The 72,089-nt window shown below is 40.5% G+C and overlaps 1 protein-coding gene across 1 annotated transcript; it reads left to right on the top strand.

Annotated features, from left to right (window-relative positions):
* Positions 1-34,724: 34,724 nt before the first annotated feature.
* On the top strand, positions 34,725-62,185 carry LOC134661490 (retina and anterior neural fold homeobox protein 2-like). Its single transcript, XM_063517602.1, has 6 exons — positions 34,725-35,075; positions 47,260-47,444; positions 47,842-47,979; positions 53,385-53,472; positions 61,079-61,202; positions 62,020-62,185. Exons 1-6 carry the CDS (start codon positions 35,015-35,017, stop codon positions 62,183-62,185), a joined length of 762 nt encoding a protein of 253 aa, XP_063373672.1. The 5' UTR covers positions 34,725-35,014.
* Positions 62,186-72,089: the final 9,904 nt, after the last annotated feature.

Raw genomic sequence — 72,089 nt, 5'->3', positions numbered from 1 at the left:
AGGTTAGCGAGCCCCGCTCTCTCTCCAGCCAGTCTTGTAGGACCGGCCGGACCGCCTCAACAGTCCTGTGACCTTCCTCGCGTCCAGCCAGTTGTTCCTCCCATTGGAGGACAATGGACTGTCGGACGAGGAGCTTTTGCGCCTCTACCTCCCTAGGCGCAGGATGGAACTCCTGCAGCCGGAGCTCCCTGCGCCACTCGTATAGAGACGCTTGGGCCTCCGCCTCCAGATCCCACGGAGGCGTTCCCGCCAGCAAGCACGCCGCATCATATGAGGTGGTGCGGTAGCCGCGTACGACGCTGATGGCCATCGCCCTCTGAGCCTTTCTCAGCAGGGCGACATTTCGGGCCGCCAGATTCACCGCCCAGATCGGCGCCCCGTACAGGGCCATCGATCGCACCACCCCCATATATAGACGGCGGCTCGCCACCTCCGGCCCCCCGATGTTGGGCATCAGCCTCTTCAGTGCGGCCGAAGCTGCCATTAGTCGGGGGGTCAGGCGGGCAAAGTGCTCGCGGAAGCTCCATCGGGAATCGAGGACAAGTCCAAGATATCTCATGTTGGACTTTACCTCGATTCGGGTGCCACCAACGATGATGCTGGATCCTGCAGGCGGCGCCTTCCGGGCTGCGTGGAAGCAGAGCGCCTCGGACTTGTGTAGCGCCACCTCCAGACCCAGCATCGTTATACGCCTCACCACCTGTGCCACCGTCACGGTGGCGAGGCGTGCTGCTTCCCGGTACGAGGTCCCCCGGGACGTGACCAGCGTGTCATCTGCGTAGCAGGTCACACTTGACCCCGGGAGAAGCTCCCCCCGCAGCACCCAGTCGTACCCAATGTTCCACAGGAGCGGCCCTAAGACCGAGCCCTGTGGAACACCGCACGATGTCTCCCACCTTGCAAGCCCGCCACCCCGGACCGGATACTCCACGCACCGCTCCGAGAGGTAGGCCCCGACTATTTGGCACAAATAGGGAGGCACTTTGTGGTATTTCAGCGCCTCCCTAATGCACGACCACGGCAGGGTGTTAAAGGCATTGGCGATATCCAGGGACACCGCCAGAAGAACCCCACCGTGGTCAACCGCCTCATCCGAGAGGGCTTTGATGCGCGCGACCGCATCTACGGTCGACCTGCCCTCTCGGAATCCGAACTGATGCTCGGACAGGTCGGGTCCTACTCCTCGGAGGTGCACGACGAGGCGAGCGCAGATGATGCGCTCGAAAAGCTTGTCAGCCTCGTCGAGCAGTACGATCGGACGGTAGGCTGATGGAGATTCCGCGGGACGCCCGTCCTTTTTTAGGAGGACGAGCCGGCCGGTTTTCCATATGGTCGGAAATTGGCCGGACTGTAGACAGGCGTCCAGTAGCCCGCGGAATCTCTCCCCTAGGGACCGCAGCGCCAAAGCCAGGACGCGTCCTGGGATCCCATCTGGACCCGGTGCCGTGTTTTTGGCTTTTAGCCTCCGCACGGCTGCGTCTAGCTCTGCCTCCGTTACCGGAGGCACCCCGACTTCCGCACCCTCGAACCCTGCGAGCTGATGGGGAGGTGCCATTTCTGGGGGCTGGTGTTCCGGTCTGTTCGGAAACAAGTTGGAAACAACCACCCCCAGTAGTCGAGGCTCGAGACTCTCTGTCAAGGGGGGGGCCCAAGGGCGTAATTTACCCCTGACCGTCTTGTACGGCCTCCCCCATGGGTCTCGGTTTAGAGTCTCGAGAAGCTCCGCTCTGGCGCTCGCCTTCGCCTCGCAGATGGAGAGCTGCAGCGCCTTGACCGCCTCCCTGTAGGCACTGTACAGCCGCGTCTCCTCTTCAACGTCTCGGTGTCTGCGTCGACGGGACCGTGTGTACTGGCGTCTCGCTCTGTTGGAGCGGGATCGGAGTTCACCGATTTCTCGCGACCACCAGTACACTTGACGCTTCGGAGGCCGCGGCTTGGCTCGCGACATGCCTGCGTCACAGACTTGTGACATGGCTTCGCGAAACCAGGCTGCCTCCTCCTCGGTCTCCACAGGCCCAGGAGATGTTGTCCAGGCCTGGACGAGGGACGCTATCTCCACCGCTTCACGATCCAGGCTGTTCAGGGCCCAACGAGGGTAAGGGGTCGCAGCACGGCCATTCGGACGACGATCCGTGTCTGTCGTGCCTCCGGAGGAGGTGGAGACATCAAACCGGATGTACAAATGGTCTGATAATGTCTCCACCGTCTCCAGTACTCTCCAGCCCCGGACGCGGGTCGCGAGTGCCGGGGTCGCGAAAGTAACGTCCACTATGGACTCTCCCTGCCAGCGCACGCAGGTGCTGGCCGACCCTCGGTTCAGAACCGACATTCCGGTCATCGTCGCCCATTCCTCTAACAGGTCTCCGCGAATGTCGGTTGCGGGACAGCCCCAGGCCATGGATTTGGCGTTTAAGTCACCTGCGACAACTACCTGGCGCGGTTGGGTCTGCCCAACGAGAGCCGCCAGCTGGCCGAGGAAGGCTTCGAACTCGGAGACTCTTCTGTTGGGGGAGAAATATACCCCGATCAGGGTAATTTCGCCCCAGAGAACAGCCACATAGCCATGGCCCCTCGACAACGTGGAGGGGGGCGGTATGCCCTCTACCCCTGCTTTTGTTATAATGGCCACCAAGCCATCCAGGTCCGCAGCCCAGTTGTGGCTGGGGGGGACGTAGTACGGCTCGGCGACCACGGCAGCATCTATCGACCACTGCGCCATGGACTGCAGGAGGAGATCTTGCGCCCCGGCGCAGTGGTTTATGTTCGCCTGGAGGATCCGATTGGTTGACCTCGTCATTTTGGCGCATTGTTAGTCGGACCCTCTTGTGCAGCCGGAGGCGCCGCCACTCCAGGGGTGCCTGGTTTGTTGGTCACCTTCCGGGACATGCGTTTTGGGGCTTTAGCCCCCATCGCGCAGGTACTGCTGCCGGCACTGTGGTCAGCAGGTTTTCCCGCTGCAGTGCACAGAGTGCAGTGGGGCGCGGCGGTGCAGTCCCTGGCCCGGTGACCGGATTGACCGCATCGGTAGCATTGGTCACTACGGTCGATTTCTGAGGTGCACCCCTTCCTAACATGGCCAGGCACCAGGCAGCGGAAGCACCTCAGGGGTCGGGACTCCAGCAACTTCACGTTTGCCGAAGCCCATCCGACGAGGAGTCGCCCCTCAGCCACTTTCTTGGCGGCTGCTACGGGGCAGCGAGCCCACGCTGTGCCCAGGCCTGTTGGCGTGCGGGAGATCCGGCCAACTTTCACTGCCTCTAGGGCACACCCTCCAACTTTCGCCACGGCAGCGGCGAGCTCTTCCTCTGTAACCGAGTCATCCAGGCCGGAAATGCGCATCTCCGCGCATTTTACCGGCCTAGAGATGCGGACGTCGGCCACATTAAGCGTCTCCCTCAACTTGGCAGCAAGAGAGTCTGCTTGGTTGCCGCTGGTGGTGTCTGGGCCCGGGATCTCCAGGATTGCCGCCCCTGTCACTGCCCTACGGAACCTCAGACCGGTGATACCGAGCCCATCCAGGGAAATTTTGGTCTTGGCCTCCGTAATCAACGTTCCGTAGGTAACGCCCCTCTCTTCTGCTCCCGTCTCCAGGGTGAGGACTACGGCCGCTGACCGCGGGGTGCGCAGTAGCGCCTTGGTCTTATTGCGACCCTTCCCTTCTTGCTCTTTCCGCGGTGCCGCCGGCTGTTGCGGTTTCGCAGTCGTCGCTGCTCCAACGGGAGTCTTCTTTTTATTCTTCTTACCCCGCTTGACCACAGTCGTCCATTCCTCTTCCGAGGCAGGCACTGTTGTCTGCAGCCGAGGCTGCCGGACTTGGGAAGCGGGGCCAGGAACGCTCGTAGTACGCTTTTTGGGCCCCTCCTTCTTTTTATTCTTTTTCGCAGCCCGCTTCGCACCCGCTAGGTTGGTAGGAGCTGGAGTGTGACCGGGGGGAGAGCTTCCTGCTTTGGAAGGTGTGGGAGCAGACGACACCTGAGTAGGTTGCTGTGGGAGCAGTTTCTCCTCCAGGGCGCTCAACCTTGTACCCATCATTTCGTTCACCTTGGCCACGATATTGCGCTCTAAGTCACCTTGCTCCCGAGCAGGTGATGTCGCCGTCTCTTGGCGCGTCCCTTCGAGGCGCTGCCCAAGGCTAGCACGCAGGTCGCCCATTTCCTTACGGAGCTCGGCCATTTCCGCCTTAAGGCGAGCGTTTTCGGCGGCGAGCCTCCTCGTCTCATCGGAGACAGTCCGGCCCCTCATCTCACCGACAGCTTCCCGGATCGCAGCCACCGCCTCCTTCAGGATTCGCTGGTACGTGCCCTTTAGGTTTTTGGACTTGGTGGCCACGTCCTTGATAAGCCCCAGACTATCACGCACCTGCTGGTTTAGGGCCAGGACAGTGCGGTTTTCTTCATCGTCTGACCCACTTGTCGTCCCAAACGAATCCGGATGGCGGGCAAGCCGTCTTAGCGTCACCATTTTGGACGCGGCCATCAGGTCCTCTTCAGTTTGCAGCTCGAGCTCCCGGCGCTTAGCCTTTTCCTTGGTTAGCCCGGCGTGGCGCGCCGTGGATGGTTGGCGGCCTGTTCCTCGCTTGGAGGGCCCCGAGGCGGACTTTCCTCGCTCCGCAAGATCGGAAGCCTCGCCGCTCGGCGATGCTCCCGTGTCGCTACCACTGCTTCGCTGCCTCTTCCGTCCTGCGGCCATTTGGGCAGTTAGCGAAACGTCGGATTCGGCGGTTTCCCCGTCGGTTGGCACCGGAGAGAAAAATACTCCGTCCCCAGGGAGGTCACCCGTGTCTATTCTCATGGGGGAGAAGAACTCCTCCCTGCCAAGAGAGGGGACCCTTTCTGGCATGCGTTCTATTCGCACTACGGGTTGCCGTTTCTCACTAAGCCCCCTAGCGTGTTTGGGTGGGGAGCGTGTAGAATCCTCCGCTGTCCCCGGAGGCACGTCATCAACATGGAACACCCAGCGCCCCTGGGCGTCCAGAAGTGGCCGAAATCCATCTTTGGGATGGCCAGTGGAGGCTCCTGCCTCCGCCGGACTGCTATTCTCCCCATCACCCCCTCCTTGCAGCCTCAATACCAAATCACTCTGCAAATCGGTGTCCATGAAGTGTTTGCTTGTGTTGTCGTTTCGGGATCGTGAGTGGTTTGCCCCCCCAGAATACGGAAGGCGGCATGTCGCCACAGCATGGGCAATTGCCCGTCCTGTGGCGACATGGAGGATTGGAACCTCCTGGGGTAGTTCTACATTTTCGTTTCCACTCATTTTGTGTGCTATTTTGTGGAGGTATGCCCCTCCCTGACGTTTGTGACTGGACTCCCTCCAGCCACGCATCCCATCGGCACGTCAGACACACCTTGGGATTGGGGTGATTTTTATAGTGGTTTTCTTCCACTTCTTCATCCGCCGCGCTTGGTGGCCGGAGCCATCCCCACTCCTCACCCCGCCAGAGGGAATTTCTAATAGCCGCACAACCCCCCAGACGCACAACAGATACGCGCGGCATCCGGTGCGCGAGCCTCCCGATCCGCTAACACCGCCGACCCGCCCGGACAAATGGATCTGCAATTGGGTTTCACAGAAGCCCAATGCACAATCCTTCCAGACAGCTAGGCAGTGTCAGAAAAGCAGAAGGCTCCCCAATCCAGCAACCACTCGCATCCACGACGCGTTAGGGAGCCCTCAGCCTCCTCCAGCGCCTACGGGGGAAGTCCCCAGATGTCCTCCTCTCTGCTCGTCCACTGCGCCGTCTGCTTATTCAGAGGGACGCGTGGAGAGCCATTCTCGGGTACAAAACCCCCCAAATACCCCCCTGGTGTTTGGTTCGCGGGACTACGTCCTACCCCGGCACGACAACGGGCCGGGGCATTCCCCTATCCACCACCTGGGGACGCGCCACGTCGGGGTTCACCTCCCCGCCCACTCGGACACCCGAGCAGGTCCGTGGAACCTAACCTAACCTTTTTTTTTTTTTTTTTTTTTCGTTGGAAAAATGCTTTATGCTTGGGACCGACAGCATCCTTCTGGGTGGGGATATAAACGCCTGGAATACATGGTGGGGAAGCACAAGGGTGGACCACAGGGGAGAGATTTTTGCAGGTATGCTGGACGAACAGGAGATGCACATTTTAAATCAGGGATTAGAGCCTACCTTTGACACAATCCGAGGCGACAAAAGGTATACCAGTTGCGTGGATATAACAGCCGGCACAGAGGACATACTAGTCTGCATCAGCAATTGGAGAGTTTCAGGGGACGTGACGAGCTCCGACCACAGGGCAATTATATTCGACCTCAACATGGGGAAACCACAGGGAATAGAAATCAAAAGATCTACCAGAAAATATAACACAAAGAAGGCGAACTGGAGTCAACTATTTGGAAAACTTAAAGAGACCTGGGAAGAAAACAATATAAACAAAACAGCAATAGAAGGAATAAACAATAAGATAGACTTAGAAACAACCGTCGAAAAATACATTAAAACAATAGAAGAAGCCTGCAATGAATCAATTCCCAAGGTAAAGGAAAAGAGACAGATGGGGTTGCCCTGGTGGTCAGAAAGACTCGAAATAATGAAAAAAGCGGTTGCAACGAAAAAACGACGTATTCGGTGCGCGGCTCCTGTTCGTCGCGCATGGGTAATAGAGCAGTATGTCCAGGCAAAACAGGAATATGAGCTGGAAGTTAAAAATGCCCAGACCACGAGCTGGAAGGAGTTTTGCGGGAAGCAGACCCGCGAGAGTATGTGGGATGGGATCTACAGGGTTATAGGTCGAACAACAAAAAGGGAGGAACAAATGACATTGATCCAAAATGGAAAACCACTGAGCAATATGGAGTCGGCAAAACTACTGGCGGAGACCTTCTACCCGGAAGATAAGATAGAAAACGATGGCGCAGACCACGAAATAGAAAGAAATAGAGCAAAAACGGTGAATGAGAGATCACATGATGAAACATGGGACCCACCATTCACTGTGGATGAACTGCGCTGGGCTGCGGCTAGTTTTAATCCCAAAAAAGCTCCTGGGTATGATGGTCTCACGGCCGACATATGCAAAACAATTATCGACCATGACCCGAATATCTTCCTAGCCCTAATAAATGCGTGCCTGAAATTAAATCACTTCCCCCTACCCTGGAAGAAAGCGATCGTGGTGGTGCTGAGAAAACCGGGCAAGGATGACTACTCGCACCCAAAATCCTACAGACCAATCGGGCTCTTGCCCGTCTTCGGCAAGATCTTGGAAAAAATGATGGTGCGTAGAATACGTCATTACATCCTACCAGATATGAGTCGCAATCAATTCGGTTTCACACCACAGCGCAACACCGAGGACTCTCTCTACGCCCTGGTACAACACCTCAAAATAAAGCTAAAACATAAAAAGCTTACTGTCGTAGTATCACTCGACATAGAGGGAGCCTTCGATAACGCGTGGTGGCCGGCAATACAATGCAGACTTGCTGAAACAAGGACGACAATAAACCTCAGACGCCTGGTAGACAGCTACCTATCCGAAAGGAAGGTAGTAGTAAGATACGCCGGAACAGAATACCCAAAACCAACGAACAAAGGTTGCATACAAGGTTCGATAGGCGGACCAACCTTCTGGAATCTCCTGCTGGATCCCCTGTTGAAGGAACTCGAAGGGATGGGACACCACGTACAGGCGTTCGCCGATGATGTTGTGTTGGTCTTCTCAGGGGATACAGCACAGGGGATACAAAGAGAGGCAAATGCTGCCCTAGCACATGTTCGAGCGTGGGGTGTCAGAAACAAACTCAACTTTGCCCCCCACAAAACACAAGCAATGGTTGTGACAAACAAAATGAAGTATGACTCCCCACGACTGAGCATGGGAGGAGTCAGCATTGGACTCTCCCGCGAGATTAAGATCCTGGGACTCACAGTGGACGACAAGCTGACTTTTAACACACACGTAGCAAATGTCTGTCAGAAGGCTCTCGGAATCTACAAACAGCTAGCTCGGGCAGCAAAAATCCACTGGGGCCTGGGACCAGAAATAACAAGAACAATCTACACGGCAGTAATCGAACCGGTGATTATGTACGCGGCTAGCGCATGGGCACCTGCAACAAATAAAATTTGCGTGAAAAAGCAGTTGGATGCAGTGCAGCGAGGATTTGCACAGAAGATAATAAAGGCTTACAGGACGGTCTCACTTAACTCGGCCCTTCTGCTCGCCGGGTTGCTTCCACTGGACATTAGAGTCCGAGAAGCAGCCTCACTTTATTGTCTAAAGAAAGGTTACGCCCGGCAAGCGGTTGGGGATAGAGAGATGGAGAGATCGGTTCCATACGAAAACACGCCTCATCCTGCAAAAATGACAGAGCTACAATTTACCTGTGTGGCAGACCGGGCACAACTAGAGGAGCACAATCCAGAAGGCCTCAAAATATATACGGACGGCAGCAAAATAGAAGGCAAGGTCGGAGCAGCAGTCTCAGTATGGAGAAACGGTACGGAGACCAAAACCAAGAAACTAAAGTTAGACCATTTCTGCACTGTTTACCAAGCCGAACTGCTGGCACTTCTGGAGGCAACAACACAGGCCCTCCAAAGCCCGATCCCAATCTGCAGCATCTATTGCGACTCAAGATCCGCCCTTGAGACAGTTGTGAATAACGTTTCCCTCCATCCCCTAGCAGTCCAAATAAGAAGCAACCTAAATGATTTAGGAACAATGGGCAAAATAACTGAGTTATTTTGGATCAAAGCACATGCCGGGTTGGAGGGGAACGAAAGAGCGGACATCCTCGCAAAGGAAGCTGCCCTCAAATTAAAAACAAAACCCAATTATGACAGGTGCCCAGTATCATATGCGAAAAGGCAAATACGGTTAGAGTCACTCGATGAATGGAACCAGCGTTACCGTCAGGGCGAGACCGCCTCAACCACGAAAATCTTCTTCCCAGACGCCATAGAGGCAAATCGTATTATTAAGAAAATACAGCTGGACCATGTTCTGGCACAGGTGTTGACGGGACATGGCGGGTTTTCCGAATACCTGAACAGGTTCAAGTGTAAGGACAGCCCGGCATGCACCTGTGATCCCCAGGTGAGCCAGAGCGTGGTACATATACTAACAGATTGCCCGCGGTACGGAATAGATAAAATAAACACAGAAATAGAATTAGGCATTCAAATAAAGAGTAATTATTTACAAGATATTATCAAAAACGATGCAATTAGACAAAAATTCTTAAAATATTGTAAAAATATAGCAATTAAGGTAATAAATAGTAATAAGTAGAAATAGGATCACAATAGCATATAATGAGTATATACAAATTGTGACCATAACATAGTAATAAAAAATTAAAGCATGTAAAACAGTATTAACTAAGTAAACCCATATGTAATAATATAGACGTAAAATTTATGTATACAAATATCAAATAAAGAAAAACCCTGTGTACAATTCCTTCCCAGTATAAAAGAAAAATATAATAGAGTAGGATAGAGATAGATGGGAATCCCACCCATATAAGCATAAAAGAAGACGAATGAAAGAAAGAACAAGTATGTAGAATAAAAGTACGAGAGGCATAAAAGAGAGAACTGGAATGAAAGAGTAACCAGGAAACAAAAAGACTCCGATCATGTTGGAGGCAGAGCAAAAAAAAAAAAAAAAAAAAAAAAAAAAAAAAAAAAAAAAAAAAAAAAAAAAAACCTAACCTAACCTAACCTAACCTAACCTAACCTAACCTAACCTAACTCAAAAAAAAAAAAAAAAAAGAAAAAAAAAAAAAAAAAAAAAAAAAAACAACCTAACTCAAAACTTAACTCAAAACCTTATTTTTTTTGTCGGAGAGGTGTATGCTTTTACCGATTTTGATTAAATTTGGTATAGAGATAGTATAGAGTCCCGTGGAAGGACATGGAGTAATTTTTATCTCAGAAATCCCTCTTTAAGGGGGTGAAAAAGGGGGTGGAAATTTGTATGGGGAATCAATAACCAATAATTTTATCCAGGCGCTATACTTACTCTAACTGTTGGAACTAATTCCACGCAGACGAAGTCGCAGGCAAAAGCTAGTTGACCGAAGCGTAGCGAAGGTCTACGTTTTGACTGAGGCATTTTGCTTTTGTATGTCCGGATGTTCTCCTCTACAGGTCGCAATTCTTAATCGATTTTCGTGAAATTTTGTGACCGAATTCTATGACTAAATATTTTTTTTTGTCAATCCGGTTTTTGGAAATTTTTCAAAATGGCGGAGTTGTGATAGCTCCCGCCTAAAAAAAAATAGTTGTATCTTTTTGAGATATGTTTATAGATTAAATGGCCAAAAATTCAGAAAATTTGTATCGCTGGTTTTGGCGGTATTTAGTTAGATATTTCGTTTTTACTCGAGAATGAGTAGCTAAATTTCGTCAGCTTTAGTAAGAACTATAATGGCGTATTTTGCAAACGTTTTTTAGGGTTCCGTAGCCAAATGGCAAAAAACGGAATCCTTATAGATTCGTCATGTCTGTCTGTCTGTCTGTCTGTCCGTCTGTCCGTCTGTCCGTCTGTCCGTCTGTCCGTCTGTCTGTCCGTCCGTATGTCACAGCCACTTTTCTCCGAAACTATAAGAACTATACTGTTGAAACTTGGTAAGTAGATGTATTCTGTGAACCGCATTAAGATTTTCATACAAAAATAGAAAAAAATAATTAAATTTTTGGGGTTCCCCATACTTCGAACTGAAACTCAAAATTTTTTTTTCATCAAACCCATACGTGTGGGGTATCTATGGATAGGTCTTCAAAAATGATATTGAGGTTTCTAATATCATTTTTTTCTAAACTGAATAGTTTGCGCGAAAGACACTTCCAAAGTGGTAAAATGTGTGTCCCCCCCCTGTAACTTCTAAAATAAGAGAATGATAAAACTAAAAAAAATATATGATGTACATTACCATGTAAACTTCCACCGAAAATTGGTTTGAACGAGATCTAGTAAGTAGTTTTTTTTATACGTCATAAATCGCCTAAATACGGAACCCTTCATGGGCGAGTCCGACTCGCACTTGGCCGCTTTTTTGTTTGCATCGGGAGGTCCCTGGTTCCATCCCCAGTAATTGTATACTGCTACATAACTTTTTGTATTTTTTTATACTTAAATTTCGTACAGTTGTTTTTTATTTTATTTTTTTAATTTGAAAAGAATGAAAAATTTCGTATTTTTTATTTATCAAGCGCGGGTTAAGCGTATTCGTTGAATTTTTGTTTGTAGCTTTATGTAGTTTTTAATTTTTTGTTTACGTTACATGTACTATACCTATATTTTAATAAATATCATTGCCATACATTAATTTAGTTTTACGCTCTGCTCGCGAGGTCTACAGCTCACAGGGCCACTAGTATAAAATACATGTTAGATTAAAATTCTAATATTTATAATTACATTATTGAATGCACTTCCTTTAAGTGGACGTGAAGAAATCTGGTGACTATCAGAAAACACTGAAACAAAATATTGCATAAATATGATATGACTACTAGCCCCATCTATGATCTCTGAACCAAACTATGTCATTTATTCCATTCGTGATTTCTTCATTGCATGGTATTTGTCTTATTTTTGTTACCTATTGTGCCCTGAAAATGTGCCGGCTGTCTTGTATTTGACGCTGCTGTGGTTTTTTTTACATTGTGCTCATTAGTTAGCCTTTACAGGCTTGCGGGAACCATAGTGCTCAATTTGTTCCTAGCTAAAGTTATTAGATCAAACTAATATTAATGTCAATACTTGTCTGTTTTGTCACCAAGATAAAAGCATCATATGAACGATACAGATTGGTTTGCTTCATTTGCTTCTATTTATATTTTTTTGGTTGGTTGATGTTGCTACCCCATACTAGGTGGCAGTAGTAGTATCCTGTTTTTTGGCTTTGTATGGCGGTTTTGTTATCCTATTTAGATTAAAATAAACAATGTAGGTATATTGACACCGCCATTTTTATTTTATTTTCACCCTTCAATAAATTGCCAAAAACTGTCTCATAAACACGTATCAGTATGAATGAAGAAGTCGCAGACATAAGCTAGTAGGTACAGACTCCAGCAAAAATATATGACTATGGGCAGCCGTGCAAAAATATCTGATGCTCCATTGGAGGCATAAGTATATGACGACACTACCTCGGTAAAAATTTGTGATGCTTTGTGGCCGGCAAAAACATCGTTACTCTGTATCCGCATAAATATCGGATCGGATCGCTTAAAAATATTTGATTACTCATAAAAATCAAAATTATGTGATTACTCTCATCTGGCATAAATATCTCTCCAATGTGAATGCAAATACATCGGATGGCAGACGGACCGCCTATTTATCTGACACGAAATTATGAAATATGTCATCAATCGAACCATACCTGGATAGCATAGAGCCTTACATTGTTTGAAGTTATTTAACAATTCACGAAAAGAGTGCAGACTTGTCATTGCATATGTCTGTCTCACATATTTCATTTGCAATTTTAAATTGTGACATAATTCCGGTAGACTTTTAATAGACAATGTGTAATAAACCTCCTTCTTACATAAAAAAGAATGATGAAGGGGTCAACCTGTGAGACTGACAAGGACAAACAATAATAGCGCTTTCGCTGCTACTCCTACTGAAAGATACGAGGGGCGTTCAAAATATTCTCGGTATTGATATCTTACAACCTCTTCTAAAATTTCTTTCGTTACTGGCCGCTAAGGTTTATTCATTGACATTAAAAAAAAGTATAATTCGAACCGAGATGTTCTTTTGTTTTTCTGCAATTGCTGAACAAACATGAACATCATGTGGGAATTGACAATGTTAACTAAATTAGAACATCGATGCGTGATAAAATTCTTGACAAAACAGGGTAAAAATCAAAAAACCATAAAAGAGGAAATGGATTGTGTTTACCGTGAGTCTGCTCCTTCTTTATCTACCATTCAAAAGTGGTCAAGCGAGTTTAAACGTGGAAGGGAGAGTGTTGAAGACGACCCTAGACCTGGCCGGCCTGTAGTAGCTACTTCACAAGAAAATATTGATAAAGTGGAAAAACTTATATTGGAAGATGGTCGAGTGAAGGTAAAATCTATAGCACAAGTAACCAATCTCTCTATTGGTACCGTACATGATATTATCCATGACCATCTTAATATGTCAAAAGTAAGTGCAAGATGGGTTCCGCGAATGCTGACTCGGCTTCAAAAAGACATGCGTGTAGCTTGTTGTTCCGATTTTATTGACCTGTGCGGTGAAAATCCTGATGAGGTGCTGCAAAGAATAGTTACTGGAGATGAAACCTGGGTTCATCATTATGACCCAGAGAGTAAACAAGAGTCCATGCAGTGGCACATTAAGGGTTCAGCTCATCCCAAGAAGTTCAAGGTCATCCCTTCAGCTGGCAAGGTCATGGCCACGATATTTTGGGATTGTGAAGGAGTATTACTGATCGATTATAAAGAAAAAGGTGTAAATATCACAGCCCAGTACTACGCTAACATTCTACGTCAATTAAAGGATGCAATCAAAGAAAAGAGGCGAGGAAAGTTAACCAAAGGTGTTATGCTTCTGCATGACAACGCCCCCGTCCATACTGCTCATATTGCCAAGGCAGCTATTGTTGAATGTGGGTTTGAAACTGTTACTCACCCACCGTATAGTCCGGACTTAGCCCCCAGCGACTTCTTTTTGTTCCCCAATCTTAAAAAGGATCTGCGTGGAAATAAATTTTCCGATGATGAAGCATTGAAGGCGGCAGTGGAGGAGCATTTTTACACCAAAGATAAAAAATATTTTTATGCAGGATTAAAAAAAATAATTGATCGATCTTTTAAGTGTATGAACATAGGGGGGGAGTATATTGAAAAATAAAAATATCAAACTTTTCGTACTTGTTTGTTTTCATTCTCATACCGAGAATATTTTGAACACCCCTCGTACATAAGACTATCCCGTTTTGTCATTTCCCCCACCCCTCATGCCAGATCCAGTTATATATTAGATTCATGATTGCAATACGTTACAATTCAAAATTATATCCAGTTTATTCCGTCAAATCGATGATAGAATATAATGTGAGACAGACATATACAATGACAAGTCGGCACTCTTTTCGTGAATTGTCAAATCACTTTATACAATTTACGGCTCTATACCAAACATGTATGGTTCGTTTTTAAAGGTCGATAACATATTTGTGATTTTCCAACGTGTCAGATAAATAGGCGGTCTGTCGTCCATCCGATGTATTTGCTTTTACAGTGGGGAGATATTTATCCCAGATGAGAGTAATCACATAATTTTGAATTTTATGAGTAATCAAATATTTTTAAGCGACCCGATCCGATATTTATGCGGATACGGACTAACGATATTTTTGCTGGTCACAAAGGATCACATATTTTTACCGAGGTAGTGCCGTCATATACTTATGCCTCCAATGAAGCATCAGATATTTTTGCACGGCTGCCCATAGTCATTTATTTATGCTGGTGACTTTACACCATAAATCTCGACTAGCAATTGAAGTGTCAAACAGAGTGTTAATTATGTATTAAAACTAGGTCATACTAGGTTGACAAACATTAGGACATAAAGCTGGGGCTTTTAGCATTGGAAGGATGGGCGGGTTACTGTGCGCCACCTGGCGTTACTGTTCGGCATTAACACACTGTTGTGTGAGTAGGACTTTCCCCGCCGTCCAGAGCGCGCTTTTGGTAATCTGCCCGAATGACTACTAGATGTCGCATTTAGTTGATAATCCTACTACCTGGCTACTAATAATTCAGCCTTGATAAAGTTAGTGTAAAATTGTATCACGGCGCGATTCGGGAAAAGAATTAGAGATACACTAGATATGAAATAGTAAAGATATGTGACGTTCCACGGCAAAAGGTACCTTATGGCGGCTGGCGCTTACGTCGCATAGCGGCGCAATAATATTATTCAAAATCTAGTAAAATAGATAGCAAATGAGCGATTTATAACAATAATGTCGATATTAAAGAAATATTTGGAAATAATACAAAAATACAGTACCTGAAAATTTCAAAATTTAAGTTTTTTTTAACTTCCAAAAACGAAATAAGTAAGGATAGGATACCATTCGATTCCTCACATCTTATCCAAAAAACATTGTATCGTAACCTATGTACATAAACGCAATATTTCACCGACAAAAACGCAATTTTCTTATTACATAGACCAGATACTTCAAGATTCAAGACTCTCAGTGACGTTGACGTCATGTTCACTTATTGTTTTATTAGGGGCTTTTCGCGAGTGAAGTAGACTGTCGGACTTTGACTATCATTTCTGACTTTTGTATTGCTTTAATGCAATGGGTCCCATATAGACATTTGATCCTAAAAACAAACCTGATTGATTGATACCATAAATGAAAATTTGTCATCTAGCCTATACGAGAGATAGCGCCACTAGAGTACGTACTTAATTAGTCCACCAAGGGTAGCTGTTACGGTTTCACTTCGGCAAGTAATATCTGTATAATTCTGATTACCACCCCTGCAGGCGACAGGTGTTGACCCGTAGGTATCCTAAAGTAACAAGTATATTACGTAGAAGATCCGTTGAACATTTACTAGACTCAGGTTTACTTAAACAGAGCATGGCTATTGTTTGATTTTTTTTGTATAACCTTATTCGCAAATGGAAGGCAATGTTTTTTTTTAATCGGCTTATTGTCTCTAACTATGTTCACTTAGGTATCAATTTAGGGTTAGAGTTTTGAAAATCGCTCATTGAGGGTAGCAGGTGTAAGAATGTACTACAATAGCTTGAGCCCGGAAATCAAAGAGACAACTTCTTATGACTTGTTTGTCAAGAAACTGAACAAGTACTGAATTTATAAAACCTTTTATAGGTCCTAGGTAGGGCTTGCAATATCCGCCCATTTTTCGTATCCGGATATTTCGAATATTTATTATTTTACTATCCGGATATCCGGATAAAACGGATAATTCGAATACTTACTTTTTATTTAATAAAACTCACACGAACTTAATAAGTGTAATATAATACAATTTTACGTACACAAGGCTGCGTAGCAGCAAGTATTAAGCATTTTTTTGGTGTTCTACCATTTTATCGATGCTTTTAAGTTGATGTGCAAGTGCAAATATATAGCTGATGTAACCGTGAGGTTAGTTCAGTTACTTCAGTTAATACCTACGCATGACTGTGTTGAGTTGCCACGTGACGTGATAATGGCAAAATGAAATTATACTCCCAAAAACTAAAAATTAGTTTCGACAAAGATTTCTTATACAACCTTTAAGTTTAATTACTTGATTAGATTTAGATTAGATATGGTTTTTCGAACAGGTGACACAAACTATATTTGTAATAATTTACTAGGGTATGCCGATACCATCAAACATCAAACATCAAACATCAACATTTATTCAGCAAATAGGCCACAAGGGCACTTTTACACGTCAACATGGAATTTACATACAGCAAAAAAAAACACATCTACAATTATAAAATACAACTTTCTAAGCCGCAAATATAAAATCAAACTAAAGTATTACATAGAGATGTATAAAGTCTCTAAATGTTAAATTACAAAAAAAACGCTATAACAATAGTATTGAAAAAAAAAAAGAACACAAAGATACAAAACTATAATCTAAAATTATTTAGAGATGTAAATGTCTCTAAGTGTCATCATAACTAAAAGATTACAATATATAGTAGTTAATCAAATTATCCTTAGAGATGTATAGGGTCTCCAAGAGTCAAAATCCTGTATACCTAATTAAAACATTCATTAAGTAAGAAAATGACAATAAAAATAAAATAGCATACGAGAACCGAATGATGTGTGTCTGTGTCCATGTAATTATCCTCAAAAATAGAGTAACTAAATATAATAGCTCGTGTTAGCTTAAATAGACCAGTCTCCACAAACAGCACCCGTTCACGAGTATGACGCGTATCTCAGCCATCGCCTCTCTCAACCTTCATTCGGGACCATACCTTAACCCTCCATTTAATATTGGCAGTCTGCGCTGTGAAATTCATTTCTTGGACTGCCAAGGTTTTTATCAAAACCACTAGATTTTGATAATATTTAGAGAATCGAATATTTCCTAACTGTTAGAACAGTCTCTTGTTGAGATTTTACATTGCATTTAAAGTCACTGGGTAAAATTGTATTAATTCTCACTGTATTGGCTAACATCAACATGTATACATACAATTTATGACTTACGAGTATGAATAAATAAAATAAATAAAAAAAGTCAATCAAGGTTTTCATTACAGATTTATTCAAATAGAAAATGCTAAAACCTTCTTCAGGGTCTCTATTGTTTCCCAAATAGTTTTAAGTCATAATGTATTGTTTGCCCGAATTTTCGTTAGTCGTAATTATTCTGGTTCAAAAACGCGTCCCTTTTCAGGATTGCCATAAAACCTAACCTAACCTAACCCATCTATAGGATAACCTGACGAAAATTCTGAAAAATTAACGGTTTCAGTTTTATGACTAATGATAATATGACAAACAATACATTATGACTCAAAACTTTATAGGAAACAACGGGACCCCCTTCTTCATCATATCTGCTAAACCCTACTGCATTTCGTTCGGCAGTTCAATACCCATAAAGTATAAACCGAAGTCCTCCTCCGTTGGACTCATTTTGGTTCTGTTCGCACTTTGTTAATAATGTATTCGGACGCTAACAATAATGACAGCGCATCACGTTTAACGAGAACACGGTACAAGTACACTAAATGTTACTTTTACGGAGCTAGGTCGATCTGCATAAGAATATCTCAAATACCAAAAAAATAAAGGGAGTAGTCGGTAATAATATTGAAATAAACAGTTTTTATAACGTAAAAATGTATTCAAATACATAAAATCAACCGACAACGTGATTACCATTATAACTTTCAACGTTTTTAAAATATGTAGTTTTCTTTAAAATTTTAGTATTCGAATTATTCGTTTTATCCGGATATCAACTTCATCTAAATCCGGATAGTAAATAGGACGGGTATCCGGATAAAACGGATATCCGGATATCCGGATTGCAAGCCCTAGTCCTAGGTACATAGTATTAATGAATTTTATGGGTACATTTTATTTTATTAATATATAATTATTACTAGTGGCCCTGTGAGCTGTAGACCTCGCGAGCAGAGCTTAAAACTGAATAAATGTATGGCAAAAATATTTATTAAAATATAGGTATAGTACATGTAATATAAACAAAAAATTAAAAACTACATAAAGCTACAAACAAAAATTAAACGAATACGCTTAACCCGCGCTTGATAAATAAAAAATACGAAATTTTTCATTTTTTTCAAAATAAAAAAATAAAATAAAAAACAACTATACGAAATTTAAGTATAAAAAAATACAAAAAGTTATGTAGCAGTATACAATTACTGGGGATGGAACCAGAGACCTCCCGATGCAAACAAAAAAAAGCAAACGTTTGCAAAATACGCCATTATAGTTCTTACTAAAGCTGACGAAATTTAGCTACTCATTCTCAAGTAAAAACTAAATATCTAAATACCGCCAAAACCAGCGATACAAATTTTCTGAATTTTTGGCCATTTAATCTATAAACATATCTCAAAAAGAAAAAACTCTTATGATACCGATACAACTATTTTTTTTAGGCGGGAGCTATCACAACTCCGCCATTTTGAAAAATTTCCAAAAACCGGATTGACAAAAAAAATTATTTAGTCATAGAATTCGGTCACAAAATTTCACGAAAATCGATTAAGAATTGCGACCTGTAGAGGAGAACATCCGGACATACAAAAGCAAAATGCCCGAGTCAAAACGTAGACCTTCGCTAAGCTTCGGTCAATTATGACACTTTATTTCTCTTCAAACTTAAGTTAGGTTATTTTATAATATGGATATAAAAAAATATTTTTAATTCATTTTGTCTTTATTATTATCGTGTCATGATTTTTATATTTTTTGTTCTTTTAATTAATTGACGTGTGTATCCATACTAATATTATAAATGCGAAAGTGTGTCTGTCTGTCTGTCTGTCTGTTACCTCTTCACGCTTAAACCGCTGAACCGATTTAGTTGAAATTTGGCATAGAGACACTTTGAGTTCCGGGAAAGGACATAGGATACTTTTTACATAGGATACCTAAATTACTTATTCCACGCGGACGAAGTCGCGGGCAAAAGCTAGTATGTATATAGTTTTAGGTGTGTGTGTGTGTGTTTATGTTTTCGACATGTACGTTTACAGAGTATTATACGATCTGAATCTGATCTCTAGTTATTTTTACATGTCTTAAGGAATGACATATTAATAAATGATAATTGTTTTACAATAGGTAATACTCGTAGAAAATAACACAGCCAAGCTTTACCTACTCAAATATACGTTAGTTAAACATGAAAGGTTCGAGTTGACAACACTCGGGCCGAGTGGCGCGGCGCTGCAGACCACTCGCTGCAAATGTTGTTCATTGTGACATTGAGGGCTCGAGTGGCTAAGTGGGCGATTTCCTTTAAATCGAACCGTTTACGGGAAATGGATGCGGGCTGTGAAACAATAAGACGCATTAACCTCTCGGGCGGTAATGCACTGCTTCCCCTCCTCCGACCCCCTCCCCACCTCCAGAGGGCAAAGCCCAACCCCCGCCCCATCACGGATCAAACGCTCTCGAAGGCGCCACTCCAGTAATTGTTCGTCGATGGGAGCGCGATTAGCGGCAGACCGAGAGCCCAATGAAAAATTTCATACGCATGTTAATACTGATTGAAATGTTTTGTAGTGTAAGTCCTACAGTCGAACTCCACTATAGATACTTGAAGGCCTTTTTTTTAAACGTGGAGTTATGCATTTAGGCATTCCGCCTAGCCGGGGAACCAGATATGTCGGACTCGTGGCCAAGGGGCCAAATACCGACTAAACCCGCCACGGTATGCCCGTCTCGCAGCAATGGTGACGGTGAACACGGGATCATTCGTGCAGAGCATTCCACCGCGAACACCGCCTGCTACCGACAACCGAGGGTGTCCCCTCCTTGGACCCGAAGGCCCTGGAGCCGAAGCTCCCCCTCTCGAAGGTAGTATGCAGGGCGACACCACACACTGGCTCCTCATGACAACCTCCACGCCGGGAGGAGATGGAAAAACCCCGGGTTCAACCCCCTCAGGTTGCTTTAGCGATTTTTAGGGTTCCGTAGCCAAATGGCAAAAAACGGAACCCTTATAGATTCGTCATGTCTGTCTGTCTGTCTGTCCGTCTGTCCGTCTGTCTGTCCGTCCGTATGTCACAGCCACTTTTCTCCGAAACTATAAGAACTACACTGTTGAAACTTGGTAAGTAGATGTATTCTGTGAACCGCATTAAGATTTTCACACAAAAATAGAAAAAAAACAATAAATTTTTGGGGTTCCCCATACTTCGAACTGAAACTCAAAAATTTTTTTTTCATCAAACCCATACGTGTGGGGTATCTATGGATAGGTCTTCAAAAATGATATTGAGGTTTCTAATATCATTTTTTTCTAAACTGAATAGTTTGCGCGAGAGACACTTCCAAAGTGGTAAAATGTGTGTCCCCCCCCTGTAACTTCTAAAATAAGAGAATGATAAAACTAAAAAAAATATATGATGTACATTACCATGTAAACTTCCACCGAAAATTGGTTTGAACGAGATCTAGTAAGTAGTTTTTTTTTATACGTCATAAATCGCCTAAATACGGAACCCTTCATGGGCGAGTCCGACTCGCACTTGGCCGCTTTTTATAGAGGTGGTCATCCACGTGGCCCTCTGCCTAGACAGTTACGGGGACCGCAGTTTTATACAAGTCAACGGCATTCCTGTGCCCTCACGCACCCGAAGGTGCGCGGCCCGAAGGCCCCATCCGCGACCGAAGCCGCCCGGCCCGAAGGCCCTCCTCCAGCACACACTCGGGTGAACTCTCCCTCATTGAGAGGACACCCTGTGTGGAACACCCTCAACCCCCCCACGACAGGACATTGGCAGCACCGGTAAGAAATTACTTGAAAACCGAGAGATTACTTACCGTTGCCCCCGGGGCGCACCGTCCAAGAACCCTTACCTTTCGTCCGATTCAACTGATCAAGAGGAATGAGAAGGGACTCGACACTCTAGGAGGTTTACTGTCCGTAGCACCCCGACACTTGAAGGCCTGAGATAATCTCGTTTTTATCGTCTATCTATCGCTTTCAAACTAAAATGACGCGAGACCGAGAGTGAGAGGCGTGACACGATTGACATTAAAATGAGAGGAAAGAAAACTCTTTCTAATCAGAAACATTAACCAGATATTAAATAATAGAATTTTGCCAATTTATCTTGACCAGTGGCAACCATCGGCCGAACGTGATTATCCACTATTGTAGGGGATTAGAAAACCCACTCCAGCTCCACTCTGTCCAGCTTTACAAACAGGAGCCTCTCTTGGAAACACTGGGTTCTTTCTAGTTAGTTCATATATTCGATAAGCAAAGATGTTATAGCGTTGGGCTCTCGCAGTCGGTCGCGGGTACCGAGCGCAAGTCGCTAAGCGGATAACGCGCGACGTAATGGCGACACATTAGCGACGCGACGCTTTCCTGCTACGACACCGTGCGGCTGCGACACGGTCGTGTGACGGTGACATTCGGATGGCAGGATGCAACTACATTACTGCTGCGGCACTGAATCTGTCAATTTCCTTGTTAATGAGTGACTGATTGAATATCGAAGCTGCTTGCTGCAGTCATGTCGTAACAGAAGATAATGCAGCTGCAGTTGGCCTATTTCAATAATATTTATTTACTTATTATGTAGATAATGATGTAACTTTCGTGTTCGGCTTTAGGTACAATTGTTCAAAACATGCTGTCAAATTTCCAATTCACACCACAACGCGCTACGACACCACGCGACACGCACGACTCTTCGGTGTTGAGCCTACTCGAGACCTAAACAATACGTGGATCGACCAAGTATGGAGAATATATACCTTTTATTCCACGTTGAGATCTTGATAGAAGGTTCTAATAGCTAGGTAGGGTGCAACGGAGTCTGCCTAAATACGACGAAGCAGCTCAACTAGGGTGTTGCATCTCTTGTAAGTCTAGGTAGGTATTAGGTACCTATAGAAGATCGCAGTGTAGGCTAGATGACCAGTTATTCATGTGTTTATGGGATCAATTGCATAAAAGCCATAAAAAAGTCAGAAATAAAATCCTGACAATCGCACTCAATGCTCGACGCCATCATATGCCACGGTCTATATGTAGCAGTCGTCGTTTTATAATATCGCTACTTTGACCGTAAAATGTTGCGTAAGTATACCGCGTATACGTAGGTAAATAGATTTCATACTACCGTAAAATGGGGTGAGTAGGGTCAAAACTGAAATTCAAACCTCGATAACATTTTATTTTTCATTTGAAAACTGAATGGTGTATATAATAAGTGTTCCGGACGTTTGTATTTTAGTTTTTATTTTATTTTGGGTAGTTCCATTTCATAACTTTGACGATAAAGAGGAAAACCCACCTCACCCCGTAGTGCCTCGTATTTGGGGTGAGAGGGGTTTTCATACAAAGGTGATTTTGGAAGATTGTTGGATCGATTTTTTTTTATTTAACTCCATTTTAAATTGGAATACATTATTTTTGTAGCAGTAGCCTTAAAATCCCTTCTCACCCCCCTCACAAACCTTCTCTCCCCATTCATAACCCACCTCTCCCCGCGAAACCTACTCACCCCGTTTTACGGTACTTATTTATTTTTCACCAATATGTAAGGAATCGAATGGTATATTTTGTTTAAGTTTTGGAAGTTAAAACAAACTTTAGGTCTTATCATTTTTATAATTTCCTCATTTTGCATTAAAATGTAGTAGGTAGTTGGAGTACCTACCTATGTTATAAAACTCAACGCGTGCCATCATTCCTTTCCTTATCCGATTGTTTCAGTCGCCGCTCGTCTGCAGCCGTCGCTCAAAGCGTCGCTAATGGCCGCAAACAATTACGAGAGAGCGCCGAGAGAGCTCTAATTTGGCGGCTTCCTTCCTTCCGGGCCTCCCCGGAAGCGAGCTGATCTGATCGCGACTTTCCTGCGTCTGTATCTGTACCGCTACAGCAAAGTTACTGTAATTAACCATTGAAATAGGGATATGGATAAGAAATCTCGCGACAGTTGAACTGAAATACCGACCTCTACTTACTGCCCTTACTGGGCTTGCCCTACCTACAGCATATGTTTCGTCGCTATCGAATAATAACTCACGCTAGAACGATCTGGGTCCGGGCCCAGGCGTCCGACACTTCGTTTTCCATAGAAAGCATCACGTGATCGTCATCATCGAATTCATGCAAAACGACGAAGACTCGGACTGTTCTATTATCATCGAGTCATCCTTTAGTCAGTTGGTATATATGTAGTGGTAGTGCGGTGATTGGTACCAATTCTGTAGTATAGGTATACTATAGAATTGGCAGAAAATCGCCTAATGCGGATTTTTTTTAATTTGCGATTCTATCTGAAGAAAATTCGTAGCAAAAAAAGCAGATAAGCGATTATTTACCTACTATTTTACACTTTTTGATGATATTTGTAATTCAGATGAGTTTCGTTAGAGTAATCCTCAATCCTCGTAATCATTTTGAAATGAAAGCAGTTAGCGCCTATGCCTTATGCCAGTTATACCAACCGCTCGTTTTGTAAGTATCTTGATTTAATCTCACCAGAACTTGGATTATGATAATTCCGCGTGCCGAGTTTGGTAAAGTAAGATGAAACCGGCGGCGGCCATCGGCCAATTCCTTCGAGTGCGAGACGCTCGGTAATCGCACAGATAATGACCACTTTGATGTCAGTCGCGGGGGGCGTCGTCGCACAAACGTCACTTCATTTCCGCCGATTAGGGAGCTCTGGGAGCCGTGGGGGGTGGGGAGGGGGGATAATGGCCGCTATTATTTTACGTTCCGGAGGGAGTTGCGGATACAATTGGCTTAATTCCCGCGAAGAGCGACAATGGAGCGCCGCGATCGAGTTAATTGGCTGGAAGAAGCGAAGCGGCGGCGGCGGCGGCCGTAGGCGCTGCTCACGCTGCTGAACGAACACAGATACCTACCTATCGCTAGATACTTTAGTTTCCGTGACGTAAATATCAAACTGATCTAACACGTATGAAGGTGTACATACGTGAGGGCCTACCGCGAACACCGAAGTTCGCAAATTGCGGGCATCTTTCTCTTTTACTTCAATTAAGGCGTAGGTAATTAGAGAGACATAAAAAGATGGCGGCAATTCGCGAAGGCAGCTTGGGCAAAAATGCTTTCGTCTCTCCGCGTGTTCTCCAGTTCTCCTTGTCAGGTCGCATTTCTAAACCAATTCTCGTAAAACTTTGTAATTTTTTTGAATTTTTGAAGTGAAAACTTCTTTAGTGGCGCTGGGCACTTTTTGAGGTGGGGAAAAAATGATAAACTCAAGACAGCGTAAGGCGATCACCGTAAGGTTTAGATGGCCACTCATTTAGATGGCATTTAAATCAATAAAGAAAAACTCAATGACATTACATGAAAAAGGTTCTAATCTTGTACGGGCTGAAATACGAGGATCTCACGGTTACATTCTAACTTTATATCACTCAAATATAATTCAATAAAGCTACATCTTGATGAAATCGCTAATAAAATGAACTCTAGTACTGGTGAATAAAACTCAAAATATCATGACCAAATATATTTAGATGCGAGGTCTGCAAGGTAACTTTACAATTTCTATTCGAATTTTAAACAATTAAAGCTACAAATTTGAATTTCAAATTTCAAACAAGCTCACTGACCAGCAATTTCGGAACTAAAGTTTTTCAATAGAAAGGAGGATGAGTCAATTATACATAGTGCTGCATACATTTTTTTTTCAAAATGACAGAGCCGTGGCTGACCCCCATTGGGGGTTCGCGAGTTCTACAACTCGCCGAGCCACTAATATCCTTAGATGTTACTCGTATCTTGACATTACGCTGAGTGGAGACCTTTTCAGTGACGCTTAATAGGTAACAAATTAGTTCTGTTGTCTTATGTCTTATGTAATACCTAAATTTAAGCGTTTTCTGAATAAATTTCTTCTATTCTACCGAAATTCTATTCTAATAGGTAGTTTATGACCTTCACGGCTATAGCCTAGCCGAATAACAAAATAAAATACGTATATGTATATATATATAAAGCGATATAGGTATATTTGGACGTAAGTATTCTTTCAGAGAGCAATATTTATCCTTAATTGATCAAAACAGGCACACTATATTTTTCTTACCTGATGATCACTATGAGATTTTTAAAGCTATAAGGAACCTTAAAAATACCCAGTCTACGGGCTACGACGGCATTAATGCAAAAATCCTGAAATTAAGAGCCAACAGGAGCTAAGATTCAAATATTTTAGGTAAATATACCCGTCTCCCTAATGGAAGCGGCTCCTAAAACTAGTGCGATAAGGACAAGGCGAAAAATCCTGCGTAAAAATATCAAAAATCGAGGTTTCGTACTCGACTGTTTCCTCCTCCAAAACTTAACCATTCGTAACCAAATTTGGAAATCTAAATGATTATGACATTATCTGTGTCGGACCGTTTTGCTTTTTTGACTAATTGATGTCAGTTTTGAATAGCACGCCTCTCATTGCGGCATAGCCAATTAGGCCATTTTGGCCATTTTTGAAGGGCTCTAGCGCCTTAAAAAACAAAAATATCAAAAAAAGCAAAACGGTCCGACACAGATATTGACAATATTAATCCCATCAAAAACATTACATGTAAAAAGGTGCAAGTCTCGCAACGCTTTTACTACAAAAAAGTTTTGATATGTAATGTGAAACCAAGTCGGTTATTTTAATCAGTGCCAGGGGGTGTTAAAACCGTATCAATAAGATATATTTAATTTGTAATACGTATAATGACTTGGCCATCGCACGGCAGAATATTTTTTTTTTTTTTTTCAATCCTGCAAGCTGTCTATCTTTGTCATTTAGCTGGAGATTAAGTATTTTTAATAGTCGTGCGTGGTGCGATATCCTTTGATACGCCCATCAATTTGGTTAAATCTTATATTTATTTTATAAGATCTTGGGGTGCTCTTCTCTTCAGCCTTGTAAAAGTAGTGTTAGGTGGTTCCTTCATCAGGTTTCTCGCGAGTAAGTTTGGGTGTTTCTCCATTCGTTCGCGATATTTGTCTAAGGTGTCGGACACTTCTTGGTTTATTGTTTTGATTTTGAGATCTCGATGCAAATTCTCGTTTTTGATGTACCACGGGGCTTTAGTGATTATACGTAGTATTTTTGATTGGAAACGCTGTAGTATTCCAGGATTGGATTTTGAGGCTGTTCTCCACAGCTGGATCCCATAAGTCCATATTGGTTTTAGTATGCACTTGTAAAGTAGCAGTTTGTTGTTTAGGCTGAGTTGAGATTTACGTTCTAAAAGCCAGTACATCTTTCGCAGCTGCTGTCCGAGGGCTTTTCGTTTTGTAAAGATGTGTTTCGTCCAAGTTAGTCTCCTGTCCAAGTAGATTCCTAGGTATCGAACGTGGTCTGATTGGGGTATACGTATGTTGTTAAGTTTTACTTCCGGGCACGTTTCACGTCTTAGCGTAAATGTTACTTGCACCGATTTTGTCTCATTCGCTTTAATTTTCCAGTCTTTAAGCCATTTCGATATATCGTCGAGACTGTTTGTAGGCCGAAGGCCAGTAAGTAGGTTCACCGGTTGACGCTATACCGAGTTGGAGGGACTCGATTGACTTTAAGAGCTCTCGGCCTTTTGGTGTAGTTAGCCTTGAGCCCCATCTGGTGTGTTTGGCGTTATAGTCTCCTCCAGCTATAAATCGATGCCCAAGCGTCGAGAAGAATGAGGAGTAGTCTTCCTTTTTCAAGTTGTGCTTTGGTGGAATATACAAAGCTGTTATATTAATCTCCCCTTTGTGGTCTTCGGTTATTATGCTTGTGGCTTGAATTTTTTCCGTGCAGTATGGATCGACTGCATAGTGTTTTAGTTTTTCTTTTACTATTACTGCGGAGCCACCATGGGCTTTTCCATCCGGGTGCATAGTGTGGTACAGTTTATATTTGGGGATTTTAAAATAACTCTTACTCATAAAGTGAGTTTCTGACACTAACATAATGTCAATGTCATTTTCTTCTAGAAATGACAAAAGGATCATCGTCACCTATTAAAAATAATTCTAATTGAACATAACGCTAGCGCTAACTGCAGTTTGAGCATTACACATATTTACGAGTACGGTACGAGTAAAGCATTATCTGCGATTGCCAAGTCATTATATGTATTACAAATTAAAGATATCCTATTGATACGGTTTTAACACCCCCTGGCACTGATTAAAATAACCGACTTAGTTTCACATTACATCTCAAAACTTTTTTGTAGTAAAAGCGTTGCGAGACTTGCACCTTTTTACATGTAATGTTTTTGATGGGATCTCATCTTTTTTTGTAGGCAGTCCTTCTTTTCGGGTACTCATACGCATACTATGTATACATATATCATAACTAAACATATTTTCATTCATACTCACATCGTACATCGTAGTGTACCTTTACTTTACCTACTATTTGTAGGAACTGCAACAGTAACTTTGTAATATCATATATTTATATGGGATTACAAACTTACTTATACAGTTCTTAGATCTTTAGAACGTGACTGATATTGCAATATTTTTAGGTTTACCCTTTATGTGGCCATTAAACCCTAACTCTGTAACAAATTTCAGCTCTCTGAGTTTATGGGAAGAACTAATTCTATTCTGATGATCATGAGTGAATGAATGAGTGTCATAAATGCGAAACTTTGCTTTCGCTTAACTTCGGAACTAAATGACCTACAGACATGACATTTTGGATTTTAAGTATGTGATTATAGCTTACTGGATGACGAAAATTTCTGCGTTCTGGTCTTATCCAGAGGTTCTCAAATAGGGGCCTGAAAATGCGGCGAAATGGTTCCAGTAAAGGATGGTACGGCAGTGTTTGCTTCGCGCTCGACTTGGCGGGGGCACTGCCGTGCCCCCAGATCTGTGTTGAAAAAATCATTGCTCTAGCTTTAAAACCCACGGAGGAAACAGTCGAGTACGTTTGTATGGAGAAATGACCACTCCTGTTGGCTCTTAACTGCGAATATTATATCATTACCATTATATCATATTATAAATTTGTCATGCGCAGAAGGGGTATTTCCGGATAGGCTCAAGATTTCTGTCGTGAAACCGCTTTATAAAAAGGGCGATAAATGTGACATGTCAAACTATCGTCCAATCACTTTAATCCCTGTCCTATCCAAAGTTTTTGAACGATTAGTATTTAGGAAAATAATCGACTTTCTAGCCAAGCATAATTTAATAACCCCTCAGCAATACGGTTTCCAAAAGAATAAATCAACAACACATGCCTGTTTCGAACTAATACGAAACGTTACTTTAGATTTAAATGACAAAGCAGCTGTAGTAGCACTTATGCTGGATATGAGTAAGGCGTTTGACTTCGTGTGACATGAGACTGAGACCTTACTTTCGAAATTATATAAGTACGGCATAAAGGGACAAGCAATCTGTGGTTGGAAAGCTACCTCAATGGACGGCAACAATGTGTTGAAGTTACGAAAATGGTGAATAACCACAAGGAGTCATATAATTCACCCTATGTGGTAAATAAATGTGGCGTGCCACAGGGCAGCATACTGGGGCCGATATTGTTTCTATTATATATTAACGATTTACCTAGAGCCACACATAATGATACGATACTCTTCGCAGATGATTTATTATTATTATTGGGGTTTTGTGGGCCTTTGAGTGTCGCTTCGACCAAGCTATGATTTATTGTGACAGCCCTTTAAAGTTCACTACTGATGCCCGTTGAATCCAGGAAGCTCCAGATTCTTTGGGCCGTAATGCTCTGTACCTCATAGGGTTCCAGTATGTGTCGCCCTAGGTAGGTACTTCTTTTGGACATTAGTGGTCCGCAGGAACAGAGAATGTGCATAGCAGTCTCCTCTGACTCCTGACAGAACCTGCATGTCGCATCTTGTTTTTTTCCCTATTCGGAACATGTGTTTGTTCAACTTGCAGTGTCCAGTCAAAATTCTAGTCACCGCGCAAGTTTTGTGTCTTTTGAGCCCTAAAAGCTCCTTAGCAGTTTTGCTGTTGAACCCTTTGATTAGAGCTTTCGAGTGTTCTTGTCCTCTGACGAACTTCCACCAATCGATTGCTCTCGCTTTTTCCATGTTGTTGAGCAGAGAATATGCGTCCCGTTTTGTGATTCCACAAAACGGTTCTGGGCCGACCAGGGGTGTGTCTGCGCCCTTCCTAGCAAGTTCATCCGCTTCTTCGTTTCCGTTAATGTCGGAGTGCCCTGGTACCCATCTAAGTATGACTTTGTTGGAGTTAGCCAGTGCATTTAGGTTTGATTTACAGTTCTGGACTAGTTTTGAGTTTGACTCAAGAGATTCTAGTGCCAGCAGAGCAGCCTGGCTGTCTGAGTTGATGTAGATATGCTGGTGTCTCAGGTTTCTATCCAGGTTGATCTCCGCACATTTGTTGATGGCGAAGACTTCTGCCTGGAAGATTGAGGCCTGTGTGCCCATGCTGACGCTAGCTCTGAGCTTAGGTCTCTCACCATAGATCCCACATCCTACATCATTGCCTTTCTTGGAACCATCCGTATACCAATTGAGGCTTCCCTCTTCGACGAACATTTGGTCGTTAGACCATTTCGCAGATGATACAACTATCATAATTAAAGAGACGAATGGTGGTTCTCTATGTCATAATATTGCACAGACGCTAACAAATATTACTAAATGGTTAGATGATAATAATCTTAATGTAAATCTAAAGAAAAACACAGTTAATCCAATTTCAAACTTATAAAAGTAAATCATTTGATGTAACCACCGACTTCAATAGCGTGCAACTTAAGGAAACTGATGCTGCAGTTTTTTTAGGTATACATATTGATAAATACTGCAATTGGAAAGCTCATATCAACTACTTATGTAATAAGCTTTTGTTTATGTTTTGTATCGTTTGCGTTCTATTGTCTCTGAAGCGGCAGCAACCGCAGCCTTTCACGGCTATATATCATCACAAATTCGATACGGGTTAATAATATGGGGCAACTCTACCGAGGCTGATAGAGTTTTCAAAGCGCAAAAAAGATGTGTGAGATCATTATGCGGGGCCCACTACTTAGCTGCAAGCCATTATTTAAAAGAAAAAAAATAATCTGCCTTTACCATCCTTATACGTGTTCGAAAAGTATGTTAAAAATAATATAGATTTGTTTAAAAAAAAGGGCAACGATAAACGACACAAATACGACCTAGAGATACCGACGCATCAAAGGCTAAAGCTGTTCCAAAATAACTGCTATTGTATGGCTGTAAATTTGTATAATTCTATTCCGGTTGGTATAAGGACACTAGAAGGAAAGGCTTTTCGAAAAAAATTGTATGGTTTACTATTGGAACATTGTTTTTATAATGTTTTTATAACTTAAATGACAACATACAACATTTTAAAATTAATAATTTTAGATAGGATTTAGTTAAGTAGGAATTTGATATTGATACACATTAACATTTGTTTTTTACTGTAATTTTTCTTTTATTGGAAATTTAATTTATATATAATATTATGAAGGCGCTGCTGGAAGCGCTGGTGGCCTAGCGGTAAGAGCGTGCGACTTGCAATTCGGAGGTCGCGGGTTCGAACCCCGGCTCGTACCAATGAGTTTTTCGGAACTTATGTACGAAATATCATTTGATATTTACCAGTCGCTTTTCGGTGAAGGAAAACATCGTGAGGAAACCGGACTAATCCCAATACGGGCCTAGTTTCCCCTCTGGGTTGGAAGGTCAGATGGCAGTCGCTTTCGTAAAAACTAGTGCCTACGCCAATTACTGGGATTAGTTGCCAAGCGGACCCCAGGTTCCCATGAGCCGTGGCAAAATGCCGGGACAACGCGAGGAAGATGATGATTATGAATGCATTATGAAAGCCGGACATGTGAATAACTGAATAGTTTACTGTTGAAAAATTGATAATGATATTAATGATTTAAATTTAATATAACTATTTATAATTAACAATACTTAGATAATTTAGTTCAGTAATTTGACATTGATACATATTGACATTTTTTTTTTCTCTTCAACATTATTCTGTACTGCTTATTTAATATTTGTAATTTAATTTTGTAATAAGTAAATATTTGAATGCTGAAATTCCAGCCAGACATGTAAAGAACTGAATTTGTATATATTGACATCTTATGTATAACTCGTGTTTTATCAAATAAACGATTATCTTATCTTATCTTATCTTATCTAGATTAAGAGCAAGAGTTAATTTGCAACTAATTGGTCTCTTTAGTTTAGTCTCTTTAAATGAATCTCTCCTTGATCACAACATATACCTATTATATTCAAGTAGGTAGGTACCTAGGTGACATACCAATAAATAAAATAATCAATATCAACCGGAGATTCACGAGAATCATGAGCCAGCAATAACAATAACTCAAGCCCCATAGATATCCCTCACCTAAAAAAGTTCAAATAATCTTGGTTTTGACTTAAATCATGCAGTTTGCATTAAATTGAGGAGCAAAATCGTTTTGTTAGAAAGGGTTTACCACTAGATCGAGGGGACAAATGTTTTGTTAAACAATCACTTCTGGAAGTTTTTTTAAGCTTCTTATCGTTTTCTACACAATGGGTAAACCGAATGCAATTCGTTTTATTTTTTTGGGCCAGTAGGATTGTTTATAACAGTTAGTGTCATGGGACATTTATCATTTCTGATATCTACTGTAATATTGAACAATCAATCTGTAATATTGTCTTCCTTACCTTAACAACTTTCAGCCTGTTCCCTAAGCTGTTAGGTAACAGGTGGTTCGAATCTAAATAGGTATATCTTCTGATATCTGGTAGTCTACATAGTTTGATACAATTAGCTTAGTTTTATTTAAGTACAATTATGTAGTAGCTCATATCCGAAACTTTAGGTAATTAAAATACATAGTAGTCAATAAATATCACTTCTAACTTCTGACGTAACTTAACGTATCTTATTCAGTAGCCCTGAGAGAAGCCCAATATAGTGAAATTCGGTAAAGTAAGTTAATTCATATTTCATAGTATTCATACCTACCTACAATGATTCGATGCGCTATTACACATTACCTAAATAAACACACAGTAAACTGGGAAATGATTTCTTACACATCGAAAATTCTCATGGCAGATTAAAGATAGGAGGATGTCTTCAAACGTTCATTCATTTGTAAAATCCCTGATGCTAAAACTGCGAAGAGATGAATGCAAATAAATAATAATATTAACAGCGAGTTTAGAAAGTTTTGTTCAATAATTACTTCTCAGAGTCGTTTTAAGCCTTTTAACTCCTGAGTGGATACAATGGGCAGCTCGTAATGCAACGAGCACAAAGGGATTAAACAGACTGGTAAGGATTTCTGAAGGATATAGTGAGAGGTAGGAAACAATGGGATTGATCAGAGATCACGCGTCGCCGCTCGCGTCGCGCAAGTTGGGATATGAAGGAAACAAGTGGGACAATGCATTTTGTGGTAAGCTTAAACAATGTCGTAAGAGTTTGTAAAGGATGAGTGAGTGGCTTACCATGATGACCAGTGATCAGGCACCTTTAGGGCAGGATGGGGAAGCCAGGACATGAGAGGCGGGCAGATTAAGATAATATGTACCTATGTAATACCTAATTACTATTCATTGTAAGTTATAAATTAGCCGGTAGCAGTGTCTCACATGTGTCGTCGATTCGAGATTTAGGTATTACTTTGGACGCTAAACTCTCCTTTAATGAACATATAGATAAAATTGTGATGAGAGCATATAAAAAAATTAGGAATGATCTTGCGTTTAAGTAAACCATTCAAAAGTACATTCACATTAAAAGTCTTGTATCTGGGGGCACAGCAGTGCCCCCGCCAAGTCGAGCAAAACAAAGAGGCACGGCCGTACCATCCTTTTCTCGAAGCGATTCAGGCCATTTTCGACGTCCTGTAATTTTGTGCTGGCTGAAGCAAGAACCCTGAATTTTCAGTGGCATATAGGGCTTAACATGCTTTAGATATATTCTCAAAAACATTTAATCTGACTTGTAGTTTAAGAATTATTGTACGTCAAAGTTCCTTAGTTTCGACACTGACACACTCACTCACTCACTCACTCACTCACTCACCTACGATCATCGTAATTCTAAGGTACTTCTAGCATACACACAAGCTTCAAATTTTAAACATAAGTAGTTTTCAGCTTATCAAGCCATAGAAAACCTAAAAATATTGCAATATCAGTCACGTTTTAAAGATCTAAGAACTGCATAATAAGTAAGTTTGTAATCCCATGAGTATGAACGAAGATGTGTTTAGTTATGATATGTGTATACATAGTATGGGTATGAGTGCCCGAAAAGAAGGACTGCCTACAAAAAGAGATGAGATCCCATCAAAAACATTACATGTAAAAATGTGCAAGTTTTGCAACGCTTTTACTACAAAAAAGTTTTGAGATGTAATGTGAAACCAAGTCGGTTATTTTAATCAGTGCCAGGGGGTGTTCAAACCGTATCAATAAGATATCTTTAATTTGTAATACATTATAATGACTTGGCAATCGCACATAATGCTTTACTCGTACCGTACTCTTAAATATGTGTAATGCTCAAACTGCAATTAGCGCTAGCGTTATGTTCAATTAGATTTATTTTTGATAGGCGACGATGATCCTTTTGTCTTATGAAATGAAATGAAATCGTTTATTTCAGGCAACTAGTGGCCCATACATAAATACCTTAAAACTAGCATACATATTATAAAAATATAACTAAACACTAAAAAACACATTATGATTGCGATGCATTACGCAACCCCGCAGTGTCAGGGAACCGGCCGCGGAACCGCCGAAACTTGACACCCTTCGGCCAAAACTCCTCCTTAGTGAAGGTCGCTAGATGTTCAGTCATTATGCAGCCGTGCGATGGCCAAGTCATTATACGTATTACAAATTAAAGATATCTTATTGATACGGTTTTAACACCCCCTGGCACTGATTAAAATAACCTACTTGGTTTCACATTATATCTTAAAACTTTTTTGTAGTAAAAGCGTTGCGAGACTTGCACCTTTTTACATGTAATGTTTTTGATGGGATATAATATACATATGTAGGTATATTATATGTACTCCACTTCTGTAAGCAGAAGGTCGGTAGAGCTGAAGGAGCGAAGGTGTTCCTATCTACCTCTAATTGTGTCTGAGTAGGTAGGTACGTACTTACCTACCTGGCCTATACCTACAAATACGAGAGTTCTTGCCCTATGACCTATGACTGCCTTCCAAACCAAAAATGTTGTACACTTGCCAAACTAGTAGGTTAAGGGCTCATTTAGACGGCGCGCGAACTCGTATACGATTTTAGTTACATTGCGGACCATTGAGGTTACATCAATTCAGCCGGCCGATCAAATGACGCAATGTAGGTAATGAAACTCACATGCGAGTTCTCACACCGTCTAAATGAGCCCTGACTAGCAAATTAAGGTTTGACCGATGACCGACTTCAAAAAGTTTTGTAAGTTCAAAATAAATTGTTTTTGCAGCGAGGCGGCCGTAGGCTGTAACGGGTCTAGCACGACAACGCGGCGGGGTCCGGGGATAAGAGTCCCTCGCTCCGCTCGCGCGCTCCAGCGTACCAATCAAACGCTAGGGGCGGCGATAAGAGCAGGACAGGTGATGACTGGCTTGAAAGTGCGAGGGGGATGGGTGTGAAGGCGGGCGCGCCATCGCCACGCCGTCGTCATCAGTCAGTGACAGTTGTGTGGCGCGCGGCGTAGCCTGCGAGTGACGGTGAACGAATGGTTAAGTGTTGTCGCGAGTGAGTGAGTGTCGCCTTCGACATGTCGTCGCCGCGGCGGGCCGTCTACAGCATCGACCACATCCTGGGCCGGCGGCCGCGCGGTACTTATGACACTGGTGACAAAACACATGACACACACTTGATGACACCACTTGACACGTGGAGTAGATTATAACAATGCCTAAGTCGTGAGTAGTGGAGTAGGCCGTCAACACTAGGAGTCAATGTCACCTTAAGAGGAAAGGATACCGCGTCACGTGACCGCTTTCCCATAAAATTTTCTTTCTGGATGTTACAGAAGAGTTAGGAACGAAAAACAGATTCCATACAAACGAAGGGACATAGCTATGATTAAGGTATACAATAAATTGTGTAAAAATATTTTCCAAAGCGTCAATACCAAGGGAGAAAAACTACGGGGACTACGTTTGTATGGAGAAGCGGTCGTCCACTATTGTCTTAATCAGGGATCGGATACCGGTATTTTTTGTATGGGAACGGAAACGGTATTTTTTCGTTCTTTGCTAATTACTTCATTTCTAATTGGGCAATCTAATAATACGAAGTCGTAACCTAAAAACACAACTGAGTCCTACATTTCGAGTATAAAATAATTCGAAAAATATGGTTATTTCTAAGGTTTTGCAAAAAACCGGTTCCGATCCCTGGTCTTAATGCTTGCAAGTATAGAAGGCTTATTAATATAGCCAATGCTCTCTTGTGCCCATGATCTAGGCGTGTGTGTAACGGTTTTTTATAGGTAGCTAGTAGGAAAATTATGATGACAGGGTATTAATTGATCTTATATCCAAATTTGCCCGACATACTTTTGGTCCCTTTTTGAGTTTTGCAGTTAACTAACATACATTTTCACTACCTACTTGGTCTAACAAATTATAAGAAAACGTGGACATTTAACAATGCAGAGTAGACGTTGAATTGAACTGCTCTAGATTGAAAACGACTAAATGGATTATTCCAAAATAAATACCAAGTGACTGTGAATATTCTTAAAAATAATTAACCAGATACCTATATCGAAATATAAAAGAAGTACATACCTACATAATTTGAATAACAGCATACCTATTACCAAATTTTCTGTTGTAGGAAACTACTAAAATACTATTTTTAACTGAAAACATACCATGTGAGGTATCAAATGAGAGTGCTTTATGAGCAAATTACAAATAGGTACATATAGGTATACCAATACAACATTCCCACTACTTGGGCGTTTTCTTAAAAAAAAGTTTATTTATTTTTATTTATTGCACAAATGAAAAAAAAAATTGTTGGACCAATATTATCAGTAAAAAAATATATTTTCGTAGTCTTCTGTAATAGAAAATTATACTGTTATTCAAATTTATTTTATGGTATTCTCTTATTATTTAATATTTCTGGTTTATTATTTTGGAATAATCCTTTCAGTCGTTTTCAATATAGAACAGTTCAAAGACAACTCTGCCTTGGCAAATGTTTGGAAGTTTTTCTCAGATTATAAGACTACTTGTGTGCGAAATGTCATCAAAATTAATTTAAGTAGGTATATTACCCTAAATGGCGTAACAATCCCGTCTGGTGAGTCACGTATATTCAAATCTGTTTTATCATGTTATTCATGTTATAGTATTTGTATTAAAAACTACTCTAAATATTATAAGCGTTACGTTGACGCCCAACGTGGGGCCACGCGGTTACTTATACATACATCGCTACAACAAGTGCCTATCATTGTAATTCTGACACTAAATTACCTACTTGCGTTCTGAGTGCTGATGGCGCTGGTGCTCTTGATACATTATTCAACTGCACATGTTACACGAAGCTCTTTTCAAAGCTTTCAACTTTCAACAACAGTAGTAGTCGTGGTAGTTTTGATTTGCTCCGCCTTTCCTGACTTATAAAATGTGAATCAAATTATACTGATATGTGAAAGTACTTACCTACTGGTATTTGGAACAATCCTTCGTAAGTACTTATGCAATACAAAGCTACATCAAAAGCCTCTTGCTCAAAGCAAGCAGATCACAAGTCGTTAGGTATCATTATTTTAACGGATTGAATGCATTGAATCCATTATGATTGGGCAAATCCCCACTCGATTGCTCAATACAGAGCGCAGCGCAGCCCGAGCGGGGATCGCGGCGCATATGGACGTAGTACGAGTAGCCCATAGGACATAGGTTATGGCTCTGGCTAAATCACATGTTGACAAGATTGTTTTGTCTATACTATACATTTTATGACCAACTGTATCAAAACAAACCTAAAATCAGAAATAAGATAAGTTTATTATGGCAACAGCTGCCGTCACTGGTTCTCCGTATAGCCATGTATAGCCTATTCGGCCCCTTTCTAGGGTTCCGTACCCAAAGGGTAAAAACGGGACCCTATTACTAAGACTCCGCTGTCCGTCCGTCCGTCCGTCCGTCCGTCCGTCTGTCACCAGGCTGTATCTCACGAACCGTGATAGCTAGACAGTTGAAATTTTCACAGATGATGTATTTCTGTTGCCGCTATAACAACAAATACTAAAAACAGAATAAAATAAAGATTTAAGTGGGGCTCCCATACAACAATCGTGATTTTTGACCGAAGTTAAGCAACGTCGGGCGGGGTCAGTACTTGGATGGGTGACCGTTTTTTTGCTTATTTTTATTTGCTTGTTTTGCTCTATTTTTTGTTGATGGTGCGGAACCCTCCGTGCGAGAGTCCGACTCGCACTTGGCCGGTTTTTTTTTGATTGGTAAAAGTACTTTACTTTTTATTTAGGTGCAATATATGCTTGCAAGGGTCTTGATTCGCGAATGATCCTACAACGCAAGCCATGTTACTTTTAGGCTTCTTATTCATTGGCAGGTCACGATGTAGCACCGGTACTATACAGCATACCTGTAATAAACAGCATAGGTACCTACCTATCTCCAAGTTAAATGGCGATAGATAATAACACTAAGTGACAATATCGGCCATAGACGCGCTGAGCCGCGACGACATCAAACGAATACCAGCGCGGCGAGAATCTCATTACTGATTGTGTCGCCGCCGGAGCTCTGGCGTCGTTACCGGTGCTCTGTCTAAACTAATTACAATGACGACTTATGATATTTCCCTTCGATATACCAAAGAAGGAATGTCAAGGAAATAAACGGCACCTGTTATAAGGTGAAAAATCGTGCGGTGAAAGCGACGACCTCATGTGGTCTGTGGTTCAAATTACTGAGTTTAGGGAACTTTCCATCGTTAACTTTTACTAGTTCACAAACATCTTTACAGGCCAACGGTCCAATTTCAATAAAATATTTACACGACCTTATTGTCATTAAGTGTCTTATTCGAACGTTGGCTTGTACGTAGAGATATTCGTGAACTCGATTGAACAAAATACCATTAGTAGTATTAGTACCTACCTATTTATGATTATTAAGAACTTTAGAGTTTTGCATCGATTTCATTTGATCTAATGTGCTTTTATCTGGTTGTCTCCTTCGGTCGCTAATTAAATGTGAGTTGAATGAGTTGTAAGAGTAAACAACAGTAAACAACCAAAACGAACCTAATATTCTTACTGCAATAAGATCATTTCTTAGATAGGAATAAGGTAGCGCTTATCTAGACCATCGCAATCGATTAATTGTTTTCCTAATAGGTATGTAGATACTGCGTCGTTTCTGATATTTAAAAAAAGCTTTAAAATATTGAAATCATTTATGATGGTAGCGAAGTGATTAATATTGCAGGTAACAAAAAAGTTACATTATGAGCATTAACGTCGCTGCACAATATATACCTACTGCCCTTGGCTTTGTGCGTTAATCGCGCAACAATTACAAAGCCGCTGTAAAAATAGAATTACTACAAATAAATAGTGCTCTTACACCGAGTGACGTGAAGTGATTTGTAAAAAGCGCGTTTAGGGGTGCTGCTGACATACAACTGTGTACTCTAGAGCGAGGGGATAGGGAAGGAAATGTAGTGCGCGGGGATGTAATTAGTCTGGTTGTAGTTCTCATGGATGTAATTTGCTATTTATTCGGCGCAGTCGCCGTGATGCTCCCGGTTTAACTTCAATACGTTTATAATGCCTGATATTTTATTTCGATCATAATTATATTATAGTAGTTTATGCAACAGTGATATAATAAGGGTTCTTAAAATTCAAGGGTCGAAGTTACAAAACGAGACGTAGTCGAGTTTTGTAAAAAAAGACCCGAGAATTTTAAGAACCAATTATGAGCTGTTGCATACATTACTTTTTCTATGACAGCTGCAGCAAAAAAAAAAAAAATAAAAAAAAAAATAAATAAAAAAATTGAGTTATTATTTAAAAAAAAAAGTTATTATTGTAAATGAAAACATACCTCTTTCAATCAAGATGATCGGAACTTGTATCTTTAAAAAAAATAAAGCAGTTGTATTATACTCATAAGATGACTGCTAGCAGTAACGTAAACCATCATGTAGGTAGTAGTTTCGTTCGGGACGATGAGAGCGGTGGGAAGTTGTGCACGGGAGCTGGGACTCGTCGGGACGGGATCGTGTTTACTCGATGTCGAACATTGTTTGCGCATTAAGCGGGCTTACACGTTAAGCCCAGATAGTTCACATTTAATTTAATACCGTTACTATTAAATTGTATTTATTGTAATTTATTTACATGGATTGTTCTCCCCTCAGTAAAAAAAGTGGAGAGGCGCTTAACGGCGAGTGTGTGCTCTTTTAAGTTGGCGATCAATACGCATTGTACGCGATCGTTGACTGCTTTTGTGTTTGGCGCATTTGTTGATCTTGTCGTTCTTGTCAGTCATGATCACGGCGGCTCGGGGGTCGAGGTCGCATTCTAAACTAGAAGCCCCTGATTCTAACTTACGAGGTCAAATAAAATAAAATATTTCCTGCTGTTTCATGAGCGATAGGTTAATCTCTGAGCTGAGCATTCTTAAATCTGTTTCCTGACATGTCATCAAGGTCTACTACGTACATTAATTTGGACATTAAATACTCTATAGTATAGAGTCTATATCGTAAAATGGGGTGAGTAGGGTCAAAACTGACATTCAAACCTCGATAACATTTTATTTTTACATATGCAAACTGAATGGTGTATATAATAAGTGTTCCGGACGTTTGTATTTTAGTTTTTATTTTATTTTGGGTAGTTCCATTTCATAACTTTGACAATAAACAGGAAATCACACCTCACCCCGTAGTCCCTCGTAATTGGGGTGAGGTGGGATTTCATACAAAGTTGATTTTGGAAGATAGTTGGATCGATTTTTTTTTATTATGAGTATTACTATAGGTCCATTTTAAATTGGAATACATTATTTTTGTAGCTGGAGCCTTAAAATCCCATTTCACCCCCCTTTCATCCCTTCTCTCCCCATTCATAACCCATCTTTCCCCGCGAACCCTACTCACCCCATTTTAGGGTACTACTAGCGATAAGACCGCCTGTTGTTACCTGGTTCTATTTTTCTGTTAAAATTTCTTTGTACTTTTACATGTAAGTATGTAAAACGTATAATAGGGATGTTGACATAAATCGCGAATATATAATATGTTATGTTTTTACCATAGTAGGAAATATTAGAACGCGGAAAATCATATTTTGCAAGTGTAAATATGCGTAATAAATTAATTAAAAATAATCAAAAGTATTTAAAATAATGCCCAGTATCACGTGACTGCAAACGCCAATCGGAGCGCGTGACGTAATCACAGTGGAACATAGATGGTAGTATTTCTATAGATGTGGCCTACCGCGTGCCCCCGTAAGGGATAGACATAGATGACGTCACAAACCCGGGGATACCATATAGGTAAAAATTACCCCAATATTATCAAATATTGGGGTAATTTTAATCACGTTCGCGAGTTGTTCGCCTACGTAAGACGCAGCGATAAATAAAATATCAATAGGCCAATTATCTTTTTTTATTTATTTATTTAGAAAACAAACAGCCTTTTACAAATAAGTCTTACAAAAATTACTAAAAATAGGCCTAAAGTTTCATACGTTACTAAGTTGACTATTACAATGAAAAGTAAATAGGTTACTTAATTATAAATTACCCGTAGGTATAGTTGTGAGTACAACACGCAAATAAAGTAAGAAAACAATGCAAAGTATTTACTTGAAACAATTTTTCAATTACTAGTAAACAAAATATGCCGAACTTTGTTCTTGAAAACGGACAAACTATGAACAAAAATGTCTATATCATTAAGCGATTCATTATACATATTACAAGTACGCCTAAAGAAAGAATTTTTAGCATACTGTGTGCCACAGGAAGAAATAGAAAAGGTAGGTTTTCGTAATATGCTTTGAGCATATCCGGCAGTTTTGCGTCGGTGCCCAATTTCTCCTTCCGGTTGCTAAAATCCATTTAGCACGCGTGCCTGCATCTAGTGGAAATCTGGAGGTAATAAACGAAATATTCATTTTGTAATCTGTCACTCTTATCTTATTGCAAAATTAAGAATTAGTGCCTGCAGCATATCATAGAATTAGATTCTCTGAGTCGTGGCAAAACCCCCAATAACGTTAGAAAGAATCCGTAATGCTTAAATAGATATAATTTACATTCTAATTTAAACACAGTTCAATTTTATTGTTCGTATATGTCCAGTTCTACAGCAAAATTATTTATAAACATGTTATTAAAATACAAAATACCCGAATTTTGGGGTAATTGTATGCATCACGGGCTGGTATCCCTCGAATAATAGCAATGCGACTAAATTGAATACACGTTATTAAAAGGGTGACGGCTTACTGTCAATATGCGTACGTAATTTGGTCGGTTAATTTATCAGGAAATATTTATAGGTTAATTTTTTTACCCGAGTTATTATTTACTGTAAATGCTTTTTCTACTCAGATTTTAATTGATATAGATTGTAGGATGCTGTTACTAAGCATGATAATGTGACCGAAGTATAAAATACTGTATTTACCTGTGAAATATTACGTTGTCCTGTTTTTGCCTGCAGTCACTTGTACAGCGCAAAACTGAGCAATTCACCATATTTGTTGAATTGTTAAGTACTACTACATGCACACGAAACACTGATTTCAATATTTTTCCTGATAATCTTTGCACTGTTCATATGTTTCACACCAATTTGACGTTTACGCATTGTTTGTATCCCACCATAAACTACGGTGGGGAATAAAAAATATGAGACTCTGACAAAGACAAACAGTAATAGCGCTTTCTCTGCTACTCCTAGTGAAAGATACATAAGACTATCCCGTTCTGACAGTTATCCCCACCACTCATGCCATGCCCTCGCAGTGGAATCACCAAAGACAAGTTATAAAACCTGCCTAAGTGTCTACAGATTATCGTACCGAAACGCGATCTTGGTGCGGTGCGGCGCACGAATCGATAGTGTGTTAAGGTGGTGCGTTAAGGACGCAGCTATAAGTTAGAGCGAGAAAGAAGGTCGCTGTCCGATGCGGTAATGTGTTAAGGCTTTAAAAAAAATTGTCAGTTGCCATATAAAGAATTTAAAAAAAATACTGACAGCAGTTTGTTTAAAACGCCGTTACGTCATCAAGGTCACGTGACAGTTTGGAGCGTTTAGGCGCGAAATTTAAACACGAAACTTATTATACATGTTTTTTTATTCAAAATTAATGAATATATTTTTTTAATATTTTTTTTCTGTAATTATTACGTGTCTATCTACAAAATGAAACCAGTTCCAAAAAATTGTCAACATCCCTATTATTGGTGCAATAAATAATATTTAACTTACTTACTCTATTTCATCCCAGAGTTGCTCAGTAAGTTAACATGTTTTAGGAATATACCTAATCATCCTTTTAGATAACAAACTTATTCTATTCTAAAATATGTAGGTAAATAGGTGCTTTTTGAGGAACATAAATACATCCATCAAAAAGTACTTAGTAGTAGTTTTATCGTAACTGGGTAATTCTTATTCTTATGCATTTTTAAGGGTTCCGTACCCAAAGGGTAAAAACGGGACCCTATTACTAAGACTCCGCTGTCCGTCCGTCCGTCCGTCCGTCCGTCTGTCACCAGGCTGTATCTCACGAACCGTCATAGCTAGACAGTTGAAATTTTCATAGATGATGTATTTTTGTTGCCGCTATAACAACAAATACTAAAAACAATAAAATAAAGATTTAAGTGGGGCTCCCATACAACAAACCTGATTTTTGACCGAAGTTAAGCAAAGTCGGGCGGGGTCAGTACTTGTATGGGTGACCATTTTTTGATTGTTTTTTAGGGTTCCGTAGCCAAATGGCAAAAAACGGAACCCTTATAGATTCGTCATGTCTGTCTGTCTGTCTGTCTGTCTGTCCGTTTGTCTGTCCGTCCGTATGTCACAGCCACTTTTCTCCGAAACTATAAGAACTATACTGTTGAAACTTGGTAAGTAGATGTATTCTGTAAACCGCATTAAGATTTTCACACAAAAATAGAAAAAAAACAATAAATTTTTGGGGTTCCCCATACTTCGAACTGAAACTCAAAAAATTTTTTTTTCATCAAACCCATACGTGTGGGGTATCTATGGATAGGTCTTCAAAAATGATATTGAGGTTTCTAATATCATTTTTTTCTAAACTGAATAGTTTGCGCGAGAGACACTTCCAAAGTGGTAAAATGTGTGTCCCCCCCCCCCCTGTAACTTCTAAAATAACAGAATGATAAAACTAAAAAAAATATATGATGTACATTACCGTGTAAACTTCCACCGAAAATTGGTTTGAACGAGATCTAGTAAGTAGTTTTTTTTTAATACGTCATAAAACTCATATATCGCCTAAATACGGAACCCTTCATGGGCGAGTCCGACTCGCACTTGGCCGCTTTTTTTTTGCTTGTTTTGCTCTATTTTTTGTTGATGGTACGGAACTCTCCGTGCGCGAGTCCGACTCGCACTTGGCCGGTTTTTTTTGTGAAACACGTAAGAATAGCATGTATTTTTGTGAAAATAAGTAAACTCTATATCAATATATCTATACCTTCTTCTTTATCTATATTGTATCTTAACCTGTCTTATTTACAATAAAGTGTTTACATACATACATACATACATATACTTAGCAATTTACCTCTGTTTAAAAGTATGAAGTGATTTTGCAATAATTTATATCAAATACAGGGTGGATTTTGTTTTTGGGTCAGTGAGGGCAGCTACCAGATCCCGTGCTGCTACGAGAAAACGGTCTAAGAAGACCTTCCCTCGGTTTCCAATTAATGAAGATTGGCTTTTACAGATTTTTGGAAAAAACATACAGGGTGCGAGAAAAAGGTCATTTTTGACAAACTTTTTTTTGATGCCAATCGATCCCATTCCTATTAAGGATCAAAAGCTTGTATGGAACCAATAAAAAAATTCCGGCTAGAAAAGCCACAAATCGAGGAAAACTTTTCCCATACAATTTGGATGAAAATGAAAACTTTTATTTTTCACATGCTGTTTTTGTATGCCAATCGATTCCATTCCTATCCAGTAGGAAAGATTTATTTATTTCACAATAATGTCAGATTTACAGAATTACACATCAAAGTAACTTAAAAAAAAAAATCCAGTATCAATAGTTTCCTAGGGGTCAACTTACGGTAATGTACTAAAAAGCCACCAATTAATAAAAACTTTTTCCATACATTTACTATGGGGAAAATGTGAAATGTTATTCTCAATTTTCTATCTCGCCCATCAGTCCTACAGCAATGTCTTCATACAGTATTATGGTCCTTAAATGTAACAGGACTGATTGGCCAGATAGAAAAATGTGAATTAAATTTCACGTTTTCTCCATAGTAAATGTATGGAAAAAGTTTTCTTTAATTTGTGGGTTTTTAGTACATTACCGTAAGTTGACCCCAAAGAAACTATTGATACTGGATAGGAATGGAATCGATTGGCATACAAAAATAGCATGTGAAAAATAAAAGTTTTCATTTTCATACAAATTGTATGGAAAATGTTTTCCGCGATTTGTGGCTTTTCTAGCCGGATTTTTTTTTTTGGTTCCATACAAGCTTTTGATCCTTAATAGGAATGGGATCGATTGGCATCAAAAAAAGTTTGTCAAAAATGACATTTCAATTTCAATTTCTTTATTGTGAGTTATATGTAGGTAATACAGATGATCTAAAATACTTAATGTCCATTATAACCTGCCTTTAAGGCGTACAATATTCTTAAACTACATGCATTATTAAAAAATTAAACTAACATAACATAATCAAAACATAACAAAAACCGACAATAATTATTAATTTATATCAACAATTACAATAATTATTAGTTTACTAATTACATATCACAACCGAGATCCCAATTTCTTATTATTAAATTTAAATGTCAAAATTATCATCAAAAAATTCTTTTATGTCATAATAACTTTTTCTTACAAGTAATTCCTTTAGGTGTCGTTTAAATGACCCTTTTCTCGCACCCTGTATGTTTTATCCAAAATCTGTAAAAGCCAATCTTCATTAATTTGAAATCGAGGGAAGGTCTTCTTGATTTCAAATTAATGAAGATTGGCTTTTACAGATTTTGGATAAAACATACAGGGTGCGAGAAAAGGGTCATTTAAACGACACCTAAAGGAATTACTTGTAAGAAAAAGTTATTATGACATAAAAGAATTTTTTGATGATAATTTTGACATTTAAATTTAATAATAAGAAATTGGGATCTCGGTTGTGATCCGACCCAAAAAGAAAATCCACCCTGTATAAAACACTAATCCTTGTTCTACAACACTGTTTAAAAATTGTATAGATTTAGATTTATAACAATTTTATATAATTTTAAACAACATACATTTTGTGATCAGTTTTCGCGTCATCGCCGCGCGTGGTAATATAAACATGCGGTACTCGGTAGAAAATTATCTTTACTACTGGCAGCCTTTTTAAAGTTTTTTAAGAACGACAACACCAGTTTCACGTCATAGTTTGTAATATAAGATATACGTCATATATTGAAGATTAAGCTAATTATTTAACATTTGCAAATCCAAAGGTAATTTTTAAATAATACCGAACATGTTCAAAATTATTAAATTGTACAACGGGACTTAATCGCGGCGATTAAGTCCCGTTGTACAATTTAATAATGTGTAAAAATCGTGAAAGTTTAAATCAGTGTTATGTTCCAAATTGTCACGACCGTGGCCTCAAAAATCTGTCACCGCCACGGACTTTTGAGTCCACGTTTGTGACATATACGTGGTCGTGAAATCATTAATTCGTTTGATTAATTTAGAGTCATATGTACTCTTTAGAAATGGATTTTCATTAGCTATAGATCATTTGCTATCATTGCCCGACTGCCAAAGCCGAAAAATGTTTTTCGCATGTATGTATGTATGTATGTGTATCCACTTTTTTGTCACGCTCTACGGCCTATATAGTTTGACAGATTTCAACGTAATCGCTGTCATTAAGTTTGTCGTAGTCATGGTATTCACTTAGGCTATGTTCAAATAATTACATTAAACAAAATAGTGGGGTTGGCCGCCAAAATGCCGAAATGTCACGACTGAGGGACACTTTGTCACAATCGTGTTTATGTATTAATTTTATTTACCAATCCTGAGGGTATTAAGCTTGACCATATGCATCAAAATTTTGCTTTTTGTATGTTCTTTTGATATATGTAACAATATGTCAAAAATTTAAACTACTGTGAAAAATAATTTTTTTTGGACACAATTTAAGAATCACCAACTGACAAATTTGTTCTAATTCCAGTGTAGGTAGTATCGGGCCGGGTGGAAAATAAATTGAATTTTCTTTCTTCCAGCCACAGACAATCCAACCTCTAGACATAGCATAGTCGCGCTACCCCTTCTGCACCACATACGGTAGCATTACTCCATCTTCGAGTCAATCCCGTGCCGTGATTGGTCCGTGTCTTTGAACGAACCAATCACGGCACCCCCGCACCCCCCCTCCCTTCCGTATTTTTGGCAGCATCGGTTTCATGAAAGAATTGGCCTAAGCTAAGTCTAGAGGTTGGATTGTCAGTGTATCACGTTAACAAATACTAACGTTTCCGTTGTACCGACACTATTGTGTTCATTTCAAGAATTGCTTTAGAAATCCCTTTTTATTCGTGGTTGGTCGATTCTTAGTGCAATCCCAATGACAACATTATCTTGGCTCCACTCACGTCCACTACACTTCACACATGCACTCTAACACACTTACCTTTTATCTTGTATTACAAATACATATCATAATACCAACTCACTCCCCTCTCCATCCACAGAGCATGTGGAACTAAAGGCCGAGAGCCGAGCGCACACACCGTCCGACTCGGAGCTGGAGCTCGAGCACGAGCACGAGCACGAGCACGAGCGCGAGCACGAACAGGAACACGAGCATGAAAGAGAGCAGGACTCGGCACGGGAGCCGCTGGAACTGGACTCATTAGATACCGGACGACCGAGAAAGGTAATTTGCTACCGACGCAAGAGTATCTATTTGCTAATCCAAAAGGGAAGAGGCATGCTTCATATGCAGCTCTGCATGCAGTATAAAATTATAGATAAAAAGTAATTGTACCATTGTCAATTTCAATATTTCACAATTCAGATGAGGAAATGACTCGACAAACTGAACTTATAAAAATATCTTAATTAATTATAGTTATCTCGCTGCTGCAGCCAATATATTGACATTATTGATCTCTCACCTTTACTTACGCCTAATTTGAACAAAATGTTTTTACATTGAGTACCCAGGTTATTGTATCTTTAGTTAGGTAATTTCCCCTAACCGTTGTACAGATTAGGTAAGTTTTTTTTAAATGTATAAATAGCAAGTGAGTAACGTGTGTGTCCTTAAGCAGGTGCGCCGCAGCCGGACCACGTTTACCACCTACCAGCTGCATGAGCTGGAGCGCGCCTTCGACGCCACACAGTACCCCGACGTGTTCACGAGAGAAGAGCTGGCTCTCAGGCTAGAGCTCAGCGAAGCGCGCGTGCAGGTAGTTACATTATTAGGCATTATACTGTTTACTTCCATCACGAGCAAGCTGTCGAGGCCGTACAGTACCCCGACGTGTTCACGAGAGAAGAGCTGGCTCTCAGGCTAGAGCTCACAGTGAAGCCTGTGTGTAGGCGCACACGCAATATAGGTACACTGTTCACTTATAGGTCGTAGCTAGAGATGTGTCGACCACGAATCGCTCGCTACAGGTAAGCTAGGTAATTAACATTAGCGCCATTCTCCGCGTACAATGCGCGCCGATTGCGGCGCCTCGCGAAATGTGCTTCACACTGAAGCAGCGCCATCTGCGAAATATGTTAATAGCTTAACTTTAACCTGTTCAACAATCATTCACTAACTTGGTAAATGGTAATAGGACTTACTATGTATTAGGTGTCAGTTGGTGTAACCCAATACTGTTTTATTTCACGTGTTATTATAGCATCGAAAGGGTTCACTTGCAAAAGTTTCACTATTTCCGTCTGTAGAGAAAGGCGGCGGGTTGTCTTCCCATAGAAAATTTGAATTTCGCGCTGTATTCGAGTGACAAAGTGGAATTGCCAGAGTATATTTAGCTATGGCGTTACACTTTGTAGTACCTAAAGCGTTTTCGTTGCTTTTCACTAATTATGCACCTACTATTTAACTGTTTCAAAATCTTAGATCTAATTATAGGTTGAACGCAATTTACTAAAAAAAATTGAAGGAATTTTTAACTATAATTTTTTAAACGATACTCGTATATCCCGATCCCGAAAGAAGCTAAATTGTCTCAATAATCAGGCATGTATTTAGAACTGCACGAGTGCGCGCCATTGGCAGTTTAGGTTGATTGATTCGCTAATAGTTTAGCATACCTACCTATGCAATACTGCTAGACTCTTGTAAATTATTGACTGAATTGCAAATTTAATCTTTCTCGACATTATTTAATCCTCAAAATATTGTAATTGACTGAATTTGTAAGTTTTATCTATCTTGATATTGTATCTGTTTGCATGTTTTTCTTTTGTTTTTTTTTGTAATGTATACATATATATGTTTCTAGTGTGTACAAGCGAATTGGTGTAGTACTGTAAGCTTGCACTGTATTAAATAAATAAATATAAAATATTGTAAGTGCACTGTCGTACTAACAAGAGAGGCCTAGTTTATGGTTGTGGCCATTAGGCTCGATTAAGGCTGTGGCTTGCGGTAGGTGCGGTGTCGCGGGCGACGGCGTTGCCCGCGCTAATGCCGCTCATTACTTGCCATTACGCACTCGCTCCACTTCACCGCCTCGCTTCGCTCGCTCATCAGCGCCATTCTGCGCCGGATTAACATTTAGCCGCACATTGTGACGATGTAACGAGCACCTATTAAGTACTGCGAGAGGTGGTTACGTTTCAATTCAGCTTGTTAAACACTTCAGCTTCTTTCATTTAGTTTCAGTGAGGCGCCCGGCGACGACGGGATAGTTAGTTACTTTAGGTAGCTATACGGCTAATAGCTCTTACGTTACCGTAAAATGGGGTGAGTAGGGTTCGCGGGGAGAGTTGGGTTATGAATGGGGAGAGAAGGGATGAAAGGGGGGGTGAGATGGGTTTTTAAGGCTACTGCTACAAAAATAATGTATTCCAATTTAAAATGGAGCAATAAAAATACTCATAATAAAAAAAAAATCGATCGAACAATATTCCAAAATCACCTTTGTATGAAAACCCAAGTCACCCCAAATACGAGGGACTACGAGGTGAGGTTGGTTTTCCTGTTTATTGTCAAAGTTATGATAATGGAACTACCCAAAATAAAATAAAAACTAAAATACAAACGTCCGGAACACTTATTATATACACCATTCAGTTTGCATACCTATGTAAAAACTAGCTGTTGCCCGCGACTTCGTACGCGTGGATTTGTATGTTGGTGGTTATTATATTCTACATTAGCTTACTTAGAACATTCTTGTATTCTAATAATATGCCTGTATACAAAGATTCAAGTCCCGCACTCAAAAAAATGTTTGACCTTCACATAAACTTTCAACCCCTTTTTCACCACCTTGGGGGATGAATTCTCAAAAACTCTGAAATAAAGAGTTTTAAGTTCCTAGAATTAAATAAAATTTGAACCCTATACAAACTTTCAACCCCTTTTTAACCCTTTTAGGGGATGAATTATTAAAAACGCTGAAATTACTTTTCTTGTTTTCCAATAATTTGCCTTTATACAAAGATTCAAGTCCCGCACTCACAAAAATATGTCCATATTTGTATGGAGCTTGCAACCCTTTTTTCACCACCTTGGGGGATGAATTCTTAAAAACGCTGAAATTAGTTTTCTTCTCTTTTAATGAAATAACTTTTTACGAAGTAAGAAATTCATAACTTAAAAGACAATTTGAACCCTATACAAACTTTCAACCCCTTTTTAACCCTTTGAAGGGATGATTTTTTTAAAACGCTGGAATTATTTTTTTGTATTCTAATAATATGCCCTTATACAAAGATTCAAATCCCACTCACCAAAAACTCATAAAAATATTTGGTCTCCATACAAAATTTCAACCCCTTTTTCACCACCTTGGGGGATGAATTTTCAAAAACCCTGAAATTAGTTTTCTTGTATTTTAATAATATACCTTTTTACAAAGTTTCAAATTCCTCGCTTAAAATCAAACTTGTACCCCTACAACCTTTCATCCCCTTTTTAACCCCCTTAGGGGTTGAATTTTTCAAAATCGGTTCTTATCTCTTGTACACTTTATAAATGCAACCTAGTGTGCAAATTTCAACTTTCTAGCTTTTGTAGTTTCGGCTCTGCGTTGATAAATCAGTCAGTCAGTCAGTCAGTCAGGACACTTGCATTTATATATATAGATAAAATGTTATCGAGGTTTGAATGTCAGTTTTGCGCCTACTCACCCTATTTTACGGTACTTACTTTAAGTATCGGGTCGGAACCGGTTTTTTGCAAAAACCTAGAAATAACCATATTTTTTGAATTATTTTATACTCGAAATGTAGGACTCAGTTGTGTTTTTAGGTTACGACTTCGTATTATTAGATTGCCCAATTAGAAATGAAGTAATTAGCAAAGAACGAAAAAATACCGTTTCCGTTCCCATACAAAAAATACCGGTATCCGATCCCTGCTTACTTATAATATCGCGTCTTTTGTAAACGCATAATTTTGGTCATTTATTATAGGTATTTTTATAGGTATTTTATATTTAACCACGTATGTAGGTAGGTACTATTATTTACTTACATAGCAATAAATTAGTTACCAACAGCATCTTGAACTAAAAGTGATCTAATGTAGAATTAAGTCCCGGTGTCTCAGCAAAATGTCCGAGTGAACACCGATAGGCAACTGAGTCGAAAAAGGTGTTATAGACTCCTCTAAAACTATCTGTATGTCTATTAAGTATGTGAACTCAACTGTACGATATCTGAGCTGTAATATTACAACATATGTTGTCAACTGTATTGCCGGAAAAAACTCCGTAGGAGGTAGCTCTAATGATTCCCTCTTGGCGTATGACATTCTATTTACACGTAGTATTTAATATCAGTGGAATTTAAGCCACTCAGGCTATACAGAGCGACTTTAATCTGTAAATGATTAACCTCTCGAGTCGAGCGCGCGCGCACCACCCCCGAGTGGCGCCATCTGTCATCCTCCCCCACCACACCACCCCCTCGTTAGCGTGCTTGTCTCAGCCTTAATCACGCTAATTATGAACCATTATGTCATATGCATCTAAAGGAACTGCGTCTTTAAAAATTCCGCTTTTATTTATTTTTTCTAATTAACATTCTATGTTCTGAGTGAAATCGATGTTACTCAAGGCCCCTGCTCTCAATTAATTATGAGAATTGATCGCTCGATCATTTACACTATTTACATCATGGCTCGCAGTGGTACCCACAAATTGCTCTAATCCACTCGATGGAGAGCGCCTTTACACTCCGCTTTCAGTCTAAAAGGTACCTTAAGTACTTGTTATAAGGTGTAGTTTAGATCAGGGGTTGGTGAAGTGAAGATCTGGTGCTAGAGTCGTGAGAATGGGTGTGGAGTGGGCCGGAGTGGGCTGGAGTGGGCCGCGTGTCGCTGCGACTTTAATTGCGCGTCGAGAGCGATTTCATTGATTCTGGTTATGCGTCAGAACGCACCGATTGAGCGATACGTTTCATCCCCGTCGAACAATCATTTTTATATAAAAATACTTTTTAGCATGAGTGTTACGAAGATCTTGGATGGATGTATTTGGAAATTGACTCATAAGTCTTTCTTGGCAAGTTATACAGTGTACCTGTACCATATCTAGCTTGCATGTTCAATTTATACTACTCGTACAAAATGTTTACAAGATTACATCCACTTATAGTTTGCTTCAATCGGGTTGATTGATATATTATTTTGTTGACTGAGTTAGCTCAGTCCTAGGCGCGTAGCCAACATGCCAATCGTTAACGCTCCGTAGCGTATCGTAGTCGTTCGCTACGGAGAATTAACGATTGCACATTGACTACGCACCCTAGTAAGTTAAGCCTGCAGGAAAGTCATATAATTGTAAGGTACCTCCTGTAATTGTTTTAAATACTGAGGTTGTTAAAGCTTTCTTGAGTAAATTACTTAATAAATTAACTGAAAAGAAATCGGGCAGCCACAGCAAATTAAGTCACATTAAACACTTAGGCGCAAATGAATGGCGGCGCATTAGGTGCAAATGAACGCAATCAGCCGCAATTACACGAGTTATGAAATTATACCACTCTTTCTCACAATGTCTTTTATTAGCGCAATGCTCCGGACTAGCTCAATTTGTTTCTATTCTCTTTAATCCCGAGCGAAACTGCACCTTGCGCCGCGACTTTAAAGTTTTATTTAGATCGGAGGAGTGTCGGCGTGGAAACCACGTATGCGTAATTGCTTTTCATTACGGGTCTATTGTCGTGGCTGGTGTGGGGGTGTGGGGGGTTGGGAGGCAATTGCCGACAGTTGCACAATAAAAGAATTAAAAAGTGAGCCGCAGCATTGTCCGAGATGCAGATCGCGTGGTCCAGGTCCATCGTCCAGCGCTTTGCGAACTTGATTGCTTCGGGATGTGGTTGGACCGGCGAACGGTGGATGATTGTGTCAGGGCATGTCTGAAACTTTCGGGACAATAATTTTCCCTCGAAAGAAAACAAGCGGTAACACAAGAATCTAGTTAGATACGTACGACAAAGAAACGTTTTCTGTCTGTCTATCGTACTAATAGGGAAGAGTGATAGAAAGCGTTTTGTTGTCGTAGCGCAAACGATTGTCATTTTGGCTAAGCCCCTGATGTGTTTAATCTACGGCGTTGTAGTAAAGTATGTATGTAAGTATCCGTTCAGTTGTTATGAGCAGGATCTGATGTGTTGTTTGTTGCAGGTGTGGTTCCAGAACCGGCGAGCAAAGTGGCGGAAGCGCGAGAAGGCACTCGGCCGCGAGCACGCTCCCTTCCTCCACCACGACCACGGTAAGCAGACGCCGACAATAATACAGAGTTCGCTTGGTCTGACCCTAGCTAATCATAACATAAGTATATTAACGGCAATCATTAATTATAGGGTTACGAGTAGAGAATGCATTCTAGCATTATGTTTACTTTTTGTACAATTTTTACTGTGCAATATAGTTTAAATACTTTAAATAAATAAATAATTTGTGTATTTATGCAAATGTATCTATTTATCAAATCATATTTATGATCAATAATATCAAACAATAGGTACAGTCACCAGCATAAATATATGACTGTGGGCAGCCGTGCAAAAATATCTGATGCTCCATTGGAGGCATAAGTATATGACGACACTACCTCGGTAAAAATATGTGATACTTTGTGGCCGGCAAAAATATCGTTAGTCTGTATCCGCATAAATATCGGATTGGGTCGTTTTAAAAATATTTGACGACTCATAAAAATCAAAATGATGTGATTACTCTCATCTGGCATAAATATCTCTCCACTGGGAATGCAAATACATCGGATGGCAGACGGACCGCCTATATATCTGACACGAAATTATGAAATATGTCATCAATCGGCAAAAACGAACCATACCTGGATAGCATAGAGCCTTAAATTGTATGAAGTGTTTTGACAATTCACGAAAAGAGTGCAGACTTGTCATTGCATATGTCTGTCTCACGTATTTCTATTTGCAATTTTAAATTGTGACATACTAAAAAATCAGGTATACTTTTAATAGATGATGTGTAATAAACCTCCTTCTTACATAAAAAATAATGATGAAGAGGTCAACTTGTGAGACTGTGACAAGGACAAACAATAATAGCGCTTTCGCTGCTACTCCTACTGAAAGATACATAAGACTATCCCGTTCGGTCATTTCCCCCACCCCTCATGCCAGATCCAGTTATATACTAGATTCATGATACGTTAAAATTTACAAATAAATTATATCCATTTTATTCCGTCAAATCGATGATAAAATAGAATGTGAGACAGACATATACAATGACAAGTCTGCACTCTTTTCGTGAATTGTCAAATCACTTCATACAATATACGGCTCTATACCAAACATGTATGATTCGTTTTTGAAGGTGGATAACATATTTATGATTTTCCAACGTGTCAGATATATAATAGGCGGTCCGTCGTCCATCCGATGTATTTGCTTTCACAGTGGAGAGATATTTATGCCAGATGAGAGTAATCAAATATTTTTAAAGCGACCCGATCCGATATTTATGCGGATACAGACTAACGATATTTTTGCCGGCCACAAAGCATCACATATTTTTACCAAGGTAGTGTCGTCATATACTTATAGCTCCAATGGAGCATCAGATATTTTTGCACGGCTGCCCACAGTCATATATTTATGCTGGTGACTGTACGACACAAATATCTATTTATTAAAAACAAACACACTGCAAACAATACCCACAGGGAAACGTACAGCAAATTAAACATGTAGTAGAAATAGAAAGCATGCTAAATTGATCCATGAGTTCTGGAAAGCATTTGAATTCGTCAAATTATAACTTGCTAACAACAAATTAAGGTAAAATAAGCTGAGGCACGTAATGCACCGACGTAAAGGTTTTAATGTTATTTTAAGAAAAGTTTCAAGGACTGTACAAAATAAAATGATCAACATTTAAGCCAGCTAAATATATTTGGAATCCCTCAAGGAACAACTTTAAGTTCTCTGTTATTTTTTCTAACAAGCTTTGCTACATTAAAAAAATGTAGGCCGTTGGAACATACATAAGAATAATATAAGAATACTATTCATAGTCTTATGAACATACATATAAGACTATGATTTACTGAATGACTAAAAATACATACCCCGCAACGAATTTGAACAATATTAAATAGAGCCACTGACGTTTACATTTCCAACTGATTGCTTCTAATGACCCAAATACTTACCATCATCAATACCTAATTATTGTTGATTTGAATATATTAAAACAGATTTTATGTGTCACTGTACGCTGTCGGGCCGCCGATGGTGAATGAAAAACACGTAAAACTTGGCTGTACAGTATATAATACAATCTATATACACAATGACACGGAAAAACACAATATACATACAAATAACGAGCTATTTACACATAAAATAACAACAGATGTGCAAAAGAAACATTTGTCGCTCATTGACAGAGAAAAAACTATACATATAAACAAAAGACGCGCGCTGGCCGTGGCATCCGTATCAGTCAGGCTGCCAGCACGCGCGCAGCACAAAGGTTGGTAGGTTCCGTCGCCTACATTCCCCACCCTAGTGCTGGTACAGCACTCAAGACCAAAGAGAAATATCGGCGAACAGTGTGCGTTACCAAGTCGTATACTTTTCACTGGGTAATCCTCAACATAGCACCGCATGTGTCACAAGGAGGTCTGTCTGGTGGAACCCGCTTCTTCTGTGGACAGTATTCAAGTGCGGTCAACTCGAGTAGTGTCGAGTACGACATGGTTAGGTCCTCACGGCCATGCAAAGCGCTCATCACGCTGTGCTTACACCAGTCCCGAAGCGTATGAGCAGCCGAATGTTCACAAGATGTAGCCAAACGTCCTTCTGAGTGCACTGACGGATTACATTTGTGCGCGAGCTGTCCGACAAGAGAGTTATCGCCACAATTTAGTTCAAGTACATTTGGCACAAGAAAATTCAGTTCGCTGACGCTACATGTCTTATTATGTACACTTGAAGTTTCATTATTTACACTTAACATATTTACATTAGTCACTGTAGTGTCACACATTTGTTCATAAGTATTAAAGGTGTAGCGAATCCCCACGCTGTCCGCGTGGCTGCAAAGCTCAGCGTAGTCGGTGAGCTCGTGGTTGCCGAGCGATAACTCGGACACAGATTCGTTGTCAATGTGAAGAGGCGTAGCAGCCGGCAACTGGTACAATCTGGCCGTGTAATAACATTCGTGGCCAAACTGTTCCTTGTTGCAGTTCATAGAGACGGCACCCGGCGCGCTGAACGTGCTTAAACGCGACCCATCAGTGTCGGCGTGCGAGTCGGCGCTAGCCGGCGACTGTCGCACCCTGGCCGTATTAATGCAGTTGTGGTCAGAATGGTTCTCGTTGGTCAGTGTAGAGGCGGCGGCCAAAATGTTACACGCGTTCAATAACGACACATCAGTGCCGGCGGCGGGAGTGACGGCGGCAGCCGCCGATTGGCGCAGCCCGACCGTTTTGTTACCAGTATCGTGGTCTGACTGCACCTCCAGTTGTTCCCGCTGCGGCTGGTCGAGCCATCCTTGGCTAGCAGAGCGCGTGCGTGACTTGAGTGGACTGTATTTCGCATCTAGTTCAGCTAAATCCACCTCTAGCTGCTTGTCAATAAGCGCTATTTGTATTCTTGCCTTTTCCTTAGCTGCCTCCAATTGCAGCCGTCTTCGTCTGGCTAGTACAGATGATGCTTTAGAGTCACTCGAACAGTTTGGTGGTAACGGCGGCGGAGTAACGTCGCTCGCATGATGAGACGACGGCAGTCGTTCCGCCCGACCGCTAATGATAACTTCCAAAGTCATATCTTAAATCTGTACCTGAGACTGCAGTGTAGACGTTGATTGTGCTATATACTGCACCTTCTTCGTTCTTTACGCGTAGCACATTGCGTATTCACCATAGCAGCATGCGTGGTTCCAATCCGGTTCGAAGGACCACTTGTACGCTGTCGGGCCGCCGATGGTGAATGAAAAACACGTAAAACTTGGCTGTACAGTATATAATACAATCTATATACACAATGACACGGAAAAACACAATATACATACAAATAACGAGCTATTTACACATAAAATAACAACAGATGTGCAAAAGAAACATTTGTCGCTCATTGACAGAGAAAAAACTATACATATAAACAAAAGACGCGCGCTGGCCGTGGCATCCGTATCAGTCAGGCTGCCAGCACGCGCGCAGCACAAAGGTTGGTAGGTTCCGTCGCCTACAGTCACCCTCATGTATCGTTAGTGAAATAACATGCATTACAGGAGTACACGATGCCATTTTTACTAGTCATTTTTACTATCAACTGAAATAAAACGAGTGCGGTGGTTAAAGGTGATAACTCATTATGTAATTAATACTAGTGGCTCTGTGAGCTGTAGACCTCGCGAGCAGAGCTTAAAACTGAATAAATGTATGGCAAAAATATTTATTAAAATATAGGTATAGTACATGTAATATAAATAAAAAATTAAAAACTACATAAAGCTACAAACAAAAATTAAACGAATACGCTTAACCCGCGCTTGATAAATAAAAAATACGAAATTTTTAATTTTTTCAAAATAAAAAAATAAAATAAAAAACAACTATCCGAAATTTAAGTATTAAAAAAAATACAAAAAGTTATGTAGCAATTATACAATTACTGGGGATTGAACCAGGGACCTCCCGATGCAAACAAAAAAAGCCGAACGTTTGCAAAATACGCCATTATAGTTCTTACTAAAGCTGACGAAATTTAGCTACTCATTCTCAAGTAAAAACTAAATATCTAAATACCGCCAAAACCAGCGATACTAATTTTCTGAATTTTTGGCCATTTAATCTATGAACATATCTCAAAAATAAAAAACTCTTATGATACCGATACGACTATTTGTTTAGGCGGGAGCTATCACGACTCCGCCATTTTGAAAAATTTCCAAAAACCGGATCAACAAAAAAAAATTATTTAGTCATAGAATTCGGTCACAAAATTTCACGAAAATCGGTTAAGAATTGCGACCTGTAGAGGAGAACATCCGGACATACAAAAGCAAAATGCCCGAGTCAAAACGTAGACCTTCGCTACGCTTCGGTCAATGACACAACCTTTCATACGTACTCGTATATCCGTTGAGGACAATTTCGTAGATATGAATAGTGTCAGTAACTCGTTAAAGTCGATACAACAACAATAGTATACGGTATATCTGTGCATTTATCATCGGTTAGCGCTCGTTAGACATCGCTTCCGAAGCCGCGATTAGCGACACGGAGCCGTAAATGCCGTGATTAAGCAGTGCGTTGGCGATGGCGTAGCGATAAACGCACGTCTACCGCCCAACATTACTGTGTGGTCATTACTGGACGGATTCATATAGCTTTTAGCTTACCGATTACTCAGGAGCCTCAGGAGTCTTAGGACCAATATTAATCTGTCTCCCCACTGCTTATAGTTGCTGTGATTTAGGAGTCACATTACACCCTTTGTATATAAGATCTTACAGTTATGTGCAAAATGTTTTGTAATTTGATAAGTAACAACATGCACAATTCATGAATCTGCATTAGGGTAACATTCCATTTCTGACCGCAGCTGCACTACTGGTACTGAACCAGACGCTGTTACTGTCAATTTCCATAGTAAAATGAACAGTGTAGCTGCGGTTGGAAATGGACTGTCACCTTTAATGTAGTTATTATTGCTTTTAAATAGGTACCTAAAGGTGCTGTAAAAAGTATTGACTAGAAGGAAATAATGTTAAGTTTTGTGTGATTATATTGTATGAATTTATTGTACTTGTTTCAGTAGGGACAAGGTATACCCATAGATAGATATCCATTGACGAAATACATATATTGTGCTTGTATATATAATTTTGTAGGTAACATAAATATTTTTTGAACAAACTTTGTATTGAATATTTGTAATACATATTATCTTTGGGGTGCATTTAAAATTAATTATAAGCGATATATTAATGTCCTTAACATTTTGTAGTTCGGTGACAATGACAATATTAAATCGTTTCATTTGATGTTTACAAACCTATAAAACCAAGTTTCGATTTCAAAGTCTACAAATTGTATCCAGTACGGATATGATGGTCGTTCTTGTCTACGTGACAGCGTGATAAAACGGTGTCCGTCACTTTCTTTCCCACGGTGTTAAACAGTGACAGTTATTTTATCACGTGGATAAAGATGGATAAAGCTATCCATAATAGGCTGGCAGGTTGTCCCGTCACTGTCACCCCAAATTAGAGCGATCCAATCGCCGACCCCTCGTTGTTGTCGATACGCAAATGACAATTTATTATCACAAATACGTCATTATGGGCTCAATTATCGCTCGCCGCGTTGTACATTGCGTGTTGGGGAACACTTTCCGTTCACACTGTTTATGTGTATCATATAATCACTAATTCACTACCCATAGCTCTCACATGTACAAGGCAAATAGGTGTTTTTAAATGAGTTACTCTTGCCAGTCGTAGTAACGGAGCAGCAATGGATAGGGGCGCTATGGCGCGGGGAAGGGTGCTAATGCTTGTATAATAGCCCAGCAACGACACGACACGCGACAATTTGCCCAGATTTATTTTGTCACCCGTCACTCTCTATGGAATTATAACCGATTAGATTTTTGAATAGCTTTTAATAATGTTTGGAATCGTTTCGACGCACATCTGGGAATGACATTTGTAATTTTTCCTTACGACACGTTTAATGACCTTTAATGAATAGGTATTTAATATCAAGTCATATTTCACTTTGAATCCATTCTTTGGAGCTACACTGGCTATATCCTTTTTATTATATATGTTCATAGACTCGCTCGCCACGCATAAACAGTCCGCACTCGAAGTACAATTAATCGTAGGAAAGCACCGCTCACTGCTCGTATTCTGCCGCTTCCTACGTATACCTACGTATACTACGTACCTACTGAAGTGAAGAACATTTCAGGATTTCAAAATAAACACGCATACGTCCTCGCACTTTGCTCTCAGCTCAGGACCTCTTGAAAATGTACCACAAATATTTATAAAACTTACACAATTGAAAAAAAAAAAATGCGTTAGCGCCAGTTCTTTTTTTAAGCTGTTCATCAAATCACGCACCGTTTACACCAAATCACTACAATTTGATTGATCGGGGTAGATAATATGCTATATTTGCCGGCGGGAAAGCGATCCTTTCACGCTACGGTAATGAACTGGGCCGACAGGTGGCGCTGCCACCTGCGTGCCGCGATAAGTAAGCGGTTACCAAGTTTACCTACCCGTTAGCCCGTTACGCCATGAATGAGCTCACTATGAGTCAATGTTCTTTCCTATCAGTCTGGGAATATGCAGCTTTCAAGCCAGCTGCGAACATTACAATATTTCCATTGGAAAGGTTTTATTTGACGTGTTATTATTTGATGTGTCTATTAAATTGAAAATTTTGGTTACTGGCCTATTATCATTGAGATAAGTTAACTTGGGGATATCGCAGTGGCGATAGGTTATCTCCAAACCTTTTCGGTCTTTTCTTCTTTTTGTGTCATTTCCGACCTAGGACGGCGGCTTTATAGTCTATTCTACCGTGAAGCGAGTCAGTTTCTTTGTGAGTCCTCCAATCAGTATTTTAATCTAACTATATTATAGCTGGTCAACCACTCTCTACAAAAACTGTGACGATAAGAAAGAATTGACCGATAATTTGATAAAAGAAGCAGACAAGAAGAACTTTTGATGACAAAGCGATCTATCGGAAATGCTCCGCCGATTCGTTTTGTAATTCTTGAGGCATGACCCTGGCCTCAATATCTCATTTGCAATCTGTGTTGCAAGTAGGAAGGTAATAATGCATGTGTTTGTTACAGTGGTGAGCGAGTGGAATGGCGCGGGCTCCGGCGGCGAGTGGTGGGCGCTGGGACTCGGCGCGCTCGGCGTGGCCCCACCTTTATGGCCCGCTGAACCTACTGCCTTCCGAGCCTTACTACACAGGTTATTGTAGTTCTTTCTTCTCTTGCTTGTGCTTTTATGCTTGGTCCCAGGGTTGAGTTTTTACCATTTTCTTTTACTTTCTCTAACTTCTGCAGCCTACCATGGGCATGGTAGAGAACGGGTTTCCTTCTGCTTATCCAGGTAGGTACGGTATGCTGTTGAGGTGGACCTCTTACTTGGGGCCTTGGACACTCAGCGCACTTGGCGTAGCTCCAACACTATGGCGTCGTGCCTTCCAAGCTTTGCTTTATATTTAGCTACAGCTAGCTGTAAAAGCGCGTACCTACTTTATGAATGAATTCCATTCATGTATTTTTGCAGCTGGGTGTACATGAACTCACAAAAAAAACAACGGGTTGCACTCCGGGAGTGCCGACAGAAGTGAAAACTCAATGACTAGTCCAAAATGTCTGCAGCACTATGTATAATTGACCCATCCTCTTTTCTATTGAAAAATTTTAGTTTCGTAATTGCTGGTCAGTGAGCTTAAATTTGTAGCGTTAATTTGTTCAAAAATAGAAATTGTAAAGTTACCTTGCAGACCTCGCATTTAAATATATTTGGTCATGATATTTTGAGTTTTATTCACTAGTACTAGAGTTCACTTGCGTGGCAGTCCCAACAGCATCCTTCGAATGAGCGGACAGGGTTGACTGTCCCTACTTGTCGCACTGTGAGGGATTGCATTCCCCCATCAATGTTGTGTTGTTTTAAATTTTTGTACCTACTAACCCCCTGGTTTGTAAGCTCTACTAATAAAAATGTCCATGTGTTACACGAAATAAAATACATATATTCATTCATTCATTGCTCGTAGGTACGTGCTATCGCTCCCGCCAGCGCTGGGTCCGCTGGCGCCACCGCCGCGCTCGCCGTCGCCCGGCGCCCGCGCGCCCGCCGCCGCGCCCGCCGACCTGCGCCTGCGCCTCGAACTGCCCGAGCGTGCGCTCGCGCTGCACGCCGGTAGCAAGATGCACACGTAGCACGACTGAGTGACACCTACACTAACAGTTTAAGGCTCTTTTTGCGTATAGGTGATCCTTATTTTCATGACTTCTGTGACGATAAGCTTACTATTATTATACTGGCGCTTACCCGGGCTTATCATACTGGCGCCCAACGTGGGGCCTAGGCAGAATAATAGTCATATTCTGATTGTCATTCGTTAAGTGTCTTCAACAAGTTTATTAATTATTTAAGGTTCCGTTTTCTGACAAGGAGACTACGTTCTTCTGATTTCTGTGACGACATCATCTGGGCTCAACATACTGAGTCACAATATACACAGTACACACATAAGGAGTCACAATAATAGTCTTAGGGTCGGTTGCACCAAACCCTCTGTCACCCAAATGTTCGCCAAATTTTATTGTATGGAAAGCTGCTAAGTGACGTTGATCAGTCCGTTAATTTGTGGTGAATGCAAACTGGCCTTTAGCACAGATTATATAATAGTTCTTACGGACAGATACTTATCTCTCAAAGAAAACGCAAATACCTACCGTTCTGATACCTACACAAAAATGCAATGGAGTGACCTTCAACGCGCCGCTCCCCGCACCGCGCACGGCGGCTCAACGCTAGGGTTGCCGACGCTTAGAAATGATAAATAAAATACCTACTTAGGGGCTATTCATAAATTCAAATTAGGGGGGGGGGGTCTGGTCATCGGATGATGGTAGCATGACGTAGGAGGAAACGGGGTCATTCGAAGCCTGATTTTAGGATAATTTTAGGGGGGGGGGGCAACAATCGTTAAAAATAGATGGCGTAATTTATGAACAGCCCCTTATACAGCGGAATGAAATAACATAAAATCTAAAGCTAAAATGTATCATTAATGTACAATTGTTGTACATAAAAATGTAATGCATGTTTTTTTTCAAAGATAACAACGTACCTACTGTCGTTAAAATAAACTTTACCTACCAAAAGAACTTAAAAGTTTGCTTCCTATTTCAACTATGTCGATATCGAACGATAAATGTGTCATAATAAACACTACATGTCTAAAGAAATTCAATAGTACCTACCTACGTAGCTTGTAACTATCGTAAAAAACCGGCCAAATGCGAGTCGGACTCGCGCACGGAGGGTTCCGCACCATAAACAAAAAATAGAGCAAAACAAGCAAAAAAACGGTCACCCATCCAAGTACTGACCCCGCCCGACGTTGCTTAACTTCGGTCAAAAATCACGTTTGTTGTATGGGAGCCCCACTTAAATCTTTATTTTATTCTGTTTTTAGGGTTCCGTAGCCAAATGGCAAAAAACGGAACCCTTATAGATTCGTCATGTCTGTCCGTCTGTCCGTCTGTCCGTCTGTCTGTCCGTCCGTATGTCACAGCCACTTTTCTCCGAAACTATAAGAACTATAATGTTCAAACTTGGTAAGTAGATGTATTCTGTGAACCGCATTAAGATTTTCACACAAAAATAGAAAAAAAAACAATAAATTTTTGGGGTTCCCCATACTTCGAACTGAAACTCAAAAATGTTTTTTTCATCAAACCCATACGTGTGGGGTATCTATGGATAGGTCTTCAAAAATGATATTGAGGTTTCTAATATCATTTTTTTCTAAACTGAATAGTTTGCGCGAGAGACACTTCCAAAGTGGTAAAATGTGTGTCCCCCCCCTGTAACTTCTAAAATAAGAGAATGATAAAACTAAAAAAAATATATGATGTACATTACCATGTAAACTTCCACTGAAAATTGGATTGAACGAGATCTAGTAAGTAGTTTTTTTTATACGTCATAAATCGCCTAAATACGGAACCCTTCATGGGCGAGTCCGACTCGCACTTGGCCGCTTTTAGTATTTGTTGTTATAGCGGCAACAGAAATACATCATCTGTGAAAATTTCAACTGTCTAGCTATCACGGTTCGTGAGATACAGCCTGGTGACAGACGGACGGACGGACGGACAGCGGAGTCTTAGTAATAGGGTCCCGTTTTTACCCTTTGGGTACGGAACCCTAAAAATTGGCAGTGCGGCGCGCGGTGACGTGCGTGCGTGAGCGCGCGTGGCAACTAACTAGCTTGCTTTTCTACCGTGAACTGGAACAGATTCGTAGGTATAAATCCGAGCTCGCGCGGAGAGTTCCATAGGCCTGTCCTTAGTCTTTTCGCCATTATGGCGCCCAACGTGGGGCATATTTATATTATTAGTTCTAAGGTTAAATACGACCTGGGCGAGCTGAGAGCGAACACCAAAATGAAATATGTAATAATAAAATTATGCAACTTTGAGTTTATTTACTCCGTAGCCATTCTGAAAACAACAGAGTCCGTCAAGTACCTAATTATTGATTTCTCCATTTATGAACTAACTTTAGAATTAAGTCCGACATTGATTATGTTTGCTATTATCAAATACAATTGTACCTAATTGACCATGTTTAGACCATATCTCATTGTGATCTGGTCTGGTCATTTAACTGTTTCAGCGATGGTAAAAAGTTTTTTTTTTCAAATGTTTCTAGTTTAAAATAATTGTTGATCCAGGTAGTTGAACAAGTAGAATATTTAGTTTTGAATATGGTCATGTAAATTAAAGACAGGGAGGAATCAATGGAAGTATTTCACAAATCTTAATGAAAAATCACGACATTGACTGGACTATACTTATTAAGTGATGTTACATATTTGTAATAATATTTTTAACCTATAGTTTAAGTACCTGTATCTTAAGGTCTTTGATCTCTTCGCACCCGCGGTGCTCTAGTCGTGTGTGAAAGAGATGTCGATAGCACTGTTGCACTTACCTGTTGCACCGAGTGTAAATGTTTATGTACAGTAGGGGACAGAATGGTCAAAACTACGAGATACTGTTACTAGTACCGGCGGCATAGTCGGCGTCTTAAGTAGAGTCAGCAACAGAATTACCTAAGCGGATGAGGCTTAATTTTATTTATTTATTTGTTGTAAGTACTAACAATTATGGATCAATTATGGATTGGATTTAAATAAATAATTGAATTGAATATACTGTATGGCGATCAAAATAATCTTCCCGCAGTCTTATCTATAGGTACTTTCTTATTAATAGGTAGAACCTAAACTAAACTATAACTTGTGCTGAGATAATTTTGCTGAACAATTTCGCCTGCTGACTGGTGCTTATTTTATGCCTTATATAGGTATTTCCCTGAGAGTGCTCATATAGTTTTGGCCATTTAGCGTGTATATATATATATATTAAGGATCTCAGCTGTAGTAGCCATAGATGTGTGTGACAAGCCGCGTGCCTTACATGTGTAATTTCACTCGGTTCTAAATAGAGATAACTGGAGAAGTAATTATATTGAGTGCTAAGAAAAAAAAACACAGTCTATATAGATCCCCTGGCTTGGGGCACATAGAAACCCTTCGTTTATTTCAATTGTACAGTCACCACACGGGATTGTTACGCCATTTAGGGTCCTAGCTAAATTGGCAGTTCCATACTTACGCTATGTCCAATTTAGCGAGAACCCTAAATGGCGTAACAATCACGGAGCGTGACTGGTGTTTTGAATAACGCTCATTTTGAGGCTTAAAGACTCGAACCCTTAAGACTCTCGAGGCTTAACGCCTCAAAGGCGGCATCGGCATGAGACGATTTTTGCAGCCATACGCGTATATTAAATAAATACAATTCTCAAATATAGTCGAGTCTTCAAGACTTACGAGTCTTGAGGGCTCGAGTCTTTAAGCCTAAAAATAAGCGTTATTCATAACACTGAGCGTGACTGTACATTGTACCCATTGTGAAGAATTGATAATTGCTTTAAAACGGAATGGTTGTAAGTAAATGAGTGTCAAAGTATAAGGAATCGCAGCGTTTTCTTTCATAACAGTCACAGTAAAGAGCAAGCCTTATTTTCGTAAAATAAATTCTATTGAAGATAGCTGCAAGCTGCAATTAATACAATTAAACCAAAGGGGGTGTTTAAAGGTCCCATGACTATGACCACCAAAATGTAATGTTAAATAAAACCAATACTTTTTGTACCAAAATTATAGTACAACCAAATTAAATGAGATCGCACATCATATAAAAAATTCTATAAGGTGAAAAGTTATTATTTCTGTTGTGTTCGAAAAGCATTCCATAGAGCTAAGAACATTCCATGAGATCTCATCCTAGATATAGCTGTAAATGTGAATAGCATAAGTAAAAACTCCGCGTGTACGAGTAGCACGCGCGAACAACCTAATTGCGAATCGATACTATATTTAATATTGGCGACGGTCATTTTATTTTGACAGTCAGCGACGTCAGCGTCAAAAGTAACGTATCAGACTATGTGTCAATACTTTGAACGCAAACTGTAGAGAAATATCATAATTCGCAAAAGTATGTGAGGGTGGCAGATACTGCGCGATGTTTCATCCGCTGCTTTTGATACTGACTAGACAAAAAATGGTACTTAGAATCGATTTGCTATTTGGTTACGAGCACTGAACAAAGATTATTAATAAAAACTGTTTGTGTTTAGGTTATGTATTATATTGGATTTGTTTGGTTAAGCAGAGATATAAGTGTAAATAGTAGCGGTGTACATAGTGTAAAGGTAGCGATAGCCGTAGCGTAGCGAGTTGCAATATGACAGTTTGTGTAGTGCTCGGTACAATATATCACGTGAGGACTGCAGAGAGACTTTTATTTGTTTACCTAAAACTAAACTTTGTACCCTATTTCTCCTAGATCACCTAGATGCGGCACACAGTATAGACAGTGTATAGTCTCGAGCTCCGCTGCTATCTTGCCAACGTACACTTACAGGCCCGGGATTCATCCGTGTAGAAGCCATTAAAAGCTTGGATAATGTCTCTAATATGTATACCTAGGCAAGGCACATAAAGGCTGATCAGTAATATATAATATAACACGCGCCATGTTGCGGAATTTTATTGGTACCTACTAAATTGTTCATACTATACTGAACTAAGCGGTCACCTATGAAAATAAATAGCGCCATCTTGACAATGATCATATATCAGGCTTTATCTACTTACTTGACTAACTAGTGCTTAAACCATCCTTTACCAACAACATTTTGTATGATTTCTTTTCCACACTCACTGTTTAACCACATTCAATAAATACATTAAAAATAAATACCTACATTAATGCGATTGAAACATTCTCAATGGAAATTAGTAGAAGGTATAATTAGGTAACCAATCTACTTATTTTCTTGGCACCACAGTACGGGCCCGATTCGGATTTTGAACTAGACATCCATTAGATATCTATTCGACAACGATATTTTTAAAATCTAGCCTGTCAAATTTGACATTTACGCGGTTCTGGGGATACTCATCCAAGGCACATCTAATAGATATCTAATGGTAATCGTCCGTTCATACGATATTTTAACATAAAAGTGACTACATTGGTTGCCCGAGTTCAGCTGCAAAAGAGATCTAGTTGAAATCTAAACTATATCGTATCTAGAATGGATCTAGTACGTGTCGTCTCTTGTGAATTTCTTGAAGTTCGAATACGGCAGTAGGTCTTTTTAGGGTTCCGTAGCCAAATGGCAAAAAACGGAACCCTTATAGATTCGTCATGTCTGTCTGTCTGTCTGTCTGTCTGTCTGTCTGTCTGTCTGTCTGTCTGTCCGTCTGTCTGTCCGTCCGTATGTCACAGCCACTTTTCTCCGAAACTATAAGAACTATACTGTTGAAACTTGGTAAGTAGATGTATTCTGTGAACCGCATTAAGATTTTCACACAAAAATAGAAAAAAAAACAATAAATTTTTGGGGTTCCCCATACTTCGAACTAAAACTCAAAAAATTTTTTTTCATTAAACCCATACGTGTGGGGTATCTATGGATAGGTCTTCAAAAATGATATTGAGGTTTCTAATATCATTTTTTTCTAAACTGAATAGTTTGCGCGAGAGACACTTCCAAAGTGGTAAAATGTGTGTCCCCCCCCCCCCCTGTAACTTCTAAAATAAGAGAATGATAAAACTAAAAAAAATATATGATGTACCATGTAAACTTCCACCGAAAATTGGTTTGAACGAGATCTAGTAAGTAGTTTTTTTTTATACGTCTTAAATCGCCTAAATAATAATAATCGCCCTTCATGGGCGAGTCCGACTCGCACTTGGCCGCTTTTTTTCGAATGAACTTCATAAATCAAACTTCAAATATACTTACTTTATTCAGGTAGGCCTAGCTAGCAATAAGCACTTATGTTAAGGACAGGCATTATGTTTTATATTATATTTCCTTCCAAATAGGATCATTCAGTGAACTGAAATCTGTTGGCCTCATATATTTTTCATAAAAAAAGCAACTGAGCGTACCCATTATATGAGCCGGCAGTTTTTTCCGTCTGCTCGAAATATACGAAATCAATCGGCACTCCCCAACAAAGCTGGAGTGTTTGAAGAAGGATTAATTTCGGAATTCGGGGCTGAGCTTAACTTGCCCGTAATTTAATAACGTCTGGAACTGTTTGGCCAAGTATTTTGCAATTAAGTTGTGAACCGAGCCAAGTTTAACGTGATGCTACTTATGGAGCACCACAAGTTTTCATTTATCATCAGTGATCGGAATTGGTAGTGCCATTTCACGGGACTTCGGTGCGTAAGTTTAGTATGGATATACCTTTTCACCCCGGGATTCAATTCATCAATTAGCTTCATGCATGTTTTTTTTTTTTAATTATTTAAATCGTTTTAACACCGGAAAAAATTAAAATAATTTTATAAACCTTCCCATTATTTTATCAAACAATATTTAAAATGTTGAACATTTTTGAGCGGTTGAAATGCTCATAATTTTTGGCGTGAATTCGACGCGCGTGATGACGTCACGCGGCTCTTTTGCATGCAACTGACGTATGCCGTTTGCTACTCAGATAATAATGCCATCCCTTTCACTCTTGGTTGGTTTTAACAATTTGTTGAAACGAGTGACGTCACGTGACGTTTCGACCAATGGCGTTGCGTTTCGCTCACTAGCTTCACGCGGGCAAAGTTTTGTACTTTTTATTTATTATTTTAGGCAATTAAATGATAATTTAATAACGTAAATGCATTTGTAACATGATATAACGGTAACAAACATCGTAATAAAAAATATTTCGTTTAAATATAAACTTCATGCATGAGGCCTATTAAAGACATGCCAAGAAATATTTTTGGAATCCCGAGTCTTATCCACGTTAAGTACAATGTTTGAGGTCATTCACCCCAAATGGCACTACCTATTCCGATCATTGTTTATCATATTAAATTTACAATAGCTTTGTATGGTATGAAATAAACCGTATTTTATAGGTACTTTTTTGACACCACTCAACTATCGTATGTACACTTCTTATCTCAATGCTTCATATAGTAGTTGAGGCTTAGTTATTAGGCTACATATAGATAGTACTAGTTCGAAAGAAGAAATACCAATACATTGAAATTATAGTAAGTGCCTACTTTCTTCTCGGAATGTTGGAAACGTAGGCTTGTTGGAGTCGTGTGCAGACTTTGATTCTAATCGATAATGTTAATCACATCGCTCTGCTTACCAAGTGTTTTAGAGCCTAAGCTCGTTGGCTGACTGATACGGCATAGCGGCCGCAAGTCCGAAAGAACGAAAGCCGACCGGCTCAACTCAAGATTCTTCATAGCCGCCTCCGCTGCTGCCCCTGACTGTACTCGGTAACGTTAATCACATCGCTTGTCTTTTCTACCGGGCCTAAGCTCGTTGGCTGACTAATGCGGCTTAGCAGCCATAAGTCTGCTGGAACAAAAGCCGGTCAACTCGTTGGGGATTCCCGAGCACTTCGCAAACTTACGTAAGTCGAATGTTAACCACTGATGAATTTATCCTCGTTTAGATTTATGAAGAACTACATAATTAAAGCACACACACTAAGGGCCCGATTCGGATTTTGTAATAGACATCTATTAGATATCTTTTAGACATCGCCAAGATACGATAACGATATGTTTAAGATCTAACCTGTCAAATTTGACAATTCCGCGATTCTGGAGATACTCTTGAACGATTTCCACAAGATATTACTTAGAGATCTAATTCACATCTAATAGATATCTAACACGATCTATCGTAAAAGTGACATTGGTTGCCCGAATTGCGCTGCAAAAGAGAACTGGTTGAAATCTAAACTATAACTTATCTAGAATGGGTTTAGTACGTGTCGTCTCTTGTAAATAAATAATAAATAAATAAATATTATGGGACTATCTGGCACAAATCGACCTAGTCCCACGGTAAGCTCATAAGGCTTGTGTTGTGGGTACTAGACGACGATATACGAGGGGCGTTCAAAATATTCTCGGTATTGATATCTTACAACCTCTTCTAAAATTTCTTTCGTTACTGGCCGCTAAGGTTTATTCATTGACATTAAAAAAAAGTATAATTCGAAGCGAGATGTTCTTTTGTTTTTCTGCAATTGCTGAACAAACATGAACATCATGTGGGAATTGACAATGTTAACTAAATTAGAACATCGATGCGTGATAAAATTCTTGACAAAACAGGGTAAAAATCAAAAAAACCATAAAAGAGGAAATGGATTGTGTTTACCGTGAGTCTGCTCTTTCCTTATCTACCATTCAAAAGTGGTCAAGCGAGTTTAAACGTGGAAGGGAGAGTGTTGAAGACGACCCTAGACCTGGCCGGCCTGTAGTAGCTACTTCACAAGAAAATATTGATAAAGTGGAAAAACTTATATTGGAAGATGGTCGAGTGAAGGTAAAATCTATAGCACAAGTAACCAATCTCTCTATTGGTACCGTACATGATATTATCCATGACCATCTTAATATGTCAAAAGTAAGTGCAAGATGGGTTCCGCGAATGCTGACTCGGCTTCAAAAAGACATGCGTGTAGCTTGTTGTTCCGATTTTATTGACCTGTGCGGTGAAAATCCTGATGAGGTGCTGCAAAGAATAGTTACTGGAGATGAAACCTGGGTTCATCATTATGACCCAGAGAGTAAACAAGAGTCCATGCAGTGGCACATTAAGGGTTCAGCTCATCCCAAGAAGTTCAAGGTCATCCCTTCAGCTGGCAAGGTCATGGCCACGATATTTTGGGATTGTGAAGGAGTATTACTGATCGATTATAAAGAAAAAGGTGTAAATATCACAGGACAGTACTACGCTAACATTCTACGTCAATTAAAGGATGCAATCAAAGAAAAGAGGCGAGGAAAGTTAACCAAAGGTGTTATGCTTCTGCATGACAACGCCCCCGTCCATACTGCTCATATTGCCAAGGCAGCTATTGTTGAATGTGGGTTTGAAACTGTTACTCACCCACCGTATAGTCCGGACTTAGCCCCCAGCGACTTCTTTTTGTTCCCCAATCTTAAAAAGGATCTGCGTGGAAATAAATTTTCCGATGATGAAGCATTGAAGGCGGCAGTGGAGGAGCATTTTTACACCAAAGATAAAAAATATTTTTATGCAGGATTAAAAAAAAATAATTGATCGATCTTTTAAGTGTATGAACATAGGGGGGGAGTATATTGAAAAATAAAAATATCAAACTTTTCGTACTTGTTTGTTTTCATTCTCATACCGAGAATATTTTGAACACCCCTCGTATATAATATATAGATACATATAAGTACTTAAATACATAGAAAACATCCATAACTAAGGAACAAATATTTGTGATGAACACACAAATAAATGCCCTTACCGGGATTCGAACCCAAATATCTTGAAGTTTGAATACGGCAGTAGGTAGGTACACCTACACAGTTATAGTGTCATTTGTTAGGGTTCCGTAGCCAAATGGCAAAAAACGGAACCCTTATAGATTCGTCATGTCTGTCTGTCTGTCTGTCCGTCTGTCCGTCTGTCTGTCCGTCCGTATGTCACAGCCACTTTTCTCCGAAACTA

This window comes from Cydia amplana, chromosome 2 (genome assembly GCF_948474715.1).
Source record: "Cydia amplana chromosome 2, ilCydAmpl1.1, whole genome shotgun sequence".
In the NCBI taxonomy this organism is placed as follows: Eukaryota; Metazoa; Arthropoda; class Insecta; order Lepidoptera; family Tortricidae; genus Cydia; species Cydia amplana.
This window is presented reverse-complemented; position numbering and strand designations above follow the sequence as displayed.

Excerpts from the sequence above, each read along its gene's own strand:
- LOC134661490 (XM_063517602.1), top strand. The coding sequence starts at position 35,015 with ATGTCGTCGCCGCGGCGGGCCGTCTACAGCATCGACCACATCCTGGGC. Across the intron at positions 47,445-47,841 it reads ATACCGGACGACCGAGAAAG|GTGCGCCGCAGCCGGACCAC; the intron begins GTAATTTGCTAC and ends GTCCTTAAGCAG. Across the intron at positions 53,473-61,078 it reads CTTCCTCCACCACGACCACG|TGGTGAGCGAGTGGAATGGC; the intron begins GTAAGCAGACGC and ends TGTTTGTTACAG.